Source organism: Spinacia oleracea, chromosome 1, assembly GCF_020520425.1.
Source record: "Spinacia oleracea cultivar Varoflay chromosome 1, BTI_SOV_V1, whole genome shotgun sequence".
Classification (NCBI taxonomy): Eukaryota; Viridiplantae; Streptophyta; class Magnoliopsida; order Caryophyllales; family Amaranthaceae; genus Spinacia; species Spinacia oleracea.
Genome location: NC_079487.1, coordinates 17,450,912 through 17,523,000, shown reverse-complemented (window position 1 = coordinate 17,523,000; position 72,089 = coordinate 17,450,912). Strand labels below are relative to the sequence as shown.

General features: G+C 36.1%; 6 protein-coding genes and 1 long non-coding RNA gene across 34 annotated transcripts in view; 4 read left to right on the top strand and 3 right to left on the bottom strand.

The window, feature by feature from the left end:
• LOC110779023 (uncharacterized) overlaps positions 1–7,820 on the bottom strand; it is a 15,444-nt gene extending 7,624 nt beyond the window's left edge. Inside the window, exons 1-2 of the mRNA XM_056832003.1 lie at positions 7,758–7,820; positions 7,573–7,691 (exon numbers count right to left, since the gene is read on the bottom strand). Of these exons, the coding sequence (XP_056687981.1) occupies positions 7,573–7,691; positions 7,758–7,820 (182 nt within the window). The remainder of the gene's footprint in view (positions 1–7,572; positions 7,692–7,757) is intronic.
• Positions 7,821–19,257: 11,437 nt separating this feature from the next.
• On the bottom strand, positions 19,258–20,272 carry LOC130462989 (uncharacterized). Its single transcript, XM_056831997.1, has 5 exons — positions 20,079–20,272; positions 19,937–19,988; positions 19,699–19,845; positions 19,497–19,608; positions 19,258–19,417 (listed from the first exon to the last, which is right to left on the bottom strand). Exons 1-5 carry the CDS (start codon positions 20,270–20,272, stop codon positions 19,287–19,289), a joined length of 636 nt encoding a protein of 211 aa, XP_056687975.1. The 3' UTR covers positions 19,258–19,286.
• A 14,643-nt stretch (positions 20,273–34,915) lies between these two features.
• LOC130465753 (uncharacterized) lies at positions 34,916–35,846 on the top strand. Its single transcript, XR_008925771.1, has 3 exons — positions 34,916–35,027; positions 35,221–35,496; positions 35,610–35,846. It is a non-coding gene; the product is annotated as an uncharacterized lncRNA (long non-coding RNA).
• Positions 35,847–40,274: 4,428 nt separating this feature from the next.
• On the top strand, positions 40,275–42,045 carry LOC110793837 (transcription factor MYBS1). Its single transcript, XM_021998770.2, has 2 exons — positions 40,275–40,937; positions 41,239–42,045. The coding sequence occupies exons 1-2, from the start codon at positions 40,483–40,485 to the stop codon at positions 41,771–41,773; spliced, it is 990 nt and encodes a 329-aa protein (XP_021854462.1). The 5' UTR covers positions 40,275–40,482; the 3' UTR covers positions 41,774–42,045.
• LOC110793836 (pentatricopeptide repeat-containing protein At1g05600) lies at positions 41,338–48,111 on the bottom strand. Of its 19 annotated transcripts, XM_056835099.1 has the most exons (8): positions 47,734–48,110; positions 45,819–47,369; positions 45,213–45,316; positions 44,545–44,628; positions 44,157–44,215; positions 42,992–43,471; positions 42,126–42,216; positions 41,338–42,013 (listed from the first exon to the last, which is right to left on the bottom strand). In XM_056835099.1, the coding sequence occupies exon 2, from the start codon at positions 47,339–47,341 to the stop codon at positions 45,833–45,835; it is 1,509 nt and encodes a 502-aa protein (XP_056691077.1). In that variant the 5' UTR covers positions 47,342–47,369; positions 47,734–48,110; the 3' UTR covers positions 41,338–42,013; positions 42,126–42,216; positions 42,992–43,471; positions 44,157–44,215; positions 44,545–44,628; positions 45,213–45,316; positions 45,819–45,832. The 19 variants fall into 19 exon arrangements, with proteins under 19 accessions (XP_056691077.1, XP_056691078.1, XP_056691079.1 ...); XM_056835100.1 differs by having other exon boundaries at positions 41,338–42,824; XM_056835101.1 differs by having other exon boundaries at positions 41,338–42,824; positions 42,992–43,063.
• A 2,364-nt stretch (positions 48,112–50,475) lies between these two features.
• Positions 50,476–53,587, top strand: LOC110793838 (IAA-amino acid hydrolase ILR1-like 5). Its single transcript, XM_056831993.1, has 7 exons — positions 50,476–50,778; positions 50,823–50,891; positions 51,012–51,140; positions 51,549–51,595; positions 52,052–52,118; positions 52,922–53,017; positions 53,570–53,587. Exons 1-7 carry the CDS (start codon positions 50,476–50,478, stop codon positions 53,585–53,587), a joined length of 729 nt encoding a protein of 242 aa, XP_056687971.1.
• A 14,708-nt stretch (positions 53,588–68,295) lies between these two features.
• Positions 68,296–70,795, top strand: LOC110793835 (N-terminal acetyltransferase A complex auxiliary subunit NAA15). 10 transcript variants are annotated; one of them, XR_008925770.1, is made up of 5 exons: positions 68,299–68,499; positions 69,271–69,403; positions 69,483–69,590; positions 69,675–69,904; positions 70,409–70,795. XR_008925770.1 is itself a non-coding variant. In XM_056834605.1 (4 exons), the coding sequence occupies exons 2-4, from the start codon at positions 69,329–69,331 to the stop codon at positions 69,825–69,827; spliced, it is 336 nt and encodes a 111-aa protein (XP_056690583.1). In that variant the 5' UTR covers positions 68,296–68,538; positions 69,271–69,328; the 3' UTR covers positions 69,828–70,795. The 10 variants fall into 10 exon arrangements, 5 of the variants coding, with proteins under 5 accessions (XP_056690583.1, XP_056690580.1, XP_056690584.1 ...); XR_008925767.1 differs by having other exon boundaries at positions 70,044–70,795; XR_002534816.2 differs by having other exon boundaries at positions 68,300–68,499; positions 69,675–70,118; positions 70,404–70,795.
• The last annotated feature ends 1,294 nt before the right edge of the window (positions 70,796–72,089 follow it).

Below are 72,089 nucleotides of genomic sequence, written 5' to 3'. Positions count from 1 at the left end.
CAAACTTATTACATGTCTCATATGCATAGTTATAACTTTCTAAGACTCGTACTAATCTATTATTTCACATTTAAGGCTAATTGAGTCGTTATAGTACATATTTAGGCAAAAATGACATTTTCGAACCCAACTTTTAACTAAACAGGAATGTTTTCAAACTTATTACATGTCTCATATGCATAGTTATAACTTTCTAAAACTCGTACTAATCTATTATTTCACATTTAAGGCTAATTGGGTCATTATAGTACATATTTAGGCAAAAATGACATTTTCGAACCCAACTTTTAACTAAACAACTTAAGGAATGTTTTCAAACTTATTACATGTCTCATATGCATAGTTATAACTTTCTAAGACTCGTACTAATCTATTATTTCACATTTAAGGCTAATTGGGTCGTTATAGTACATATTTAGGCAAAAATGACGTTTTCGAACCCAACTTTTAACTAAACAACTTAAGGAATGTTTTCAAACTTATTACATGTCTCATATGCATAGTTATAACTTTCTAAGACTCGTACTAATCTATTATTTCACATTTAAGGCTAATTGGGTCGTTATAGTACATATTTAGGCAAAAATGACATTTTCAAACCCAACTTTGAACTAAACAACTTAAGGAATGTTTTCAAACTTATTACATGTCTCATATGCATAGTTATAACTTTCTAAGACTCGTACTAATCTATATTTCACATTTAAGGCTAATTGAGTCGTTATAGTACATATTTAGGCAAAAATGACATTTTCGAACCCAACTTTTAACTAAACAACTTAAGGAATGTTTTTAAACTTATTACATGTCTCATATGCATAGTTATAACTTTCTAAGACTCGTACTAATCTATTATTTCACATTTAAGGCTAATTGAGTCGTTATAGTACATATTTAGGCAAAAATGACATTTTCGAACCCAACTTTTAACTAAACAGGAATGTTTTCAAACTTATTACATGTCTCATATGCATAGTTATAACTTTCTAAAACTCGTACTAATCTATTATTTCACATTTAAGGCTAATTGGGTCGTTATAGTACATATTTAGGCAAAAATGACATTTTCGAACCCAACTTTTAACTAAACAACTTAAGGAATGTTTTCAAAGTTATTACATGTCTCATATGCATAGTTATAACTTTCTAAGACTCGTACTAATCTATTATTTCACATTTAAGGCTAATTGGGTCGTTATAGTACATATTTAGGCAAAAATGACGTTTTCGAACCCAACTTTTAACTAAACAACTTAAGGAATGTTTTCAAACTTATTACATGTCTCATATGCATAGTTATAAATTTCTAAGACTCGTACTAATCTATTATTTCACATTTAAGGCTAATTGGGTCGTTATAGTACATACTTAGGCAAAAATGACGTTTTCGAACCCAACTTTTAACTAAACAACTTAAGGAATGTTTTCAAACTTATTACATGTCTCATATGCATAGTTATAACTTTCTAAGACTCGTACTAATCTATTATTCCACATTTAAGGCTAATTGGGTCGTTATAGTACATATTTAGGCAAAAATGACATTTTCGAACACAACTTTTAACTAAACTACAAATTAACTTGGTGAAAAAAATAGTTGCCAAAATAGTACCTATCTCACTATTTCTCTTTTTCAACATAAAATCCTTCATCATGATCTCGGGGCGCTTATAACTCATGTCAACATCGTCAATTATTTGAGGGATATGCCAGGAGGAAGGTGGAATCTCATTAAATTGCTCATCATACTCTTCTTCATCATCTACATCCTCAACGCCAAGTATTCTTCTTTTGCCTTCCAGAACAACTGACCAACTACGATCAGCAGGGTCAACCATGTAAAAGATTTGTTTTGCATGTGATGCTAATATGAAAGGATCTGCAAGATGCCCAACTCGACTAAAGTATACAAGTGTCAGGTACCCATGTTCATCCTTTTTGACACCGCGACTAATATCAACCCACTTGCACCGGAATAGAGGAATCTTAAAATACTTATATTCCAACTCTAATATTTCTTCAATGACTCCATAGTAAGAGTTCGTCTTATCTACAAGTGTTCTATCTTTTACACTAGCATACTCTGAAGACAAACATATTGCCGTAACACCACTATTTTGCATCGTCGTTTTGTCATCTTGTCGCTTCGTGTAAAAAGAATAGCCATTGATGTCGTACCCCTCATAAGATATGACTTGATATTTAGGACCATATGCCAACCATCTCACCATGTCAGATACCTCATTAGGCGTGTCGGAAAATTGATCCATCACTCGACGCTTGAACCATGTGAGGAATGAACGATTATGCTCTTTTATCAGTTGAGGACCATTTTTTGAAGGATATTGCTCTCTAAGAAAGTTCATGTGCTCAGCCACGTATGGATGGACTTCACTAAGACTTTGCACCACAAACAGCTCAACCTTACACATCATTTCAGAACCGATTGATATCCTTTTCCTGCCAATTGTACCTTGACCCCCAAGTCTCCCATCATGTCTAGACTTTGGTACTCCGACTTCTTTCAAACGTGCCATATATTGAGAAACCCATGCAGCAACTTCCTCCGCGACAGTTCGTTGGACAATACTAGCTTCAGGTTTGGCCGGATTCATCACTCTATATTTCAAGGTACCCATTTCCCGTTCAAAGGGATACATGTACCTCATACAAACTGGCTCACAAAGCATAATTTCACGAACAAGATGAATAATCAAATGAGGCATCATGTCAAAGAATGATGGCGGAAAATACTTTTCAAACCGACACATGGTCTCAAGTACATCGGCCTGCAAATCATCCAGTATTGTTGGATTGATCACCTTGCTACAAATTGTGTTGAAAAAGAAACACAATCTTGTAATGGTATACCTCACTTGTGGCGGCAATATCCCTCGAATTGCAACCGGCAGCAATTGTTGCATCAACACGTGACAATCATGAGATTTCATTCCAACTAATTTCAAGTCAGACATGGACACAAGTCTACGAAAATTTGAAGAGTAACCAGCAGGGACCTTTAAGCCATGCAAAGACTCACAAAAGCTAGCTTTCTCCTTTTTAGACAAGGTGAAACAAGCTGGGGGAAGGTACCAGCGTTTTCCCCTTTCTTGAGGTGCCAACTCGGAGCGACCCATAGCAGCCATATCTTGTCTAACTTTAGGCCCATCCTTCGTTTTCCCTTGCATATTCAACAATGTCCCAACAATAGCATCACAAACATTTTTCTCAATATGCATTACATCCAAACAATGCCTAACTTCCAAATCTCTCCAATATGGGAGATCCCAAAAGATAGACCTCTTCTTGTAACCACCACTTGGCTGACTTTATAAGGCTTACCAAACTCTGTCTCAATACTTTAACCCGTTCATAAACCTCACACGCACATAAGGGGGCAGGAGCTTCTCTCATCTCCAATTCTCCATTAAAAGCTTCCTTCTCTTTTCGAAATGGGTGATCTTCAGGAAGATACATCCGGTAATCCATGTACACATCTTTCCCACAAAATTTTAGGCGCCTCGAGACCAAATCATCATGACAAACTGGACATGCCTTCTTTCCCTTTACAGAATACCCTGACAAATTTCCATAAGCCGGGAAATCATTTATCGTACAAAAAATCATGGCACGTAAAGTGAAATTGGTTTTGGTGTATGCATCAAACATCAACACCCCTTCATCCCACAACAATTTCAAATCTTCAAATGAGTGGCTCTAGATACACATCTATGTCATTTCCGGGTTGTTTAGGCCCAGAGATTAAGAGCGACAACATGATGTATCTACGCTTCATGCATAACCAAGGAGGCAAATTATATATGGTGAGAAGAACCGACCAAGTGCTATATTGGGTACTAAGTGTCCCAAATGGGTTCATTCCATCCGTGCAAAGACCAAGCCTGAGATTCCGAACTTCTTCCCTAAAGACCTTGTACTTTCGATCAATGTTCCTCCATTGTGGAGAATCAGCAGGATGCCTCATTAACCCATCTTTCTTCCTCCCTTCGGCATGCCACCTCAAAAGTTTTGCAGTTTTCTCTTCTGAGAAAAGGCGCTTAAATCTTGGTATAATAGGAAGATACCAAAGCACCTTAGCCGGAGAAGGTTTCTTCTTTGTTGATGTTGCATCATTCTCCACGATCTTGTAACGGGACAATCCGCATCTTGGACACTCATGCAGATTTGCATACTGCTTTCGATACAACACGCAATCATTTGGACACGCGTGTATCTTCTCGTAATCCATACCCAAAGGACACATAAGCTTCTGGGCCTCATAGTTAGACCTTGGAAGTTTGTTTCCTTCAGGAAGATTACCGGACGTGGCCTCCAAAAACTGTGAAAAACTCTTGTTGGTCCAACCGTTTTCCACCTTTAAGTTGAAATATTCGATGACGGCACCAAGTACAGTTTGTGTAGAACCAGGATATAACGGTGTTGCGGAAGCTTTGATTATACTATCATATAATAGGGGACGCTCAACGAAATGATGGTCTTCCACATCATGCATCATATCATCTATCCTATCTTTCTCCTCTTCTTCCTCACTTTCAACACCAATATCATCCTCAATTTCATTATCATCACCATTATCACAATTATTATGCTGACTCGAGCTCGACATACTAGAATTTGCCCCATGATCTATGCTCTCACCATGCCATGTCCACGTCGTGTAGTTACCCTTAAAACCGCGACGAACTATGTGATCAACAATATCATCAATATCCCGATACCCCCTTGAATTATTGCAATCACAACAAGGACACAGAATTAAACTTGATTCATGTTCTGATTGATGTTTCAAGGCAACCTTAATGAACTCTTGAATCCCTTGTAAGAACCTTGTAGAAAATCGTTTACTACCATACATCCAACTTCGATCCATTTTCAACCACTAAAGATAAAACAATATGACCAAATTTTGTCAAAGGTTAGAATATAAACTAGGCTATTCATATCATTATAATCCACAATTTTGTAGCAAACCCAAAACATGATTTCATATATCACCTAAATTCATTTCATAGCCTAAATTCATTTCATAACCTACACAAACCATCTCATAAAACTACACAAACCCAAACCTTCATTTCATAACTTTTAATTCAACAAAACCTTAATGTAATAAACAACTAAAATTCAACAAAACCTAAATCCTAAAATGCACCCAATTAAATATAATTCAACTAAAATTCAACAAAACCTACAACTAAAATTCAACAAAACCTAAATCCTAAAATGTACCCAATTAAAATTCAACAAATAATATCAACCATTAAAATTCAATTATAATGCATAATTAAAATTCAATTATAATGCATAATTAAAATTCAATTATAATGTCTACAATTAAAATTAAAATACACAATTAAAATTCAATAAATATCAAAACTAAAATTCAATACCTAAGAGAGGAGAGACGACACTGAACAAGGGCGGCTGAGTGGGCGGCGGCGTGGGCAGCTGCCGTGCCGTGGACGACTTCCTTGGCCGTGGGCGGCGGCTCTAAAAAGGGAGCAGGGCAGGAATCAGTGAAGCGGTGAAGTAGCGAAGCAGTGAAGCAGCGAAGGAACGACGGAAGGCAACGACGGAAGGCGGCAGTGAAGCAACGACGACAGTGAACAAGGTGAAGCCGCCGGTGAGAACAAAGAAGCTAGTGTTGGTGTTGGTTTCGTTTGGGAGGGAAGCAGTGTTTGTCGAGAAATTAACCTAAGTCAGAATGAAGTTCCTAAGCAACTAAGCTAGTGAGCGCGAATTCGAAAAAAAAAAATCAAAACAAGTGCATCGCAGATTTATAATTCTGCGTGGCAAATGACTCTAGTGCAAATGACTAAATTTTATGCTAAAATTTGTTATTTGCTTCGCATGTTCAGAATGGCGTGGCAAATGCGGGGATGCAAATAAGCCTTTTTCCACTAGTGACACCTTCACAATCTTAACATCCTTAGTTCGTGTACTACGCACTTTACTATCCAGGATTTTGACCGGTCTTTCCTCGAAAGATAAACTTTGGTCTAATTCTATGGTTTTCCGTTGCAACACATGCGACTTATCGGAACATACTTTCTCAATTGAGAGATGTGGAACACATTATGCACTTTATGCAAGTCAATTGGTAAGGCTAGTGTATAAGATACCTTTCCTATTCGTCCTAGGTTCTCATAAGGACTTATGTACTATGGGCTAAGCTTTCCTTTCTATCCAAACCTCATTACACCTTTAATTGGTGAAACTTTGAGTAACACTTTGTCACCCACACTTGGAATTCTTCGTCCCTAAGTTTCAAGTCTGCATAGCTATTTGGCGAACTTGCGCTGCTTAAATCTTGGATGAATAGTTCTAACTTGGTTCATTGTGTCCTCTATCGTTTGAGGTCCTAACACAACAGTCTCACTAATGTCTCTCCAACACAACGGACTTCTACATTTCCTTATGTACAAGGCCTCCAATGGTGTCATTCCTATACTGGCATGATAGCTATTGTTATAGGAAAATTAAATCAAATCTAGACTATCTTCCCAACTTCCTTGGAAATTAATCACACATACACGAACCATATCCTCAAGTGTCTGAATGGTTCTCTTAGTTTGTCCATCTGTGGCTGGATGGAACGATGTATTAATTTTTAATGTCCTACCAATGTTATTCTGCACACTTTTCCAGAATTTTGAAAGAAACCTTGAATCCCTACCTGATACGATATCCTTAGGAACTCCATGTAGTCTCACAACATACTTAATGTAAGTCTTAGAAAGTTTCTCCATCTTCCAGGTCTCCTTCATTGGTATAAACACTGCTGACTATGTCAATATATGTACCACAACCCAAATGGTATCATTTCGAACCTTCGACTTGGGAAAACAAGTGACGAAGTCCATAGAAATATAGTCCCATTTACAACTCAGAATTTCTAATGGTTGAACCTTTCCTAGAGGTCTCCTATGCTCTATCTTGACTTTCTGACAAGTGAAGCATCTAGCTACAAACTCAGCTACTTCATTCTTCATCATTGGCCACCAATAGACCTTCTTTAGATCCTTATACAACTTGTCACCACATGAGTGAACAGAATACGGTGCATTGTGACTTTATCTCATAAGGTTTTCCTTCAGTTCTTCACACTTTTGAGGCACACACCACCTTCCTTTGTACCTCAAACTTCCATCATCATGGATCTTAAAATCCGTTTCCTTTCCCTGCTAAATATTTTCTTTGATTCGCTCCACCTTTACATCACCAACTTGATTTTCCTTAATCTCATCAGATGCTGATGGTTGAATAGTCAACGCATTCGTCATTCCCTCCAGACATTCACCACTCACGATATCTAGATTCAATAGTTGCATTTCCTTGCACAACTCGTTAGCAACTACTAACACATATACGCTATGACTTGATTTCCTACTCAAGGCATCTATAACTACATTTTCCTTCGTGATACTGGACGTCTAGATCATAATCCTTGATTAATTCCAACCATATCCTTTGACTCATATTCAAATCTTCTGTGTGAAAATATACTTCAAGCTCTTATGATCCGTGAATATCTTATATTTCACACCATACATGTAGTGTCTCCATATCTTTAATACAAACACTATGGCCGCTAGCTCTAAATCATGGGCAGGGTAATTAGCTTCATAAGGTTTCAACTGCCTTGATTCATACGCAATGACCTTCCCATTCTGCATCCATACACACCCAAAACCATTCTTTGACACATCAATATATATATATATATATATATATACATCATAGGTATCACCTCTATCTGGTGGTGTTAGCACTGGCGCGGTGGTCAATCGCATCTGCATGGCTTGCAATTCTTCCTCACACTACATATTCAACTCAAAGCTAGCTTTCTTTTTCATCAAAGAAGTCATTAGCTTGGCTATTCTAGAGAAATCTTGCAAAAAGCACCTATAATATCCAGCTAAACCAAGAAAACTTAAAATATCAGTGACACTCTTAGGTGTAGGCCATTCACTAACAACTTCAATAGTTGCAAGGTGCACTAAAACTCCTTCTTTTGACAAAAAATGTCTTAGAAATGCAACCTTCTCCAACCAAAATTCACACTTCCAGAATTTGGCATACGAATTGTTGCCTCTGAATGTATTCAATACAGAACTTAAGTGTTCAACATGGTCTTCTTCGCTCTTCGAATACACTAATATGTCATCTATGAAAACCACTACAAACATGTCCAAAAATTCTTAGAATACACGGCTCATCAAGTCCATAAATATCGCAGGTGCATTGGTCAACCCAAAAGGCATAACTATAAACTCATAATGACCGTATTGAGTCCTAAATGCAGTCTTTGGTATATCGTTATCCGCAATTCTCAAGTTATGATAACCCGAACGTAGAGAGATTTTTGAGAAGATTCCTGCTCCTTTCAACTGGTCAAACAGGTCATCTATCCTAGGCAAAGGACATTTCTTCTTGATTGTGACTTTATTGAGCTCCATGTAGTCTATACAGAGTCTCATACTTCCATCCTTCTTCTTCACAAACAAAACTGGTGCTCCCCATGGCGACACACTTGGTCCAATATAACCCTTTTCTAGCAATTTCTCCAATTGAACCTTCAACTCACTCATTTATGTTGGAGCCATTTGATATGGAGCTTTCGAAATAGGTGTGGTTCCAGGTACTAAATCTATAGTAAACTCATTAGGTCGATTGGGAGGCGTTCACGGGATCTCTTCTGAAAACACATCTAAGAACACATTCACAACTGCAATGTCCTCAGGTTTATCCTTAACTTCATTATCGAGGTCTCTCACATTGCCTAAAAAACTGGGTTTCTTTTTCTAACTAGCTTCACGAGTTTCATTGTTGTGATGATTCTTACGTTTCTAGGTTTACTAAAACGACGATAGTATACTACATTTCCAAACCTAGATCTCAAATGAACCTTCTGCTTCTCGCAGTCAATCTTGGCTTTGAACATGGACAACCAATCCATTCCTAAGATTACGTCCAATTCTCCTAATTTAAACTCAATAAGGCTAGATAAGAATATGGTCTTGGATATGGTCAAAGGAATATTTATATCGATCTTGGTGCACTTCACTATACTACTAGTTGGTATAATTATGGGTACCTCAATTGTTTAAGGTTCACTCAAACCTAATTTCCCCAAAGTATCTACTTATAAGGTTATGAACAATCGAATTCACATGCGAAAAAATCATAAATTCCAGAATCCAAATTAAATGCAGGTCATTAATAAAATCATGTTTTGACCTTAAAAATTGACACTTTAATTAACCCTTAAATCTGAAAATCATAATTCTTTTGAATTAAAATCAATATCATCCATTTAAATATGAAATATTAAAACACGGTGTTCATAACCGATTCCATCAATTTAAATAATCCAATTAATTAAATAATCGCAATTAAATAATTAAAACAATTTAAAAACTGAAATTTGAAAAGTTTAAAAGTATACGATTTGATTATCAACAACAACAACAACAACAACAACAACAACAACAACAACAACAACAACAACAACAACAACAACAACAACACACACACACACGAGAGTTGTGGTGCGTGTGTGTCCTCAGCGCAACACGGCAGCAACACACGAGCACAGGCACAACACCGCACAAGCAGCAGCGGCACAAGCAACAACACGAGCAACAACAACGCAGGCGGGGGCTGCGCGCTGCGTGGGCGAGGCTTGCGGGCGCTGGGCGAGAGAGGGGCGACGAGGGTGTGCGGCACAGGCAGCAGCAGCGAGCACAACATGTGCGCTGGGCTGCGGGCTGCAAAGGCGAGAGAGAGCGACGAGTGTGCGCGTGAGGCGCGGCCGCGCGGGGCAGCACTCGACTGGGCAGGTGTAGATGCCTACTTTTGTCCCCATTCCCGAAAGGGGAGGTTCGATGATGAGAACATAAATATCCACTTGGAAACGCATCTCCTATAAAATAACGAATCTCAATCACCCTTTCATTTCAGCCAAAGCTGTTATTTATAGAAACCTGCTAAGAATAGTAACTACCGTAAAAGGTAGTTGTTAAAAGTGGCAAAATCATAAAAGATAGAAACCTGTCAGAATTAGGTGTTGCACTCCAACATAAATCCTAAAAGAGATAGAATTTACAAAGGAATTCTATTCCTGGTATAATTCGAAAATAAGAGTTACGTATTAATTAAATTCCTAACGAACCTAGAGTTTGTAACGGGCCCAGACGCATTCCGTCATAAGTTAATACGCACTAAAAGACTTGGATAAATCTCTCAAAAAGCTCCGTGTTCTAAGAGTCCAAATCTGACAAGAACTCGGCCCAGATCCCATTTTCAACGCCTGGATCTGGGCGCCGAAATCTTTGGCGCCCAGCCCTGGGCGCTGAAAGTGCCTGGGGCCGTTTTATCTCCGGATTCTTTTTGGATTCGTATCTTAAAATCTATTTTTCCACACACTCTTTTCCTATAAATACAACCTAAAACCGACGTGAAAATAACACACAATTCCATAATCTGAGTATTGATTCTAGCCTTAAGCCTAAGCCTCACACTGCGAAATTGATCCGGCGTTCTGTCGCAATCGACCCAAAAGTCGAACAGAACGCATCCTGCCCCTTGTAGCTTGATGAATTAAGCCTAAATACTGGAATATTGCTTGGAAATCCGAGATTCGCTAAATAAAAGGAGAAATAGCAAAGCCAAGTGGTTAGTTTTCTGAGAACCGCAACGCACCTCTCAAGGGTGCGTTGTAATGTGTCCCTCATATGATTTAATCGCTTTCATCACCCTTTTATAAAATTGTCAAACTATTAAATTGATTGATCTATCACGCCTAATAAGATAATACCCTGGACAATTGAATTATCATGCTAGGTACCTTAAATCAATCTAAATAAGATAATCACGATCGATTTAGTATTATGTGTTGCATATTGCTAAAATCAATTCAGAATAGTTTAATAGTTTAACGCATGTCCCTTCAATTATTTATGCTGAGCTAGTAAGGATAACCTTGAAGGAAATAATTCCCTTGGTCCAAGTATGCATATAATATTAAGTCTAATAAATGCGGTTCAGTATTAATTAACAAGTTAATAATTCAGTGAGATCAAGTGAGCTGAATGCCTAGCTAGAGGCCGCTTCAGTTCAAGTGGAATTAATTATATTAATCAACAGCTTACTCTTGACTGAACCCGTAGGGTCACACAAATAGTACGTAAACGGATCAAGTATTTAATAGCATTAAATACTCTATCTATGGATATTCGGAATCGGCGGATCTTGGTTTCAGTGGGAGCTGAGATCGTCACAAGCAAGAAATGAATACTCCGGAAACGATGATATTGCCGGAAACGGAAATATGGATTGTATCGGAAATATAAATATTATCCAAGTCGTAGATGTTGCCGGAAACGGAAACATGGTACGTATCGGAAAATATTATCGGAAATGGAAATATTGTCGGAATCGGAAATATTGCCGGAAAAGGAAATATTGTCAGAATCGGAAATGTTATCGGAATCGGAAAATAATTCCGGAAACGGAAATATTAAATATTTGTTCGAAACGGAAATTAATTCTGGAATCGGAAATATTAAATATTGTTCGTATCGGAAATGAATTCCGGAACCGGGAATTTAATCGGAAGCGCATCGTACGCATTAGCATCGGACGAGGCTTGCTAGACGAACGCCCAGCGCGAAGCCAGACCCGCGCCCAGCAAGCCAAGTGCCCAAACACGGAGCTGCCACAGCTTCGCCAGGTCCAGCGCAAGGCCAAGCCCAGCAAGGCCATAGGCGCGCGCGGGCTTATGCTCGTGGGCTGCGAGGCAGCGCCTGCTCGTGTGGGCCGCATGGCCTGCGCGGGTGCGTGCGTTCCTCGTGGTCGTGCAACACTCGTGTTCGTAACGAATCCTAATCCTATTGGAATTTGTGCATTGATTAAATCCTAATCCTAATCCTAAGAGATTAAATTTATTATTTAGAGTTCTAATAGGATTCTAATTAATAAATCCATATCCTAGTAGGATTATAATTCCTTTCCATAAACTCTATAAATATAGGCCTAGGGTCACATATTTAATAGACGATATTGAAGTATTCAAAGGTAAGATTTTTAAGCAAAAATCAGCCAAACACTTGCATCCCAAATAGCCGAAAATCCTAGTAACCTTAAGGGAGATTCTAGTTGGTCAAGCTTAAGGCGGATCCGGACGTGCTGTGGACTATCTACGGAGGGACGACACTTGGAGTCCTAAAGATTTGTTCTTGTTCGGTTCGGGCGCAGCTAGGGAGGGCACGCTACAAAGTGTATGCATCTGAATAATGCTAAATGATTATGTGTAAATAATATGTTTCCTGGCTTTATGGTTTTTCCGCATGATTTATGTTTATTCATATGTATCATACCCTAACAGTGGTATCACGAGCCTCTTATTATTTTCATAATCTAAATTGCATGAACATGGTTAAATTTTACAAATTTGCAAAAAATTAAAGGGGTGATTAATTTTCGTAATTAATTGCAAATTGCATTTATTTAATTATATGTACGCAGTTTTTCGGCAGTTTCTTCGTTACTCATCCAAATCGAGTGATTTTTGTGTCAATTCCGCATGTAAAAGGCATTCTAAAATTTTGTCAAAAATAGTGTTTTTCGGCCGAACCAAGAATTCCCAAATTCGAAGCCTAACTATGACTTTTCGGAGGTTTTAGTTTTTCGAATGCAAAAGTTTGTAAATTTAAGATGTTAAATTAAGTATTTGCGATTCTTGTTGATAAATCTTGAGTTTTTTATTGACCTATCGTATATGTTTAACAATTATGAATGCCTAGACTTGTTAATTATACAACCTAATTTGTAATTATGATTAATTTGTTGAAATTCGAATAATTTAGAATTGATTTTTTTTTCATAATTAATTAATAATTTAATTAGGTACCAATGATTAAAATCCACCATAAAAATTGTTAATTTATGTTAAATTTTTAATTTTTATGACCTAGATTTGAATCCATGTTAATCGGAAATTAATTGATTAATAAATTTTCGATTTTTCGCCCTAAAATTATGAAATTAATATGTTTTATTAATTTGTCATTAATTTTAAATTAAAAATTTTAAATTTTTATGAAAACGCTCATGAATGTTGCACGCACAAAGCAATGGAAGCTACGTGTTACCCTTAAGGGGTGTTGTATAGTGCGGGCACGCGACGACGAGCAAGGGAGCTCGTCGCCCGTGCGGTACGAATGCAGCGAGCAACAAAGCGTAGCGCGCGCGCGAAGCAAAGGAGCTGGCCGTGTGTGCTATGCGATGGGCGAGGGCGAGGGGCAAGGCAAGCGAGCAGTCGCGTGTGGGCAGCAAGCGAGCTGCGCCACAGCGCGCACTGCCTCGCGTGCAGCGAGCGGTGCCTTGCGAGGGTGAGCAGCAGCAGACGCGACACAGCACAGAGGCTGCGCGCATCGTGGCCAGGGATGGTTGCGTGTGCGTGTGGCCTATGGTTGTGCGTTGCGTGGTGATGTGCGTACCTTGTGTTACGATTAAATCGTTTTAAATTTTAATTTGATATTTTCAGTTTGAGTAATTTTAATTAATTTTAAAATTAATAATTTAAATTGTTTTCTTGGATTTTTATTTTGAATATTATAATTATTATAAATTTTAATTTATTCTAATTATTTTACTAAAATTAAAAACCTTGAATTAATTTAAATTCGACTGAAAATAAATTAAATAAAATGGATTCAATTATGATTTATATGAGCTTTAAATTTTAATTAAATTTGTATGTTTCCGGTTAGACTAGAAATACATTTTTATGTTTAAAATTAGTAAAGGATATGAATTTATTGGTTTAAGTGGGAGCAATTTTAGTCATAAACTCTTGATTAGGTCTACAAATCATTTAAGGTTAAACAACTTGATTAGAATTAATAAGGACTGAATAATTGGTAGATTATTGGTGCCCTTGATTAATTGCTGCAAATATTTATGTGATGCATAACGTGTTTTACTAACCAACTATGTGGGCCATTCATGATAATGAATGGGTGAATGGTATATATTGTATATGTACTGTTTTGCAGGTTATGAAGTGACTAGTATGGCCCAAATAGGATAGAAAATATGGTCTGCGTACCATTAATTTGAATGTAATTGGTCTAAAGCACCAAATTTTGTTTTTCAATTCAAATATGGTTTGCGTACCATCAAATAGTTGTATTTAGTTTAATTATAGCTTATCCTATTTGAAGTTGAAGCTTCAAGATGAAGTCGGGCCATACTAGATCACATTTTTCTTATGCATGTTTTAAGTTATTGCTTTTAAATATGTCTTAAATATGCATGAGATCGAAGCTTGACTATGTTGCATGATTAAGGATTTTAGTTCACTTAAAATCTAACCAACATAGTAAGAGCCTTAAGTTCCAAACTTAAAAATTGAGTTAAAAGGTGCCATGCCAAAATAACACTTACTTGGATATCCTTTTTTCATCGATCTTAGTAATAGTTTTCCGCCATAGCGAGGTGTTACTTATTGATACTAAAGGGGTAAGGTACACAAATAATTGTGAGTACATGTTAGTTTTGGTGAAACTCAACGATATAAGTAAGGAGTCCTTTTATGTCGTGGCAAAATCGATAGGTTTACCTGATAAGTTCTTAGACGTACCTATCAACCAAGAGTAGTTTCTAGACTATTAGCAAAAGGCTTTTTGCTTACCTAAAATATTTTAGAATTGAATCAAAATACATAATGTGCTTAATTCTTCAATGGTTTTAGGGTCTTGGAATCATTTTATTCACACCTGCCGGAACAATAAAATCGAATAAAATGCTAATAACTTGTTTAAATTGCATGATTGCTTTAATTTTCAAGTTATTACTCATGATAAATGTTTAGACTATGCATGCTTCAATGTATGTTTTAATTATTGTTTATAATTAAATATCTTGCACTGCAAAAAATCCTTTTAGAAAGTTAATAGTAAATTTCCTCGATTGGTAGTGAATCCAAGAACGATTCACGGAAATGAGAGATGTGAGAAATTTAAAATGTACGTTTCTTTTAGCGACTTTTATGGTTGTTTTCAAGTATCAAAGTCGAATGGCAAACCGATTGGTGCTTGTGAATTCAAAATACAATGTAGTTTTGAGATCATAAAGCATTGAGTTTAAACGCTCAGCCTTACCAATGGTTAACAACCTAATATCTTTGTCCATTTAATTCTCGAATGAGTCTAGTCCCTAGACATTCGAATAGATCGATGCTTAGAGAACTTTAGAAGTTTCTGGTAAGATCATCTAGTTGAAACAAAATATTCAACATAAATTAAATGGCAAGAACTTTGGAATGACATTGGACATGTCTAACAAAGTATAAAATTCAACACTAGAGAATTCAATTCTTAAGACTATAAGAAAGGGTACAAGAAATAGGAAAACAAGGAACAAGTGAAAGGAATTTACAAATCCGTTTCTACCTAAAAGTTAATGTTTAAAGAGCACTGACCTAGCAATCAAACTTCCTTGGTATCATATACCGCTTGAGGTTCTTACTTCGGTAATAACTCAAACAATGGAAGCTAGGATACACTAATGACCTACAAGTGGGAAATGAAGCATGGCAATGCTACATTAGTTGTAGGGTCATCTAGTTTGTTTTAAGTCCTTTCAAAGGCTGGAACGTAATGGCTATTTTGTTCCATAATCAGCATACCTAAATTTTTGTTTTCAAACACAGAAAGACTCACATTCAAGAAAAACAAAAACAATGTTTGTTTGTTTATTTAAATGAAATGGTCAATTACGGGTTGAGTCAATATGCTTGATTAAAACAAACAACTCTTTAACAATAAGAACTTTATTAGGTTCAAATCAACCCCTTGATTTGAGTTCCACTAATCTTTGGCATTGTTGCTTAGACCATATCAACAAGTTAACTTTCAAAAGATCTATTTTGATGGACTTTTGAAATTTCATTGATTTTTAGATCAATTTAAGACAACTAGTCTTACTTGTTGAAAGTGACAAAAGATTTGAACTATTGTTAGAACGCCTAGACACTAGTGGAAAAAATACCTGTTGAGGGGGGCATTTTGGGTTTATTGAGGCGAACAAGGCCCGCTGCGACAGACGTAGCTTCAACAGCTCAGTGATCTGTTGAGGCGGGCTTTGTTCGCCTCAACAGGTGATCTGTTGTGGGGGGCTTTCAAAAGCCCGCCTCAACAACCTCTACAGAAAAGAGAAACATGAGGACCTGTTGAGGGGGGCATTTAAGAAGCCCGCCTCAACAGCCTCCTCTGTTGAGGCTCACTTCTTAAATGCCCCCCTCAACAGGTCCTTATTTTTGCGCCAATACCAGTACATTGACGCCATAAATTCATATGTTGTTGAGGCGTACATTAAAAGCCCCCTTCAACAACATTAATTTTTTTTTTCCAAATTCTTTTAAAATATAAAATAGGCGGCAATAACCACAACTAGATATATACTCCATTGAGTATTGAAACCTGTACCCAATCAACACCAAAATAGCAAAGGTATGAATCTGCTTATCTTTGATAAATAAATCATTACATTAACTTCATTTATATTAACCCAACAGAGCAAATTAAAGCGTATATATAGTACGTATGTTTACAATTTTTAAACACCTAGCTAGTCTAACAAATTACAACTAATATTAACAACTAAAGACAAAAGGCTAGAGAGCTAATCTAACAAATGTCTCTAATCCAGCCACTTAGGTCCCTTTAGATCATGCATTACAAACCTTAAGTAAGGTCGTGTTGACTTTCTTCCAATCGACTCGATCCCTAGCCTGCAAGTTGCATGGAAGGAAAATATATATGAGTACCAAAGTTTACACTCACGATATTGTCTTTACATTCCATTGAAGCATAAAATTAAAAGATATAGTTGCAGACTATAGAGATAATTAAGTACGTTGTTGACCTATAACGACCTAATGAGCCTTAAATGTGCATAAATAGATTCGAATGAGTTTTAGAAAGTTAAAACTATGTATATTAGTCATGTAATAAGAATCAAATGAGTCCTTAGGTTCTTTAGTTCAAAGTTGGGAGCGTAAATGTCATTTTAGCTCTAAACATGACCTATAACGACCCAATGAGCCTTAAATGTGCATACGTAGATTGGAATGAGTTTTAGAAAGTTAAAACTATGCATATTAATCATGTAATAAGAATCAAATGAGTCCTTAGGTTCTTTAGTTCAAAGTTGGGAGCGGAAATGTCATTTTAGCTCTAAACATGACCTATAACGACCTAATGAGCCTTAAATGTGCATAAATAGATTCGAATGAGTTTTAGAAAGTAAAAACTATGTATATTAGTCATGTAATAAGAATCAAATGAGTCCTTAGGTTCTTTAGTTCAAAGTTGGGAGCGGAAATGTCATTTTAGCTCTAAACATGACCTATAACGACCTAATGAGCCTTAAATGTGCATAAATAGATTCGAATGAGTTTTAGAAAGTTAAAACTATGCATATTAGTCATGTAATAAGAATCAAATGAGTCCTTAGGTTCTTTAGTTCAAAGTTGGGAGCGGAAATGTCATTTTAGCTCTAAACATGACCTATAACGACCTAATGAGCCTTAAATGTGCATAAATAGATTGGAATGAGTTTTAGAAAGTTAAAACTATGCATATTAGTCATGTAATAAGAATCAAATGAGTCCTTAGGTTCTTTAGTTCAAAGTTGGGAGCGGAAATGTCATTTTAGCTCTAAACATGACCTATAACGACCTAATGAGCCTTAAATGTGCATAAATAGATTCGAATGAGTTTTAGAAAGTTAAAACTATGCATATTAGTCATGTAATAAGAATCAAATGAGTCCTTAGGTTCTTTAGTTCAAAGTTGGGAGCGGAAATGTCATTTTAGCTCTAAACATGACCTATAACGACCTAATGAGCCTTAAATGTGCATAAATAGATTCGAATGAGTTTTAGAAAGTTAAAACTATGTATATTAGTCATGTAATAAGAATCAAATGAGTCCTTAGGTTCTTTAGTTCAAAGTTGGGAGCGGAAATGTCATTTTAGCTCTAAACATGACCTATAACGACCTAATGAGCCTTAAATGTGCATAAATAGATTCGAATGAGTTTTAGAAAGTTAAAACTATGCATATTAATCATGTAATAAGAATCAAATGAGTCCTTAGGTTCTTTAGTTCAAAGTTGGGAGCGGAAGTGTCATTTTAGCTCTAAACATGACCTATAACGACCCAATGAGCCTTAAATGTGCATACGTAGATTGGAATGAGTTTTAGAAAGTTAAAACTATGCATATTAATCATGTAATAAGAATCAAATGAGTCCTTAGGTTCTTTAGTTCAAAGTTGGGAGCGGAAATGTCATTTTAGCTCTAAACATGACCTATAACGACCTAATGAGCCTTAAATGTGCATAAATAGATTCGAATGAGTTTTAGAAAGTTAAAACTATGCATATTAATCATGTAATAAGAATCAAATGAGTCCTTAGGTTCTTTAGTTCAAAGTTGGGAGCGGAAATGTCATATTAATCAATATAGAACATAGAGAGTGTAAAATTGTTCTCACCATAAGAAGTGTTCTTACATAAGGAGGTGTTCTCACCGGATTCCTCCCCTATATATATATATATATATATATATATATATATATATATATATATATATATAAAGAAAAAAGAGGAGATGAACGATGAATGTTCAATAAGCACTTGTGTCTTCATGCATAATCCAGGTATAAATTATTTGAACTTTCCCCAACCTATTGTAATACTCCGTATTTCTGAACTTACCTCTCCCAAAAAAGTAAATGCTCTCAATGCACCTCAATGCAAGAGCATACATGCATATTAGCAATATAAGCTAACAGTAAAGCCTAGAAAAGAGCATCACAAAATCACTCTCGGCAAAATCGTAGTCAGTATAGCCTCTGATCCCAACCTTTCAATAGATGTTAACAGTATCAGCCTGGTTAATATCAAGGTAAGAGTGTTTAGAGATTTTAATGACAGTATCTCTACTTTTACTATAGCTACTAACTGCTATAACATTCCAGAATCCAGAAACTTCACCAGAAAAAAAAGCTCTTTTGAAAACGCCTTTTATCCTTCTTTTGATCAAGGGTAACTATTGCATAGATCATGGCCTCCAGCCGCACTAACAGTCATATCTTCACAAGTCATAAGTTATTATTTCCCTCGTTCATTCATATCACAGCAACCAGTATAATAATGTTAAATGGTGCTTGAAACTAAAACTTGTTAAATTCTTACCACAAGGGATCATTCAACTGCAGGTGTGCAACAATGCCTCTGCATGTCCTTAAAGGAAGCATTCCAGACAGGTCAGCTAGCATGTCAACTCTAGCCCCAAGACAAACTATCACAACATCATATTCATCTGGATGAACAAACTGCAGCCAGTCAGCTCAATGGAAGGCACACTCTATCGCTCGTTTAAAGACAGAATGAGAAATAACCTCCCACTTCACTTAGTGAAGTGACAACTTTCTTGTGCAAAGCTATTTCCTTGCCAGGGAAACCTGTTGATGACAACCTCTTGGCCAAATGTTCACTTGCAAGAAAAAGTGCCTGGCATAAAAAAATCAATCAAATACATATACCACATACATATGCTCAGCACATAATATGATAATACAATTAGTGAGATGATCCTCACACCTTAAGATAGTGGTGGGGATTAACATTCACAGCTTTAGGCATAAAGAAGGCTCTGTTCAAAGGCGTAGATAAATTTGGTATAAGCTCTCTTGCAGCAACTTCATCAACGGCCTGTATTGGACAACTTGCTAGACAATTTTGAGCATTCTTCATATAACAATCAACCCGAGTTTATCCATTTTGGAGACATATTCTTATTTACATCCCACATTCTGCAAATTAGGTGAAGATAAATTACTTGATGCATGACATCCAAAATCTTTTCACTAACAGTTGGTCTCAATATGCCCCTGAAGTGAAGCTTACACCATGAGATATTTCACTAAGAATTATATTATAAGCATTGGCTTTATGAGATAAATTCAAGAAAAAAGACTAACGTTCTTCGAACAATGAAATCAGTAGTGTTGAGTGGAAAGTGAGGACTAGAAGCTGCCGTGGCAGCAGCTTCTGCAACATTTAGAAGATTCAAAAACTCAGTCCAGCATTCTTCACCCCTCCATAGAAGCTTCACTGATATAATATATGATGACTTAATGAGAAAAGCATCCAAAATAGTAAATATGGACAACATGAATTATTCACATAAAAAAAACAGTAACCTTTAGGGGAACGAGGCCTCCAGCAACACCAGAAGCGCCGCCAGCAATGCCAACATCATCAAAAATGTCAACTTTTACTTTCAATTCTTTGGGGCTGTGCTTCCAAAACAAACAAACTATCGTATCTTAAAATTGAATACCCTGGTTTATGAAAACTGAAATGCAAGTATAATTGAAATACCCTAATTTGTGAAAACTGAAATGCAAGTATAATTGAAATACCCAATTTAAAAACTGAAATGCATGGTATAATTATAATTGAAAGAGAAAGGTTGAGAGTTGAGAAGAGAGAGATGCGTACGAATAGCAAATGCCACGCCACGGACAAGCCAGCAAAGCCGGCACCGAGCACAGCGCACCTAGTTCGCCAAGAAAACTAACCTAGCACGAGAAATTCAAACAAAAATGAAATTCAAGCAGGAATTCAAACAAAAAACAGATAGAGTTAGGTCGAGCAGGAATTCAAACAACAAACAGGGGCAATTAGGTCGATGAACAAGGGAAATCAAACAAAAATGAAATGAAGTGGAAAATGCACGAGAAAAAAGAGGATTATTACCCAAATAATTGCAAATAAAAACTAACCTAGCTTCACAAATCGATTGTGTGAAACAGATGGAGTCGCGCGAAGGTAGGAAAGACGACGGTGGGGAAACTCTCCTTCAGATGGTGGTGGTGGAGCCGCGCGGTGAGGAAGGTGGTGGTGGTGGTTATGGTGGTGGTGGAGTCGCGCGGTAAGGATAGGTATGCGTTGGAAGAGATGTGAAGTACGACGAGATGTGAAGAGATCTAGCTTATCTGTTTGGCGGTGGTTGTAATTGATTTAAATTTAATGTAGCCTATTGAGGCGGGCAATTAAAAGCCCCCTTCAACAGAAAGACCCTATTGAGGCGGGCAATTAAAAGCCCCCTTCAACAGCTTCTTTCTATTGAGGCGGGCAAGGAAAGCCCCCTTCAACAGCTTCTGTAGAAGCGAACACCACAAAAGCCCGCCTCAATAGAATAGTAAAATATTTGACCCGCGTTGACTAAGTAGCTATTGAGGCGCGCTTATGTATGCCCCCCTCAACAAGGGGGCTACAACAGGGGTTTTTTCCACTAGTGAGACAATAGAGTTCAAAGCTAAAGAAAGGTTTTATGACTTTATTATTTCAATTCACACAGATTTGAGTGAATATAGGTTTATTTACTCAATGTGATATAAGTTTGAATCTGTTTGGCTAATTCAAAGATTCAGAAGTATAAATCCCACTTGGTAAGAAATCATAAAGATCTAGGATCGATCATGTTAATGATTGCTTGAGACCAAAAATGATCATCAATGATTGTGTGTTGTAATTTCACAATCTAGCTCCATGAGATATGGCATATCTAAGTGGAATGATCGAAGTCAATTAGTACTTGATTCGATCAATGATGAATCATAAAGACTTTTCCTATAATTTCTAAAATAAAATGCTCAACTACCACCAAACTAAACCAAATTCGTCAAAGCTATTGAAAAGTAATTTCATAATATCTTTTCATAATATATCTACAGAGTTCCTAAACTCAATGGGAGCTTAGTGTTTGTTATTCAACAAACTAAGGCCCAAGTATAGATATATGTTTCATTTTGATTTATTCAAATAAGACACAAGGGTATTGTTTCTACCACGAATTTTTGAGAACATAATGTTTGTTTGCTCGAAGTAATGTCCTTTTGGAGATTCATTTCTAAAATGACAAGTGGGAGAAAATAGACCTCGAAAGTCTTCGAGGCGAACAACAAACATAAACGGACATTCCGGAGGCTTTCCGAAGTTCTTCAGAAAATCCGAACACATATTCTTAAAGAGTTTAGAAGTGGCTTTAAAGAATAGACATCTCTTAGAAGACTTTACAAGTGCTTCAAGGAGAACAGAATATTCAAAGGACTTTCAAAGTGTCTGTTGATATTCTATTGTTTGATGTTCTATACCCAAGTAGGCATAGAGTTCAAGTCACTGAAACTATGAGATTCTTCTATTAGATAGTGAAGAAACATAAAGTTCAGGTCAATGAAACTATGAGATTCTTCTATTACATAGTGAAGAAACCTACAACTTGCAGTCAAACTATTATCACGTAGATTAATGAGTTTGTGACTTGTGAGAAAGCTATGACGAAATATAGATTCCCTAAAATGGTTAGAGGCCATATATAGACTCAATGTTTTAAATGGTTAAAGGGCATAAAACATAACCAATGTTTTAATGACAAAATTGAAATTTTGTTGATTTGCAAGAATGGTTTACACCTATTGGTTGCAAATTGGTTTTAAAAATAAAAACCATCAAAATATGGAATTATGTTCACACACAGAGCTAGATTAGTTTCTAAAAGTTACAAAAAAATTCACGGCGTGGATTGTGTTGAAACCTCATGCATAATCGTAATGCTCAAGTCTATAAATCAAGCAATGATTGCATATTGGTACATATGGCAATTGGATGACAAAACATATTCCTCAATCAAATGTTGGAATAAACTATGTACATGGTATGTCATAGGATTTGTGGATCCAAATAAATGCTTGAAAAAGATAGCTAGCTTATAAAATCTAAGTACAGATTTAAGCAAGCAATTGAGAATTAGAACTACATTTTAGTGAAGCTAATAAGTATTTTAGTTTCATAAAATGTACATGATTCTTATAGATATATAAGAAATTTAGTGGGAGTACATAAAACTTAATTGGTCCTATGTGTATCACACACATATCTCTCTATTATGAAATAACATTCAAATGCTAAATACTTAGATTTGAAATTATTCATCAATGATGGACAATGGCGAAACTTAGTACATACTAGGTATTAAGATCTATTTACAAAGATCTTATAATATTGTTTTGGATTAAGTAATGGAATTTACTAAATCAAACACAAAATACTCCATTGGAGATATTAGACCCATATGAATAAATCTAAGTACTGAATGTTTGAACTATGTATAAGCATTTACTAAGTTAAACATCAAAGGATCTAGATAAGATTCTTCACCTATATTATATGTCAAAGAATTTAGCTGGAATTAGTATCTACTGAAACTAGATGAGCTAAAGTTACATGAATAGAATTTAATTGGGAATTATTCTGCAAAAGAATTTATCATGTATGATATAATATGAGGATCGCCAAAAATGTATTGTATGGCTTTAGGCATGACGAACATATACCAATCTCTATTGATCTAAGTAAAGATCAACTAGATTGAGATCAAGAAAAACTTATGGTACTTGAAAAGGTACATAAGAGTAGTTCTTGATTCAAGGAAATAAAGATATGCTAATTATTGATGCTACACGCATAAACACTAGCAAAGGATCAAGCAAGAATCCTTTGGGGTTAACCATTGACAAGGACGAGCTATAGAGCATCGTGTTTTGAAATGGAAACATGGATTAGAGACCATGAGTTGTTGCGTGGGAAATTAAATATTAATTTCTATGTTCTAAGATACAACTGGAAAAGTCTTCCATATATCTTTGAACTGCTTGGATAGGTAAATCCAAACAAAGCATCACTAGCAACCTATACAGTTGAAGTAAAAGTACTTATTGCCTAAGAAGAAATTAAATAGAAAGAAAAATAATGCATCTAAATTATGCTAAATGATTATGTGTAAATAATATGTTTCCTAGCTTTATGGTTTTTCCGCATGATTTACGTTTTGTCATATGTATCATAACCTAACAGTGGTATCTGAGCCTCTTATTATTTTCATAATCTAAATTGCATAAACATGGTTAAATTTTACAAATTTGCAAAGAATTAAAAGGCGTAATTAATTTTCGTAATTGTTAATTAATTGTAAATTGCGTTTATTTAATTATATGTACGCAGTTTTTCGGCAGTTTCTTCGTTACTCATTCAAATCGAGTGATTTTTGTGTCAATTCCGCACGTAAAAGGCATTCTAAAATTTTGACAAAAATAGTAATTTTCGGCCGAACCCAGAATTCCCAAATTCGAAGCCTAACTATGACTTTTCGGAGGTTTTAGTTTTTCGAACGCAAAAGTTTGTAAATTTAAAATGTTAAATTAAATATTTGCGATTCTTGTTGATAAATCTTGAATTTTTGATTGACCTACTGTATATATTTAACAAGTTTGAATGCCTAGCCTTGTTAATTATGCAATCTAATTTGTCATTATAATTAATTTGTTGAAAATTCGAATAATTTAGAATTGATTTGATTTTCATAATTAATTAATAATTTAATTAGATACCTATGATTAAAAACCACCATAAAAATTGTTAATTTGTGTTAAATTTTAAATTTTTATGACCTATATTTGAATCCATGTTAATCGGAAATTAATTAATTAATAAATTTTCGATTTTTCGCCCTAAAATTATGAAATTAATATGATTTATTAATTTGTCATTAATTTTGGAAATAAAAGTTTTAATTTTTATGCAATTCGCTCATTAAACTTGCACGCACAAAGCAATGGACGCTACGTGTTACCCTTAAGGGGTGTTGTATAGTGCGGACATGCGACGACGAGAAAGGGAGCTCGTCGACCATGCGGTACGAATGCAGCGAGCAAGGCAATGGTGCGCGAGCACAAGGCAGTAGCCCTGCCTTGTGTCGTGTGCTATGCGCGATGGGCGAGTGGGCAAGGGCGAGAGGCAAGGCAGCGAGCAGTCGCGTGTGGGCAGCAAGCGAGCTGCGCCACAGCGCGCACTGCCTCGCGAAGCGAGCGCGGGCTCGCGCGCAGGGAGCGCTTGCTCGCGTGCAGCGAGCAATGCCTCGTGCAGCGAGCGCTGGCGCGCGCAGCGAGCACTGGCTCGCGTGCATCGAGCGCTGGCGCACGCAGCGAGCACTGGCTCGCGTGCATCGAGCGCTGGCGCGCGCAGCGAGCACTGTCTCGCGTGCTACGATTGATGCCTTGCGAGGGTGAGCAGCAGCAGACGCGACGCAGCACATAGGCTGCGCGCATCGTGGCCAGCGATGGCTGCGTGCGTGTGGCCTATGGTTGTGCGTTGCGTGGTGATGTGCGTACCTTGTGTTACGATTAAATCGTTTTAAAATTTTAATTTGAAATTTTCAGTTCATGTAATTTTAATTAATTTTAAAATTAATAATTTAAATTGTTTTCTTGGATTTTAATTTTGAATATTATAATTATGATATATTTTATTTATTCTAATTATTTTACTAAAATTAAAAATCTTGAATTAATTTAAATTCGACTGAAAATAAATTAAATGAGCGGATTCAATTATAAATTTATATGAGCTTTAAATTTTAATTAAATTCGTATGTTTCCGCTTAGACTATAAATACATTTTTGTGTTTAAAATTAGTAAAGCATATGAATTTATTGGTTTAAGTGGGAACCCCCTTTTAGTCATAGACTCTTGATTAGGTCTACAAATCCTTTAAGGTTAAAACAACTTGATTAGAATTAATAAGGACTGAATAATTGGTAGTGCCCTTGATTAATTGCTGCAAATGTTTATGTGATGCATACAATGTGTTTTAACTAACCAATTATGTGGGCCATTCATGATAATGAATGGATGAATGGTATATATTTTATATGTACTGTTTTGCAGGTTATGAAGTGACTAGTATGGCCCAAATAGGATAGAAATTATGGTCTGCGTACCATTAATTTGAATGTAATTGGTCTAAAGCACCAAATTTGTTTTTCAATTTAAATATGGTTTAGGGTCCATCAAATAGTTGTAATTAGTTTTAGTTATAGTTTATCCTATTTGAAGAAAATGGCGCCTCCCACGGTGAAATTCAAGACGAAGTTTCCATTTTCAAGACGGACTTTGAAGTTGAAGCTTCAAGATGAAGTCGGGCCATACTAGATCACATTTATCTTATGCATGCTTTAAGTTATTTATTGCTTTAAATATGTCTTAATTATGCATGAGATTGTGGCTTGATTATGTTGCATGATTAAGGATTTTAGTTCACTTAAAATCTAACCAACATAGTAAGAGCCTTAAGTTCCAAACTTAAAAATTGAGTTAAAAGGTGTCATGCCAAAATATACACTTGCTTGGATATCCTTTACATCAATCTAGTAATAGTTTTCGCTCAGCGAGGTGTTACTTATTGGTCCTAAAGGGGCAAGGTACACAAATAATTGTGAATACATGTTAGTTTTGGTGAAACTCAACGATATAAGTAAGGAGTCCTTTTATGTCGTGGCAAAATCGATAGGTTTACCTGATAAGTTCTTAGACGTACCTATCAACCAAGAGTAGTTTCTAGACTATTAGCAAAAGGCTTTTGCTTACCTAAAATATTTTAGAATTGAGTCAAACATAATGTGCTTAATTCTTCAATGATTTTAGGGTCTTGGAATCATTTTATTCACACTTGCCGGAACAATAAATTCGAATAAAATGCTAATAACTTGTTTGAATTGCATGATTGCTTTAATTTTCAAGTTATTATTCATGATAAATGTTTAGACTTTGCATGCTTCAATGTATGTTTTAATTATTGTTAATAATTAAATATCTTGCACTGCGGTAAATCCTTTTAGAAAGGTAACAGTAAATTTCCTCGATTGGTAGTGAATCCAAGAACGATTCACGGAAATGAGAGAAAGTGAGCAATGTAAAATGTACGTTTCTTATATCGACTTTTATGGTTGTTTTCGAGTATCAAAGTCGAATGGCAAACCGATTGGTGCTTGTGAATTCAAAATACAATGTAGTTTTGGGATCATAAAGCATTGAGTTTAAACGCTCAGCTTTACCAATGGTTAACATCCTAACATCTTTTATCCATTTAATATTCGAATGAGTCTAGTCCCTAGAAATTCGAATAGATCAATGCTTAGAGAACTTTAGAAGCTTCTGGTAAGATCATCTAGTTGAAAATAAATATTCAACATAAATTAAAATGGTAAAGAACCTTGTTGGTGACATTGGACATGTCTAACAAAGTATAAAAGTCAACACTAAAGAATTCAATTCTTAAGACTATAAGAAAGGGTACAAGAAATAGGAAAACAAAGGAACAAATGAAAGGAATTTACAATTCCGTTTCTACCTAAAAGTTAATGTTTAAAGAGAAGTGACCTAGCAATCAAACTTCCTTGGTATCATATACCGCTTGAGGTTCTTACTTCGGTAATAACTCAAACAATGGAATCTAGGCTACACTAATGACCTACAAGTGGGAAATGAAGCATGGAAATGCTACATTAGTTGTAGGGTCATCTAGTTTGTTTTAAGTCCTTTCAAGGCTGGAACTTAATGGCTATTTTGTTCCATAATCAGCATACCTAAATTTCTGCTTCAAAAAGACTCACATTCAAGAAAAACAAAAACAATGTTTGTTTGTTTATTTGAATGAAATGGTCAATTACGGGTTGAGTCAATATGCTTGATTAAAACAAACAACTTTTTAACAATAAGAACTTTACTAGGTTCAAATCAACCCCTTGATTTGAGTTCCACTAATCTTTGGCATTGTTGCTTAGACCATATCAACAAGTTAACATTCAAAAGCTCTATTTTGATGGACTTTTGAAAGTTCATTGATTTCTAGATCAATTTAAGACAACTAGTCTTACTTGTTGAAAGTAACAAAATATATGAACTATTGTTAGAACGCCTAGACGATAGAGTTCAAAGCTAAAGAAAGGTTTTATGACTTTATTATTTCAATTCACACAGATTTGAGTGAATATAGGTTTATTTACTCAATGTGATATAAGTTTGAATCTGTTTGGCTAGTTCAAAGATTCAGAAGTATAAATCCCACTTGGCAAGAAATCACAAAGATCTAGGTTAGATCATGTTGATGATTACTTTAAGACCAAATATGATCATCAATGATTGTGTGTAGTAAAATTCACAATCTAGCTCCATAAGATATGACATATCTAAGTTGGAATGATCGAAGTCAATTAGTACTTGATTCGATCAATGATGAATCATAAAGACTTTTCCTATAATTTCTAAAACAAAATGCTCAACTACCACCAAACTAAACCAAATTCGTCAAAGCTATTGAAAAGTAATTTCAGAATATCTTTTCATAATTATATATCTAAAGAGTTGCTAAACTCAGTGGGAGCTTAGTGTTTGTTATTCAACAAACTAAGGCCCAAGTATAGATATATGTTTCATTGTGATTTTTTCAAATGAGACGCACGGGTATTTTTTCTACCACGAATTTTTGAAAACATAATGTTTGTTTGCTCGAAATAATGTCCTTTTGGAGATTCGTTTCCAAAATGACAAGTGGGAGAAAATAGACCTCGATAGTCTTCAAGGCGAACAACAAACATAAACGGACATTTCGGAGGCTTTTCGAAGTTCTTCAGAAAATCCGAACACTTATTCTTAAAGACTTTAGAAGTGGCTTTAAAGAATAGACATCTCTTAGAAGACTTTACAAGTGCTTCAAGAAGAACAGAATATTCAAAGGACTTTCAAGTGGATATTAATATTCTATTGTTTGAAGTTCTATACCCATGTAGGCATAGAGTTAAAGTCACTGAAACTATGAGATTCTTCTATTAGATAGTGAAGAAACATGGAGTTCAGGTCACTGAAGCTATGCGATTCTTCTATTAGATAATGAAGAAACCTACAACTTGCAGTCAAACTATTATCGTGAGTTTGTGACCTGTGAGAAAGCTATGACGAAACCCAGATTCCCTAAAATGGTTAGAGGCCATATATAGACTCAATGTTTTAAATGGTTAGAGGCCATAAAACATACTTAATGTTTTGATGACAAAATTGAAATTTTGTTGATTTGCAAGAATAGTTTCACACCTATTGGTTGCAAGTTTGTTTTAAGGAATAAAAACCATCAAACATGGAATTGTGTTCACACATAAAGCTAGATTAGTTGCTAAAGGTTACAAGCAAATTCACGGTGTGGATTGTGTTGAAACCTCATGCATAATCGTAATGCTCAAGTCTATAATTCAAGCAATGATTGCATATTGGTACATATAGCAATTGGATGACAAAACGTATTCCTCAATCAAATATTGGAATAAACTATGTACATGGTATGTCATAGGATTTGTGGATCCAAATAAATGCTTGAAAAAGATAGCTAGCTTATAAAATCTAAGTACAGATTTAAGCAAGCAATTGAGAATTAGAACTACATTTTAGTGAAGCTAATAAGTATTTTAGTTTCATAAAATGTACATGATTCTTATAGATATATAAGAAGTTTAGTGGGAGTACGTAAAACTTAATTGGTCATATTTGTATCACACACATATCTCTCTATTGTGAAATAACATTCAAATGCTAATGAATTAGATTTGAGATTATTCATCAATGATGGACCATGGCGAAACTTAGTACATACTGGGTATTAAGATCTATTTACAAAGATCTTATGATATTGTTTTAGATTAAGTAATGGCATTTACTAAATCAGACACGAAAGACTCCATTGGAGATATTCGACCCATATGAATAAATCTAAGTAAAGAATGTTTGAACTATGTATAAGCATTTACTAAGTTAAACATCAAAGGATCTGAATAGATTCTTAACCTATATTATATGTCAAAGAATTTAGGTGGATTCAGTATCTACTGAAACTGAATGAGCTAAAGTTACATGAATAGAATTCAATTGGAAATTATTCTGCAAAAGAATTTATCATGTATAATATAATATGAGGATCGCCAAAAATGTATCGTATGACTTTAGGCATGACGAACATATACCAATCTCTATTGATCTAAGTAAAGATCAACTAGATTGAGATCAAGGAAAACTTATGGTACTTGAAAAGGTACATAAGAATAGTTCTTGATTCAAGGAAATAAAGATATGCTAAATATTGATGCTACACGCATAAACACTGGCAAAGGATCAAGCAAGATTCCTTCGGAGTTAACCATTGACAAAGACGAGCTAAAGAGCATCGTGTTTTGAAATGGCAACATGGATTGGAGACCATGGGTTGTTGCGTGGGAAATTAAATATTAATTTCTATGTTCTAAGATATAGATGGAAAGTCTTCCACATATCCGTGAACTGCTTGGATAAGCAAATCCAAACAAAGCATCACTAGCAACCTAAACAGTTGAAGTAAAAGTAATTATTGCCTAAGAAGCAATAAAACAGGGTTGTTTAAAGTTCTTCACTGAACTTGGGTAGATCACCTATCTGCTGGCTTGATGGTTCTTCATTGAAAAATGCGTAGAACCACTCTTGAAGCAAGAAAAACGTCTGCTAACTTGATGGTTCTTCATTGAGAAATTCGTAGAACCACTATTGTAGCAAGAAAGACTAGATCACAAAATAAACAAACTCAAAAAGATCTTATCCTCTATCTCGAAAAACATTCGATGAAAAGGATATTAAGATTGGCAAAGCATGATAACTAAACCTATGCAACAAGTGAGAAGCAACACTCACATTATAGCACTGGAAATCAAGCATAGCTTTGAATTCCATGAACTGTTTTAAAGATGGGTTTGAGGCCCATGGTTGTAAAACATTGGGGTTGAACATTTATCATATATGAAATGTATTTTCATATTCCATTTAATCTTGGTTTAGTATTAAATGATGAGTCCCTTCAATTTGACGAAATATTCAAGATAGACTGTCAGGACCAGTCCTGTGACTAAGAAATGTCTATCAAGTGAACTTGAATGTCAAAAGTTGAAAATGGTCCCTGGTCGGAGTTTTCTATAAAATTGGACGCATAGAAAACGTTAGACGACTAGAATGCAAGATGACTAGTAGTTTTGTTTCTTGAACTATGTGGACATGGCAATGTCATAATCATTTGCATAGATACTTACTTTGAGAAGACTAGTATCGGACAGACCTATGAAACTTTACTGTAAGAGATGAAAATCTGTCATAAGTAAATTTCATTAAAATTATTAGACACTAAATCCTCAATACCTGAGTGATTTGAGATTACTGTTGAGAACTGGTTACTTTGACGTTGACCAACCGTCGCACCGTAAAAGGAGGCTATAAAGGCAACGCTCAGGTAATCACCTATCAAACGAAGTCTAATCTCAAGATCGCAAGATTGGGATTGTCCTCCCATAAATCGGGATGAGATGCTTAAAATTTGTACAAGGCCACTCGGAGAGCTAGAAACTGAAAAATGCATGGCCGAGCTCGGATGAATCATAGGCTATGATTATCTGTTTATTTGATCAGTTGAACTCTGAAACCGAGAAACACCTCTGGACATAATAAGGATGACAACTCTTAACTTATGTTCAAGAGCAAGCATCGAGCGACAAAGGAATTAGGAAATGCACACTTGTCCCTAAGGACAAGTGGGAGACTGAAGGAAATAGTGCCCTTGGTCCAAGTATGCATATAATGTTAAGTCTAATAAATGCGGTCCAGTATTAATTAACAAGTTAATAATTCAGTGAGATCAAGTGAGCTTAATGCCTAGCTAGAGGCCGCTTCAGTTCAAGTGGAATTAATAATATTAATCCACAGCTTACTCTTGACTGAACCCGTAGGGTCACACAAATAGTACGTAAACGGATCAAGTATTTAATGGCATTAAATACTCCATCTATGGATATTCGGAATCGACGGATCTTGGTTTCAGTGGGAGCTGAGATCGTAACAAGCAAGAAATGAATACTCCGGAAACGATGATATTACCGGAAACGGAAATATGGATCGTATCGGAAATATAAATATTATCCAAGTCGTAGATGTTGCCGGAAACGGAAACATGGTACGTATCGGAAAATATTATGGGAAATGAAAATATTGCCGGAATCGGAAATATTGCCGGAAACGGAAATATTGTCAGAATCGGAAATATTATCGGAATCGGAAAATAATTCCGGAAACAGAAATATTAAATATTTGTTCGAAACGGAAATTAATTCCGGAATCGGAAATATTAAATATTGTTCGTATCGGAAATGAATTCCGAAACCGGGAATTTAATCGGAAGCGTATCGTACGAATAAGCATTGGACGAGGCCTGCCGGACGAAGGCCCAGCACGAAGCCGGACCATCGCCCAGCAAGCCAAACGTGCCGCCAAGCCAAGGCAGCGCCCAGGCCCACCGCAAGGCAGGCCCAGCGCGCGCCAAGGCCATGGCTGCGTTGCGGGCCTCGTGGCGTGGGCTGAGCGCGCGCGCGCATAGGCGCCCCTCGTGGGCTGCCGTGCGTGTGTGTGTTTGTGTTCATGCACGATTCCTAAAGCTATTAGGATTTGGTATATGATTAAATTCCTAAATCCTAAAAGGATAAATTAATTAATTAGAGTTCTTATATGATTCTAGTTTAATTAATTCGTATCCTAGTAGGATTCCAATTCCCTTTCCATACCTCTATAAATAAGAGCCTAGGGTCATAATTTATAGACACAATTGAAGTATTCTAAAGGTAAGTTTTTGAAAGAAAAATTCAGCCATACACTTGCTACACAATAGCCGAAAATTCCTAGTAACCTTAAGGGCGATTCTAGTTGGTCAAACTTGAGGCGGATCCGGACGTACTGTGGACTATCTACGGAGGGACGACACTTGGAGTCCTGAAGACTTGTTCTTGTTCGGTTCGGGCGCAGCTAGGGAGGGCACGCTACAAAGTGTATGCATCTAAATTATGCTAAATGATTATGTGTAAATAATATGTTTCCTGGCTTTATGGTTTTTCCGCATGATTTATGTTTTGTCATATGTATCATAACCTAACATATTTAATAATGGAAAATTGTAATTACTCAATATTGTGTTCAAATTACATTATTATTAAGCATATTAAATATTAAAACATGTAATATGTATGTAGGTAGTGTAGTAAGACGAGAATTGCACATTATAACATGAAATTTGTTTAAAATTTTATTCATTCCTAAGTATGTAAAAGCTTTTAGGGGAGAAATATTTCAGTTAAATATTTCATATAGAATAAAAATGATCAAATAATAATTTATAAAATCCTTGCGTGCACGGGACCTAATCTAGTATATATTACATTCTATTTATTTGAGCTAAGAACCTTGCTTATTTCATGCCTCAAGTCTTATATGTGACTTGACGGTGTGGCGTTTTCACACTTATAAATAAACCCAACACGCTTAAAGCCCAGCGCATTAGTTAACAGAATCTAAAGGTAACACTAGCATAAAAAATAAAGTAAGACCAGTCTATACAATGAACCTCTAATATGAAACTGTAATAAAACAAGAAAAGTAACGGCGAATACAATGTATAAGTAACACTAGCATAAAAAATAAAGTAACATCAGCCTATACAAGGAACCTCTAACATGAAACTGTAATAAAACAAGAAAAGTAATGGTGAATACAATGTATAAGTAACACCAACATAGAAAATCAAGTAACATCAGTCTATACAAAGAATCTCTAACATGAAATTAAATAAACTGCAATAAAACAAGAAAAGTAACAACGAATACAATGTATAAGTAACACCAGCATAGAAAGTCAAGTAACACCAGTATATACAAGGAATCTCTAACATGAAACTGCAATAAAACAAGAAAAGTAACAACGAATACAATGTATAAGTAACACCAACATAGAAAGTCAAGTAACATCGGTCTATACAAGGAACCTTTAACATGAAACTATAATAAACTGCAATAAAACAAGAAAAATAATACCAATATAGAAAGTCAAGCAACACCAGCTTGTACAAGGAACCTCTAACAAGAAATTACAGTAAAACAAAAAAGGTAACAACGAATATAATGTATAAGTAACATCGGCATAGAAAGATCACACAAGAGACGCGTTGTATTTCATGAGTGTTCCTTACACTCCCGAACAACCATTAATTGTTTTTTTCTCTAAATATTAATATAGAATTGATGGATAAACAAAAATAAAATAAAATACTTTATCGTATATTAAACATATCTTGTGAAATTAATTGTAACGCTAATAGTTTTATGATTTATCTAAACTTGTATTTATCAAAAAAAAAATTATCTAAACTTGTACATCACGTGACAACTAATCCCCACAGACCTGAAGTTGAGCTGTAAAAAACTGATTCACCCGAGAAATCGACCTGAACCAGCCTGTAGTTGTACAGACCTAAACACGACCTGAGACCCAAAATGTTGTTAAAATAGGAAACTCGCAACTCCGACAGTACCCAATTAATTCGCTAAAACCGACGATCAATTTGGACCCATTAATGCATGACCCGAACCCGAACCGACACCTGGTCGGAATACAAACGATAACAGAACTGACCCGGCCGGACGATGATCCTAACCCGATTCAACACTCGACCCGATATCAATCCAAAATCGATTATAACCCGATGAAACATGTTATTGACCCGACCCATGACAACCCGTTACTTGATTTTACCCGACATGTTGACAACCCGATTTGTCATTAACCTAACCAAATAGTAACTTAAATCAAGTTAATATTATTTTTTACGGATTTTTCATGAAATACCCCTCAATTTTCACGAAATTCACCAAATGCCCCTCGACTTTCAGAAATTCACCAAATGCCCCTCACAAACGACTTAATACCTAAAATACCCTTATAATTAACGGGCGTTAAGTCTCCGTTAGCATTACTTTACTATTTTACCCTTATTTCACTTCCTTCCTTTCTACAGTTAAAAAACAAACGCCCTAAACTACATTTCTCTCTCTCCCCCCTGTTCTTCCTCATTCATCCACCATAACCGCATCCTTCAATCACCCAAAAGCTTCAGAATTTCGTGTTCTTAGGTTCGCACATCGTGTAAGGTATGTAATGACAATTACACTAATTTATTTTTCGATTTTTCAAACTTTTGTTGCGCAAATTTTAGGGTTTAGGGTTTCTGGAAATTTGATGTTGGAGATGACTTGTTTGTTTGCGTTTTCATGAAATAAAGTATGAATTAGTTGTTCCGCATGTTGAATTGGATCATCAAATTTCCCCATTATAATTTTACAGGCATAAATGGTGGTTTTCGAGTGGGAGTTGGGTGAAGCTAGGAGAAAGGATGCAATTGATCGAGCTAGAGTGCATAGGGAACAACCTCATGTTCGGTTACTGGATGAAGAAAGAGATCTGCTATCGATTATAGAAGCATATGTCGGAAATTTCTTGGAAGTGTAGACTTTAAAAAATTTGGTAGCACGAGAAGTAGAAATCGAGTCTGAGATGTGTTCTGCAAAATCCATTGTAGTTGAGTATGTGCTTAAACAGCTTCACATTACATGTTTGAAGGTGTGTTTGTCTGGCTTTTTGGTACTTAAGTGCAAAGTGCTAACTTTTGAGTTTATTTTTTGAAAAAGAGTGAATATTTCTCTCCGTCGAAATTGATTGCTATTAATATGCAGGCTTTTATAAGGAGGTCATGCCATGATGCTTTTCTAGATGATCGAATGTTTTTCTCCTGAACTCAACACACATGAGGAAGCTCATGATTGGGATGGTTCATTTTCCCCACAGCTCGTGAAGAAGCAATTAATCCACGCTTAAGAAACTAAATTGAGTGTCGTTACTTGTGTTTTGGTGGCATGACAAACACCTCGCAAGAAAGCCAATTTAATCGTGTAAATATTGGTTATGCTTGATTTGTGCAGACTGGTTGCTCTGTAAGAGGTGGTTACAGGATGTTTTTTTTTTATGTGTGCTGCTATTATATTCTCTTGCTGCAGTCTATTGCTGCTGGTTGTTCATTGTAGCTTCTTTTTCTGTTGGTTTGTGCAGTGTGTGGTTGTTGCAGCTGCTGTGTATCTCTGTAGGTTGCTTCAAGTACAATGGCTGCTGCTGTTTCTTGCTGGTTGTTAGTTGTGCTGTGATATGTGCTGCTATTTTTGTGCTACTGGCTGCTCCCCTTGTAGTTGCTATTTGTTTTTTTTTTTTGGTTTAGGTTGCGGTCTGTGCCACCCTTTTCTATAGGTTGTTGTTTCTTTGTTTGGTTTCAACTGGTTCCTACCTTTGGTAATAAAGTTCTTAATTTACCAAAAAAAAATATTCCCATTTGTATTACTACGTACAACTTTAACTATTTTTATTGTTGTTTTAGTTCCTTCTTCATTTGCTTCAATTCTCAATATAAAAACTAGTTTATTCTTCTTCCCATTTGCTTCGTCTTCACTTTGAAAGAAAACTCATGACATAAATGATATGAAATTAACAAAACAATAGCAAAACTACAATAAAAAGCGAAAAGGGGGGCTTTATAAGCAAACATTACGCAACGACTAATTTTCAAATACAAAAACTAGCCGTTGAGCATCAAAATGGGTAATTTTAAGTTATGGGTATTTGGTGAATTATGTTTCAGAATAGGGGTATTTGGTGAAATAAGTATTAGCATAGGGGTATTTGGTGAATTTAAAACTAGGCTAACGGAAGACTAACGGCGCGTCAGTAGTAAGGGTAGTTTGGGTTTTATGTTAAATGTGAGGGGCATTTGGTGAATTTCTGAAAGTCGAGGGGCATTTGGTGAATTTCGTGAAAATTGAGGGGTATTTCATGAAAAATCCGTATTTTTTATAACTGACTAATCTAGAACATGTGAAAAGGGTTGTCAAATTTAAATTATGTTTATAACGATGACTTGGTTTAAATAAAACTCAAATTTGAAATAAATGAATCATTAAATTTTACAATATAAAAAAAATAATTGTAAGGTTAACAACTTGGCTAGATCTGATAGTTATCGGACCTGATCATAACTCGTGTCCGAGAGTGAACTCGACCCGATAATTATCTGATCTGAACTTGACCTGAACCCGAAATTAATTGTTACAAGTCCGACTCCATAAGACCTGAATCTGAAATTGTACCGGATATGAATAAGACCCGACCCAAACCCGACCTATACCCAAAATAATTCAAAAAAATAACCCGACATGCCACGACCAGAAGTCAACCTGGCCGAATCCGTCCTAAACTAAAACTGAATCCGGGTGATAAAGTAACAAGACACGATCCGATCGGATCATAAACCAAGACCAAAGGTAACTAGACTTGAACTCGACTCGAATAACCGTTTTGACAACTCTAATAGTTTTCCCTTATTCACTTTTCGGACTATATCGATGAATTGAATAAATTAGTTTGTTACAACTTTATAATGAATATCAGGCTTTTCAATTTTAATTATTAATAAACCATTTTCCCAAAGATTATCTACATGTGTAGTCATGTACATAAATTCTAGGTCCTCAATTGTACCCTTTTCATTCAAGCAAGGGCCTAAGGGGGCATGCTTTAAGTAGATGATCCCTCTCCATTACGTTTGTTATATACAGTTGACTTTTGACAAAGATTGAGCAAACTGGATAAGAATTTTTTTTTTTGGGTGTGAAAAACTGGATAAGAATTTGAACCGCTATGATTCTATGAAACTTTTCTTTTAGTTAAGCGAAGTAAGATTTGATACTCTAGCGATATTGGTTTTTACAAATTTATACTAATATTAAAAGTTTAAAACTCCAAGGTAAGAAATGTCACATCCCACATGTCGCTTTATATATCGTCAACTTTTATAAGGTTTGAACTTATGATTTTATTGATATTTCTTATACGTTCAAAATTATATTAACTCAATATAATTAGAAAAATAGCCTGAATCATTTTTTAATAGTCTCACATCACTAATTAGTAATTACTTTTACAAGTTACTAATCATTACATGATAAAATTTATTAAAGCATACTCAAAGCAAGATATATTGTAATGTAAAAATTAAATTAGACTCAAAACGAGTTATATAATAATCTAATTGATCCATATTTCTACTATCCGGGGCATAGCCCGGGACACTAACTAGTTCTTATTTACAAGGGGTGCAATAAATAAGCAACTCAAAATGTTTACATTTATATATATAAAAGGCTATCTAAATTTTAGTCATAAATTTTTCATTTTAATAAAAGTTATTTTTTCAAAATCATTAATAATGTATAAAATTAATACTTTAACTCTTTAAAATGTTTATCTATCAACTACTTTTATAATATAAAAGTTAATAAAAATATAAAAGTTACAAAAAAACTAGTACAAAAAAAGTAATGGTGTACAATAAATTTATTTTATACCTTATGCATGCAAGACCTTTTGTTTTGCATTTGTTTTGTGCGTGTAAAGAGTGTCATACGGTGATACAAACATCAATTAGACCTGTCTTTGAAGGAGTGCAGACGGCGGCCCCTTATTTTATGGGGGTTTTCAATTTTCAAACCAAGAAAGCCCACTTGATATAAGTATTATAATTTTTTTTGTTAAGAAGTATTGTTTTTTTTTTTTTGTGATCGAATATAGAGTATGTACATATGTCATGGATCATATATCATATTTAAGGGCCTAAACTAATTGTCTGTTGATTCAGTGGTGATTAGGGCTGAATTTGGTAGGGAGGTTCCCGTGTTCGATCCCCCACAACAACAATTAGGAGGGGACTGGAAACTATCCACCCAGAACTCGCACCCAATCCAGATTAACCTTAAGGGTGAACCGGGTGCTAACACCAAACAAAATATATTTTAGGGCCTAAGTTTGACGTTTGTACAAGGCCTTCGGAAATTTTAAGATGGCACTGGCATCAATGCAGACTAGTTCAACCTCAAATGTTGGTCCATTCTAAAATATAAATCCATTGAGTTAGTTGACATTCACATCTGAAGACGACATCATTCGAAACTTAAAAATATGTACTCCAATAGTCCATGGCTAATTACGTCATCAAAGGATAAGTATTACCAAGTTCGAAAATGATAAAGGTCGCAACATGCGACCTTTAAGCCGTGTCACAATGATGACATGGCATGCTTATGTGTCATGATTTAAATTGGAAATTAAAATACTTAACTTATATTTTTTATTATACATGTTATAAAAAAAAGGTAGGAAAATCTTAATATTCTAATTTTTTTCCTTTTTTATATCGGCTACCTTATTTACATATTTTCGTAGTAGAAATATTGAATTAATAGTAAAAATATTATGATGACGCATAGCCTACGTGGCGCTTATATGTACCAATTAAACTGCGACACGTAAGATTGCGACAACTAAATGTTGTCGCAACTTGCGACCTTTATCATCGTCCTACCAAGTTTAAGGTTAGAAACTACTTCCAAAGGATATATAAAAATATGATAGGAGAGCCATCGCTCTTCCTCTTTACTTCAAAATTGCAATCAATCAATAACATGGTACGTCTCTAATTTGTCAATTTGAATGACACCTAAACATTAACTAACATTTTTTTTTTCTTCCAATTAATAACTAACAACTCATAATCAATTTGTGTACATAACTTTAAACTAATGAAAGGGGCGAATAGATGGACAGTGTTCAAGTTTCATGTTAGAATGTCTAGAGCAACTGAAGATATAGTATTTACACCTGTATAGACGTATTAATTGTCTGTTGATTTAGTGGTTATTGAGGCTAAACTTGGTAGGAAAGATCCCGTATTCGATCCCCCACAACAACAATTGGGAGGGGATTGAAACCTATTCACACAAAACTCGCCCAAATCCAAAGTACTAAACATACAAGTTTTTCGAAAATAAACTAGTCCGCCCAATGTTATCCTATTTCCTACAATAATTATTATAAAAAACTTTATTTCTTTATTGCCGACTATCATCCGAGTCTTTGCTCTTGGGTGAGTAGTAACAGTGTAACAATAGTGAGTGAGTGAGTGAGTGAGTGTGCAGTGAAAGAGAGAAAATGACTTAAAAGTAGCTCATGAAAAATTGAATGGTGATAGATGACTACTGTCCCATAGATTCTCCGAGTCAGTTTGTTTGTTTGGGCTCAACGCCTCAACTCAAGTAGAAGAGAGGGTGGCCTACCAATACCAATACCAATACCAATACCAATACCAATACCAATACCATTCCATCATTTCGTGACTGAAAATAACTTTGGTAACCCAATCAAAACGACGAAAGGGTACACATCACCTTTTTTGTAAGGGTAACAACCTTACAAATTTAGCACCATATGCCCTTATTATTAAGGTCCCCCATCTTCTTGTTCTTGCTTTGATGCTCACCTCACTTTCTTATCCTGTTTTTTTCTCCCCTTCTTCTTCTCTCTTTCTCTCTCACTTATCAATTACCAATTATCATGCCCCCTCCCTTCCATTATTGCAATGCCCATTAAGGCACTGGCACTACTACTCCAAAAAACTCGAAAAAATCTCCCTAAAGAAAGAAACTATAGGCATTATTATATTGGGCAACAATGCCTAATTTAGCAAGTTGGAGTAGGGAGGAAGAGAAAGCGTTTGAGAACGCGATTGCAACGTATTCCATCGACCAATCAAATGAGGATGATTGGGATAAGGTTGCGGCCGTGGTTACTACCAAAACCATTGAAGAGATTAAGCAACACTATGAGTTACTAGTTGAGGATGTAGGTGCAATTGAGGCAGGGAAAGTGCCACTTCCTAAGTATGCAAGTGAGGAAACTAATCATCATAATAATAGTAGTAATAATAATGGTACATTATTGTCAACTTCCACCACTAGTAAGGATGATCATAGCCCTTCGTTTTCAAAGGAACAAAAGGGTAACTCTAATCAAGGAAATGGCTACTCTGCTTTTGGTCCTTCCTCAATGGGAAATAGCACTAAAGCTAGCTCTAAATTGGAACAAGAGCGTAAAAAAGGCATCCCATGGACTGAAGAAGAGCATAGGTAATGCTATTCATTTTTGTATTTATTGATTTTCTTTTTTATGATTTTTTGTCAAAAACTACCTCTGAGCGACCCTTTATTCTAAAATCGACCCTTCAGACTACAAAAGGATTTTTAGGTGTTTTTGTTGCTCATAAAACACGACTAATTTGGAATCGAATTTTGATGATTCACGCTTTTTCGGGTGACAAATTGGTGTAGTTTAGACATTTGGTGCTAGATCTAACTCTAAGTCATTTATTATTTGCACAGCAACATCAAATATGAAGACTAATTCATGCTATAATCCCCTGTTTTTCAGGTTGTTTTTACTTGGACTTGACAAATTCGGGAAAGGCGATTGGCGAAGCATATCTAGGAACTTTGTGATAACAAGAACACCAACACAAGTAGCTAGCCATGCTCAAAAATATTTTATAAGGCTGAACTCAATGAATAGGGATAGAAGAAGATCTAGCATTCATGACATTACAAGTGTGAATGGAGGAGGATTATCACCAAATCAAGTACCAATTACAGGGCAACAAAACAATAATCCTGCGGCACCAGCAGTTGGAACAGCAGCAGCAGCAGCAGCAGCAGCAGCAAATAAGCATAGGGCTCCGCCTAATGTAAATGTAAATATGGCAGCTGCAGGTATAGGAATGTATGGGACACAAATGGGCCACCCAATAAGTGCACCACCACCACCGCCTCATCATATGGTATCCGCTGTTGGGACTCCGGTTATGCTTCCTCCTCCTGGTCATCCTCATCATCACCACCACCATCACCACCCTCCTCATTATGCTGTTCCGGTTGCTTATCCTGTTCCGCCACCACCAATGCATCGATAACAGTCCCAAGGCCATGTCCGGCCTGTTGCAGTGTTGATGCTGAAACCCATAATAGGCAAGTGATCGGATCTTGGCTCATTGGTTAAGACCTCAATGTGATCGTTCGATCAGCATCTCCTTCGTGAATTTGACATCACTGATACAACCCTTGACTTCATATTTGGTATCTGGGTAGTTGTATCTTGAAGCAATTTCCAGAAGGAAGAGGTTCTCCGTTCTTCGGATGATAATTGGTTGCCCCTTTACCATTACCAAAAAAAAAAAAAAAACAACATAGAAAATTAGTGCTACTTTCCTTTTCAATGCAATTTGAAAATTAATGTTACACTTTATGTTTTGATGAAGCACTCACCTGCGAGAATAAATGATGAGTGATTCCTTCCACTTACCAAATATCCATCTGCAATCCTGCATTACCGCGATCTACAACACTTTTGTATAACCTGGATAGTTTGAGTTAATGATATACTTAAAGCTGTATTACTGAAGCATGCAATCATATACTAATCCAAGTATCATTTAAATTGATTAGGAATAGCAATAGCTATATTGCACTTTTAAGTAAACTAGTTTTAAACCCGTGCGATGCACAGAGCGCTCTATTATTTTGTAGTTTGAACAATAACCATCATACTCTCAACCAAGTATCATTTTAATTTTTGAATGTGACAAAATGTGTCACAAAAAACATACATAATTTACGGATAAAAAAAATAAATGTGTGAAGAAAATTTGAAAAAATAAAGTCACTGAAGAGAAGTGTCTGTTTTTTTTATTTAATTTTATTGAATAATAATTTGCGGAGTAGTATTTATATTGATTGTATCTAAATATCTAATAGTTACATAGAAGTTACCCTTCCCATACGAAGTAGTGATCCAATTTAAAACATTTCTCCTACTACTACGTAATTCATAATCCTTCATTTTTTTTTTCCTGTTCTTCTGGGCGGCTTCGCGGTCAGTTGCAGTCAACTTCAAACCTTAATCCCATTTCTTTTTGTACATCAAGTCCAACTTCTTATCAATATAGGCATTAAAATGAATCACTTCTGTAAAGAAGTACAAAAACATATGCACAAAGATAAAGATGCAAATGATTCAAGGAAATATCCATCACTGAGATAATTTTCAATTAAGCATCACACTGTCATACGAGGATAATTTATTTGCATGACAAACGATATACAAAATGAAAATAAAACAAATGAGCAGAAACCTTTGAGAAGCCATCCTGCTTCAACGTAACCCTCCTGAGTTGTCAAAATCTCTTGTATAACTTGTTCAAATCCTGAAGCAACAGCAAGAAGGAGAGGTATTGTTATGAATTTCACATAATGTTGAATCCAATGATAAAAAATACAACACAAGTTGTTCATCATGTTTTGAAGATAGAGCGGTGTGTAATGGTGTATCCCCATTTTTGTTCTTTGTTTTCCAAGGAGGGCACGAACAATATCAGCATTCTTAGACCTTGCTGCAATATGTAATAGACTATCACCCTCTTTCTTATCTGTCATGCAGTAGATTAAATCTCTCAACACTTTAGTCCTCGCAGCAGGAAAATCCCCATTTAAAAGAAAGTTTAATGGCCAAACTTGTGCTGTCTCTGCCCATTGGTGAAGCACATTGAATCCCTTATTATCAACTGCGTCTAAAAGATCTGGATTCTTTACCAGCAACAACCTTAAAACAATTTCTGTCATTCACAAAGTTTGCTAGCTATCAGATAGGATACAACTACTAATTTTCTAAACATGCCTTAATGTTAATTTGAAGTTTTTATCCTATTTTGTTTTACCAAACAGAAAAGGAAAACTCATAGCCACCAGCCCTTCCCTAGGATCGTACTAAACATATTGGACCCCATGTTCTAATATTAAAAATTGGACCCTTAATATACACAAATGTGTGATCTCGGCGGGCGCCAAGGGTGTTCAAAATCCGGACCAGAAAATAAAACGAAACCGGACATATGGATTCCGGTTCTGTCTTTAGTCCTTTATGGTTTTTGGTCCGGTCTGATCCAGACCCAGAATAATCTGTACCGGACCAGTTGACTCGGTTTAACTTAAATAAATTATTATTCATTTTTTCATATATAGGTAATTATCCTTCTTTAGTGCCTTAAGATCATGTGTTAATAAAAATATTTCTGTAAGTCTTGCGATAAGCAAAGGACCGTGATGGAGAAATAAACAGGTAGTGGCTCAAGAGTTTCAAGCATTCTACAGGCAGCGTTAAAAAGGAAATAAAAGACCAAGCAGTATTTAACAAATGCAAGCACAACTACATGTTCAAGGTAAGGTCAATAAACTGTTTTACACAACGACACCAACAGCCAAATCTGTAAACGAATAATGAAGACAGAAGAATGTCTATACCTGCAGTATATCATACAGCCAAATCTGTAAACGAAGAATGAAAACAGAAGAATGTCTACCTGCAGTACATTCATACAGAAGAATCTCAGCCTTGGGAGTTGGGACTGAAGCATTTCAAATAAACACCTTTTACATTACTAAGCCATTAGAATAAAAACTACAGCTTATGCCAAATCTCAAATAACAGACATTCAACTTTCGGAGAACACGACTGTTTATTTTACACAACATTTTGCAAGTTTTAAGACCAATTCGATGAACCCAAGCATCCACATGAACACCAATGATCAATTTTCCAAAACATACATGGAAAGGACTATCAAAATCAACCAAAAAAAACTTAAAAAGTTTGATACCATATTAGTTTAGGAGGGGAGAAAACCATTACCTACATAGGAATACTGGGAGAGCACCCATAAAAGTTTTCCGTGCGCTCCAAATGCTCAAGTGACACCACGTAGAATCCAAACTCCTTGGCAAATGAAATCAAAGAATCACACAACAAACATGATTAACAAACATAGTCATTGGCAACCTGTAACCCCAAAAGTTCTTCAAAATTCGAAAGAATTACTCAGTAGAAAATTGATCTTGAAATTAGATTATGAATTTTGTAAAGTCATCTCAAATCTCATTCATCATTATCATTATCATTATCATCTCAAATCTCAAACAGCCTAATTTCATACCTACTTGCAATTAAAACCCCGAACTTCTCAATTAATTTTCGGCTAAAAGAGACTAATTTTTCTAAATTTCAAACAGGTAATTCCCGATCAATTTCCAATAGATAATTACGGGATAATCAATAGAACAAAGAACATATTAACAACATTGCAAATTGATCCTGAAAAATGATAAGTACCCGGAAAAAGTATCAAGAATTACAAAGGATTAGAAAATTCTTCTCCAAATTAGACCTTTAATTAATGTAAAATATCTAAAATCCTAAACAACCAAATCAACATCACAATCTTTTCCGATTTAAATCCGCCCAAAACAAGTATGCCAAATTTAACAAAACATAAGGAAAAACGAATTATTAAAATGCAATACCATTTTATCCTTCTACTTCAAAGGCAAAATAGATACCAAATTCTTCATTATTCGCAATTGAAAAGCTCTCACTCCTTTTCTTTTCTTCATCTTTTTACATAAACCTATAACAACAACAATAACAACACCATTATATTGCAATTAAAATCCAAACATCAAAATCTATAACCAAATCGAGAATGAAAATTTTACCAAAATCCCATTACTGTATAGCAATTTCTAGGGCCAAAACCAAACTCGCGTATCAGCGAGGGTGAGAGTTGAAAAGTTGAGGAATTTTGGAACACGGGATTTTCTAGAAAGAGGAATTAATGAATGGGAGAGGAATTTGATGAGAGCAGTTTTTGAAATTAATTATTGGAGGAGGGAAGGATAAACGACAGGAAATTGAAATCTGAAGGAAGGTGTCGTTTGGGAGGTGGGTAACCGGAAAGAGAGGAAGGGGAGAGTAAGAGACAGGGGAAGAAACAGAAAAGGAGAATGGAGAATGAGAAAAAGGAAAAACAAAACGGGACACGTGGCGCTTTAGAAGGCCTTCAAATATCCCTGTTATTAAATAGCAGTATTGATGATACAACGCATCATATATATATATTGAAACCATACCATATGACATGGAATTAAGTTCTCAGATAATCCAGCAATTCAACGCAATCACGAATCTCTTGTGTGTTACAGGTAACTGAAGCTACTAATACTCTCCATATACAAGACTTGGGCACCTTACCTTGAGTAATCATCTCTTCTAACCACATTACAGCCTCATATATCCTGTCTATTGAGCAAAGACCTCTAATTACAGCACTAAAAGTATTCGAATCAGGCCAAAAAGATTTGCTCAACATCTTTTCCATAATCTTACTGGCATCAACAAAGTTCCCATCTCGACACAATCTATCAACAATAACATTAAAAGTCTCCTTGTCAGGTGAACAACCTTTCTGCCTATCCATCTTTTCCAAAAACGTTATGGCTAAATCCGACTTACCCTCATCACAGAAGCCTTTTATAACGATGCTATAGACTTGAGAATTCGGTACACTATCCTTCTTAAGCATTTCCTCGTCTATTACCTGACCAGCTTCATCAACTCTACCAGCTATGCACAGTGCTGCTACCTTTGATTCGTATATTCTCAGTGATGGTCGGAAACCCTTTTCACGCATTTTATCAAACACTTTGTTAGCCTCGGAAATTTTACCTTCCGCGTAGAGATCAGTAAGCACAGCAGCATAACTAGCTGAGCTAGGGACAGCACCTTTAATCAGAGCTTCATTGATCAAAAGTTTAGCCTGCTCTATGTCTTCACTATCCCGAAGTTTGCTAAGATCTGTGACTTTACTGCGGCTCTTGGGAGCTCTAAGGCCCTTCCTCAAAATTTTCCCAAGAATTTCTACAGCCTCGTTTATCTGTTTATTCTCGCATAGACTATCTAACAGAATTCTATATATTACAATATCTTCCCCGCAACCTTTCTGAGAAATCCTCCACAGCATAGAATACAATAAATGAGTGGCCTCATATAGCCTCCCATCTTGACAGAGGCCTTTCATAAGAATCCTATAACTTTCTCTGTCAGGGTAACAGCAATGATAGTTCATCTCTTGGAAAACCTGCAGTGCTAAGTCTGAGCGTTTAATCTGACACAGAGCATCCATTAGCAAATTCAACGAACCAATCCTAGACTTAACTGCCCAACCACGAGAATTTTCCTTAAAAAGACGGTAGAAAGCTTCAAGCCTAGACTCGTTCACCATTATCTGTAAAAGGGTATTGAATGATGCAGTCCAATTCACACAATTAAACTGAGGAATTCTATTGAATAGAGAGACCGCATCATCAAGCAATCCAGCTCTTGCGTAAGTCTTAAATATACCTGCAAAGACTGTATCTTTGCACTCACATGAGTCATCTTTCATCTGTTCAATTACTTGCTTCATCTCATCAAATTGACCCGAGCTTCCAAGTAGGTTAATCATGGTAGCATAAACAGCACCATTGTGACGATAATTAGGATACTTGGTTTTGGCTTCATTAAAGATCTTTATAGCAGTAAACGGGTTTTTCTGCTGTCGTATAATCTGCGCAAGCTGCGTCGGATTAAGTAGCATTGGCCACCTCACTACCATGTCTTATTTCTTAAAAATCTCTTTTACTCTGCAAACAAGTTATTAAAGCTCCATCAATATATAAAATTGGAACAAACCATATTCCCCTAGGGTATCATCTGATTAAACTATTAACCAGAACGGAGCCAGAATCAGAATCAGCGTTTTTCGAGTACCACACTCTGGTTGTTTCCAATCTCAACCATTATATTGCATTTTGACAGACAACAAAGATTAAATAAATAAATAAAACACAATCCTAAACAAACTGAAAATATTAAATATGAACCCACATCAAAACATTTGAACAATTTCATCCGTAGTTAGATTAATAAGTTTATGAATATATAATATCGCAATTGCAGCTACTAATTACAATTCAAAATTCACAATCATGTTGGTTTAGTTTATACCTTGTTCTTCTTTCCCATGTCCTCCCACCCTCTTCAATTCAGTTTTGCTTATGGTCCCAATGTCATCCACGTTAGAATGTAGAGAGCTACGAAGCACGGAAACGCCAAAAAAAAAAATCACGACTTACCGTTTCCGAAACGTCCTGGAACGGGGAAACCGGGAAACGCGTTTCGGAACGCGCCGAAACCGTTTCAGAAAAATGGAGACGTGTTTGAAACTGAATTCATCCCGGAAACGAATGGGAAACGGGATTTCAATCTAATATTCACGTTTCCCAAGCAAACTTGCTGATTGTATGAAAGTTTTTCCGCCAGAAAACTAAAATTAGGTTGAAGAAGATAGGTTGAAGAAGATCTCAGTTACTCTGTATTTCACACTTGCATAGCCTATATTCGAAACCGTGCTACAAATTTTGGGCCTGGCCCAAGTAGACGAATGGAAATTAAATACAGCATATTTTGAAATCATCCAACCCCATACTTGATGTTTGGTTAACTATTTTTATAAAATTTAAAATTAGGGGATCCACCTTCAAAACCCCTATGGTATCGAGTTCTTGTACTCAAGGGGAAGGTGGATATATGGAATTATATTAATTGAAAATAAAATCGACAGTGCAAACTCGATCAAACAAACATCGTGACACCCTAACTAATATTACTCCACCACCGTCGCCGCCCAAGCTACCCAAAAAATCAATATCATAAAAATTATATTACAAAGTTACTATCCTGTCGATTCGTCATCAAATCGCCAATGCTACCTAACGCCACCACCAACACCCCCGTAAGAACCCAAAATGACAAAATTAGAATACTGAAAAATAATTTAACTAAACATATCTTAGAATAAAATACCTAGATATATTGTTAATCGTCGAAATTTTGGACATTGAAGTCTAGATTTGTAGCTTCAATTATAAAAAAAACAACCACCAAAAATTAAATTTCGTCTAGTGGCAGAAGAATATGATGGTTAGAGTTGAAGCAAAGAGAGCGATTATGGTGGTGGAGATGATGTCATATATCAAAATATAATGTCTGCCTTTTATACTTGATTGAATTTTAGTTTTTTTTCCGTACATCTTTAAGTAGAAGAGGAGGGGAAGGTGTAAAAAAAATAGACGAGAATAAAGAGTAGGAGAGTATATTATCGGTAGGATTAAATTCTAAATTTATTTTACCAAACAGGTGGGATAAGTTATGATTTTCTATGTATCGTTGATTATAAACTCATGAGTTTAATACTCAAACATATACCTTATACATGTGCTCGAACCAAACGGGGTCTAACTGAATAGTCAACAAAATATGGATATGACTGTATGCATTAAAAATATCATAAATGTCACTAATTAGAACATTGTACACAAAACTTTGACTTTAACTTTGTGTTTACAATGACAATGGATTTTTATTTATTTTATCTCTTCTCCTTACTTTACCTCGTAATAACATTTTGAAAATTGTTTTTTAAATTTTAAAAATTATTCATTAATAATTAATCATATGTTAATCAACAATTTCTTTTTATTATCTAATTAAATATATATTTTTTAATCAATCAATAACTTCAATAACTATATACTAAAATACACATCATGATTGACACGTGTCATCTCTCGATGTGTCTTTGACTTTTTTTTAATTTAATTTAATTTAATTTTATAATGTCTACTCCATTAAAGAAACTTTTAAAAACTATAAATTTTCTAATTTGTTTCCTTCCATATCATAGAACAATATATGGAGTATATTACAAGTAATATTACGAGTTCATTTATTATGGCAAGAATCGAAAATAACACACTGCACTATTACTATTGATTTTCTAATATTAATATGAAAAATATCAATCACGTAACATGGAAAAAATTGCAAATTATACACTGCACTATTACTATTGATTTTCTAATACTGGTTTATATGTTACTAATTATTATCATAAAAATATATGATTTTACAATCTTAACAAATGAATTTCAACTGCAATATAAAAATTTAAAGAAATCATTTAACTCTTATGTTTCTTAAACTTAATTAGGAAAGAAAACTAGGAGAAAACCCATCCTTTTCTATTTTTTAATAGGAAAGAAAACTAGGAGAAAACCCATCCTTTCGGATGAAATACAGTGACTTCGAGTTCGAAGAAAAGAAACCGAAGAGTAGATAGAAACTAAGGTCTAACCTAAATGATTGACCAAATCAAAATGTTAAATGGAAGCTGGAGTTGAGTGAATTTGTGTAGTTTATTTATGTTGATTATGATTTGGTGCTTAATTATTTGGGGGATTTCATAGTTTTGTAAGTCCAAAGTTATGTTTCTGTTTTATTAACTCTGTTGTGAGGTATTGAAATTTGCACCTAGCTTGATATATAAAATTGTCCCATTTATCTATTGATAACATGAATCGAGTCTATATATATTATATATGGAATGGCGATGCTTGTCTCTGTTATTCTAATCATTGTATGGATAAAAATAAGAACTTGTAAATTAGGAGCATAAGAGAAAAATTGATGGAAGAATGCACAGTTGTGGACATGATGCTCATACTACAATGCTCAGCTCCTTGGTGCAGCTAAATTCCTGAATCAAAGGAAGGATCGCCTCAAGGTTTGTTCTGTAGCTTAGTAACTCTTGTGGCTATGTTTTTTTTGTTTGGTAGAACATGTATGGGTTTGTCCTTTGAAATTTGACTGCAGTACATATTTATGCATTTTGTGACACTAAAGAGAACTATGAGATTGCTATTCCAGGCTGCTGAAGAAGGGGGTGCAGGTGCATCTCATATGGTACAGGAAGGTGCCCTTGGTGAAGCCAAAGCAATTTTGGGAATGCATGTTGAATTCACGACACCCATAGGGAGCATATCTTCTGTTTCTGGGCCTGCTTGTGCAGCAGTGTGCATCTTCAAAGTAAAGATTGAAGGACTAGGAGCTCATGCTGCAGAACCTCATAACAATGTCGATCTAATTGTGTCAGCTTCATTCATTATTCTGGCACTGCAGCAACTCATTTCCAGAGATCCCTTTGCTAGCCATGTATTATTTCTTAAAACCTTTCTGAATTCTTTTTGTTTGTTCAGATACTCGTGTCTGAGTTGAGACACGAGTATGTGTCCAAGTGTTATGACCGGCTTGTCTATTCAATGGAAGTTTCCATATTCATCTAAGAGTGTCAGGGATCTGACACAGGATCTTCAGGTACATAAGATGCATGTGTTGGTAAATTTGTGGGTAAACCAAAGGCTAACAACTAATTACTTCTTCTGAAGGTACTGTTTGTTACATATGTCAAAGGGGATACTGCTTTGAACATAATTCCTCAGACTGTGGAGTTTGGAGGGACACTTAGGAGTCTTACCACTGACGGCCTGAACTGGCTTCGACACAGGCTAACAGAGGTATAATTTCTGAACGTCATGTTCATCTCAGCTTTCCAGTTTGCTGAAATTACTCTGTTGGTAATTGCACAACCCTGTTTTAACATTTTTGTCTGGTGAACTGTAAAATGGACTTTCAGAGAAATTCAATCTTTAAGGTGTAAACCTCATTTGAACTTCCACAATTTTTAGGTCAAATGAAAGTATAATTAGCAATTTTCATGGCTTTATTGCATCTATATGCATGGTGTGTTCGAAACTCAATAACAGAATCATGGAAATGTCTTTTTGCCCAAATCTAAGCAAAAGTGAAAATCTCTATGCAAGTCATTACTAAAACAAGGTGTTCTTGCTTTTAAAAGAGTTATAGATTCAAATTTCAAGGAGACTTTTAGTGGTATTTGAGTTTAGATGCTATGTTATTCTTAGAAAAATGAAAAGATTGAATTGGATGCTTATTGGCTTAGTGAACGCTTGTTTGTTTTCGAGAGCGTTATTCATGTTTTTTTTGGTCAAACGATATTCATGTTGAGTAATTAACTTTTTAGGTAGTACTCAAATTTCAAGGAGACTTTTAGTGGTATTTGAGTTTAGATGCTATGTTATTCTTAGAAAACGAGGATATTATTATGTAATGGTCAATCCTATGCTTGAAAGCTCGTGAGCTTGCACAAATATATAGATTAAGTAAAAGAAGATTGAGGTATGATTATGAGTATCAGTATAAATTAACAAATTATTTAAGTATTAGAATCTCAAAATGCTTGATATATGAATAGCATAGCTTGAAAGAAAAGTTTCTTCGTTTGTGCTCATTAAGAGGTTCGAAAAATAGATATTGCACTACTTTGATAGCTTTGCATTCTTCAATCTAATTTTGATTTATACTCAGATTTAATCTGTACCCTTTTCATTCTTTTTTTGAACTTCAGGTATACTATTTTTTTTAATTTGTCAACAGAAGTTGATCGTCTCCGCCTTTTTGTGAATGGGATTCAAGTGATTATTTTTTGCATTGGGCTGAATGCAATTTGTCCTGTCAGATTGTAGATGTTAAAAACAAATCTACTATATATATAAGTCATACTGGAAATTTAAAGGAACTTTAGTTGTGCTTTCATAAGTAAGAGATAAGCTAATGTACCTGTGTCACACACATATATGATATATCTATCAATCTACACTAGGGCATATTGAGAAATCTATTCATAAAATTGTAACTGTTTTAGGATTTTTTTTTCCGGACATTCCAAAATAGCATTACTGGCTAATTTATTTCTATACAGGACACATGAGTATTAATTTATGTGTTTGAGGTTGGATGATCGAAGATTGTTTTTAACCAATTATAGGTCAGAATTCAGAATTGTGGATATAAAATTGTGTACTTTTGCTGTGATTATTTTAACAAGAGAAAATAGAAGGAACAAAAGCAGGAGTATAACAATCAGTGTTGAGTGTTGGACTAAATGAAATATTAGTTTCCTAATAACCGTGCTTTTGTGGAAAAAATTCGTGATTGCCAGCATCATTCCTTCTAATATCCTAACTAATTGCACATTTGCACAGAGAAAATCGGGGCATTCATTAATCATTGGCCAAATTTGGTTGACACCCGGTCCTTTGTCGGCTTTTAAAGAACTAAAAAACGAGCCTCCTTGTACCTTTATGTGGACTTTGTTCTTGGTGGCGCAGGTCTGGATTTTTGAAATATGATTATATTTAATATAGAGTGTTATACTGTTATCCCTTTTACTCTTTCTAAAAGTCCTTTCGTTCCTTTTTACCCATTGCTTTTGCAGCATTATGATAGACGTAGTCAATTCAGCACCGCTCTTGAAAAAATCGATGAAGCTATAAGTCACACTCCTACAGTGATTGACCTGTACTCTTCCAAGGTTCGTTTGTATATCTGGCAGCCTTGTCAGGATTTCTTGAGCTTGTCTTTTGTTGGCTTGTTCTTTAATTTATCACTTTGTCGTTATGTGATCAATGTGTTAGGTTATGATTCATATGACAAAACATAAATCATGCGGAAAAACCATAAAGCCAGGAAAGCATATTATTTACACATAATCATTTAGCATAGTTTAGATGCATACACTTTGTTGCGTGCCCTCCCTAGCTGCGCCTGAACCGAACAAGAACAAGTCTTTAGGATTTGGAGTAGGAAATACAATTTTATGTTTTAAATTTTTAAAGCATATAAAATTCTTGGTTTTAGTGGGAGCGTTTTAGTCATAAACTCTTGATTAGGTCTACATTCCTTTAAGGTTAAAACAACTCGATTAGAATTAATAAGGATTGAATAATTTGTAGGTTATTGGAATCCTTGATTAATTGATGCAAATATTTATGTGATGCATAATATGTTCTACTAACCAGCTATGTGGGTCATTCATTGATAAATGAATGGGTGAATGGTATATTGTAAATGTACTGTTTTGTAGGTTATGGAAACGGACTAGTATAGCCCAAATAGGATAGAAAATATGGTCCAAATAGGATAGAAAATTCGGTTTGCTTCCACCACCCTTGTCACCACCTCTCTTCTTCCCCATGAGTCTCTTGCTAAGGCGACGGTGTCGCGTGAGAAGTACGCGCTCCGTGAGAGAAACCTAGAGAGAGAGTTCGACAATCTAGAGGAAGCGTTGCAAGTTCCTTTGCCAGTCAAGGAAGTTTTTCCCGCTCAACTTCTCCTTTTCGAGAATTGATCGGATGTTGAAAGAATTGTTGTTTGCCATAGTCAAAACTACAATTGAAAAAGAATAAACAAATAAATAACCATTCACAGTTTCTCTTAATAAACTTAAATTATAGAATGCATGCATAATTTAATATTTATTAAGCATTTTATTTAAGTTATGTGTTCCGGCAGGTGTGAATAAAATGATTCCAAGATCCTTAAATCATTGAAGAATTAAGCACATTATGTCTCTAGACTCAATTCTAAAATATTTTAGGTAAGCAAAGCCTTTGCTAATAGTCTATAAACTACTCTTGGTTGATAGGTACGTCTAAGGTCTTATTAGGTAAACCTATCTGTTTTGCCACGACATAAAAGGACTCCTTACTTATATCGTTGAGTTTCACCAAAACTAACATGTACTCACAATTATTTGTGTACCTTACCCCTTTAGGATCAATAAGTAACACCTCGCTATGGCGGAAAACTATTACTAAGATTGATGTAAAGGTTATCCAAGTAAGTGTTATTTTGGCATGGCACCCTTTAACTCAATTTTAAAGTTTGGAACTTAAGGCTCTTACTATGTTGGTTAGATTTTAAGTGAACTAAAATCCTTAATCATGCAACATAATCAAGCCATAATCTCATGCATAATTAAGACATATTTGAAGGAAATAATGCCCTTGGTCCAAGTATGCATTCTATGTTAAGTCTAATAAATGCGGTTCAGTATTAATTAACAAGTTAATAATTCAGTGAGATCAAGTGAGCTGAATGCCTAGCTAGAGGCCGCTTCAGTTCAAGTGGAATTAATGATATTAATCCACAGCTTACTCTTGACTGAACCCGTAGGGTCACACAAATAGTACGTAAACGGATCAAGTATTTAATGGCATTAAATACTCCATCTATGAATATTCGGAACCGACGGATCTTGGTTTCAGTGGGAGCTAAGATCGTCACAGGCAAGAAATGAATACTCCGGAAACGATGATATTGCCGGAAACGGAAATATGGATCGTATCGGAAATATAAATATTATCCAAGTCGTAGATGTTGCCGGAAACGGAAACATGGTACGTATCGGAAAATATTATCGGAAATGGAAATATTGCCAGAATCGGAAATATTGCCGGAAACGGAAATATTGTCAGAATCGGAAATATTACCGGAATCGGAAAATAATTCCGGAAACGGAAATATTAAATATTTGTTCGAAACGGAAATTAATTCCGGAATCGGAAATATTAAATATTGTTCGTATCGGAAATGAATTCCGGAATCGGAAAATTTAATCGGAAGCGCATCGTACGAATAAGCATCGGACGAGGCCTGCCGGACGAGGCCCAGCACGAAGCCAGGCCATCGCCCAGCAAGCCAAGCGCGCCGCACAAACAGCCACGCCAGGCCCAGCGCAAGGCCAGGCCCAGCAGGCTGCGCAGCGCGCACAGCGCGCAGCGCGCGCGGGCGCTGCGTGGGCTGCTGCTCGCGCGCACGCATGGGGCCCATCGTGGCAGCCGTGCGTGTGTGTGCAAGTGTTTGTGTTCGTGCACGTTTCCTAAAACATGCAGAGTTCGGTTAATGATTAAATTCCTAATTCTATTTGATAAATTAATTAAAATTAGAGTTCTTGTAGGATTCTAGGTTTAATTAATTTGTATCTGAATAGGATTTCGATTCCCTTTCCATACCCCTATAAATATGAGGCTAGGGCTCACAATTTATAACAAGTTTCAAAGTATTCAAAAGTGAGTTTTTGAGAGAAAATTAAAACACACATCTTGCTCATAAAAGTGCCGAAATTTTCTAGTACCTTAAGGGCGATTCAAGTTGGTCAATCTTAAGGCGGATCCGGACGTGCTGTGGACTATCTACGGAGGGACGACACTTGGAGTCCTAAAGACTTGTTCTTGTTCGGTTCGGGCGCAGCTAGGGAGGGCACGCAACAAAGAGTATGCATCTAAATTATGCTATATGATTATGTGTAAATAATATGTTGTCCTGGGTTAATGGTTGTTTCCGCATGATCTATGTAATGTCATATGTATCATAACCCAACAGTGGTATCAGAGCCCCTTATTATTTTCATAATCTAAATTTCATGAACATGGTTAAATATTACAAATTTGCAAGAATTAAAAGGGGTGATTAATTTTCGTAATTGTTAATTAATTGCAAATTGCGTTTATTTAATTATACGTACGCAGTTTTTCGGCAGTTTCTTCGTTACTCATCCGAATTGAGTGATATTTGTGTCAATTCCGCATGTAAAAGGCATTCTAAAATTTTGACAAAAATAGTTTTTTTCTGCCGAACCCAGAATTCTCAAATTCGAAGCCTAACTATGACTTTTCGAAGGTTTTAGTTTTTCGAATGCAAAATTTCGTAAATTTAAGATGTTAAATTAAATATTTGCGATTCTTGTTGATAAATCTTGAATTTTTGATTGACCTACTGCATATGTTTAACAAGTTTGAATGCCTAGTCTTGTTAATTATGCAATCTAATTTGTAATTATGATTAATTTGTTGAAAATTAGAATAATTTAGAATTAATTTGATTTTCATAATTAATTGTAATTTAATTAGAAACCTATGATTAAAAACCACCATAAAAATTGTAAATTTATGATAAATTTTAAATTTTTTATGACCTAGACTTGAATCCATAACAATCGGAAATCAATTGGATAATAAATTTTCGATTTTTTCGCCCTAAAATTATGAAATTAATATTATTTATTAATTTGTCATTAATTTTAAATATAAATTTTAAATTTTTTATGCGATTCGTTCATAAAACTTGCACGCACGAAGCAATGGACGCTTCGTGTTACCCTTAAGGGGTGTTGTATAATGCGGGCATGCGACGACGAGCAAGGGAGCTCGTCGCCCGTGCGGCACGAATGCAATGAGCAAGGGCGTAGTGCACGAGCACAAGGCAGCAGCCCTGCCTTGTGTCGTGTGCCACGAGCAATGGACGAATGGGCATGGGCGAAGGGCGAGCCAAGGCAGTCGCGTGTGGGCAGCAAGCGAGCTGCGCCACAACGCGCGCTGCCTCGCACAAGAGCGCGCAGCCTCGCGCGCAGCGAGCGCAAGCTCGCGTGCCACGAGCGCTGCGCCCAGCATTGCTCGCGCGCACAGCGAGCGATGTCGCGCGCCCAGCTAGCGATGGCTCGCGCGCCCAGCGAGCGATGTCGCGCGCCCAGCGAGCGATGTCGCGCGCCCAGCGAGCGATGTCGCGCGCGCACTGCGAGCGATAGCTCGCGTGCGATGAGCGCTGGCGCGCGCATCGAGCACCAATCCGTGCGGAGGCTTGCGATGGGAGATGCAGCAGCTATGCGACGAGCGCATGGGCTGCGCGCACATGGCCAGCAATGGCTGTGTGCGTGCGGCCCATGGGCGTGCAACGCGTAGGGTGTTTGCGTTACGATTAAAGATCGTTTTGAATGTTTAATTTGAAAATTTCAGTTCACGTAATTTTAATTAATTTTAAAATTAAAAATTTAAATTATTTTCTTGGATTTTAATTTTGAATATTGTAATTATAATAAATTTTATTTATTCTAATTATTTTACTAAAATTAAAATCATGAATTAATTTAAATACGACTGAAATTAAATTAAACTTTTGGATTCAATTATAAATTGATATGAGCTTTAAATTTTAATTAAATTTGTATGTTTCCGGTTGGAATAGAAATACATTTTTATGTTTAAAATTAGTAAAGCATATAAATTTATTGGTTTAAGTGGGAGCGCTTTTTAGTCATAAACTCTTGATTAGGTCTACAAATCCTTAAGGTTAAAACAACTTGATTAGAATTAATAAGGACTGAATAATTGGTAGATTATTGGTGCCCTTGATTAATTGCTGCAAATGTTTACGTGATGCATAATGTGTTTTACTAACCAGCTATGTGGGCCATTCATGATAATGAATGGGTGAATGGTATATATGTTGTATATGTACTATTTTGCAGGTTATGAAGTGACTAGTATGGCCCAAATAGGATAGAAAATATGGTCTGCGTACCATTAATTTGAATGTAATTGGTCTAAAGAACCAAAGTTATTTTTCAATTCAAATATGGTCTGCGAACCATCAAATAGTTGTAATTAGTTATAGCTTATCGTATTTGAAGAAAATGGTGCCTCCCACGGAGATTTTCAAGACGGACTTTGAAGTCAAAGCTTCAAGATGAAGTCGGGCCATACTAGATCACATTTATCTTATGCATGTTTTAAGTTATTTATTGCTTTTAAATATGTCTTAAAATGCATGAGATCAAAAGCTTGATTATGTTGCATGATTAAGGATTTTAGTTCACTTAAAATCTAACCAACATAGTAAGAGCCTTAAGTTTCAAACTTAAAAATTGAGTTAAAAGGTGCCATGCCAAAATATACACTTGCTTGGATATCCTTTACATCAATCTAGTAATAGTTTTCGCTCAGCGAGGTGTTACTTATTGGTCATAAAGGGGCAAGGTACACAAACAATTGTGAGTACATGTTAGTTTTGGTGAAACTCAACGATATAAGTAAGGAGTCCTTTTATGTCGTGGCAAATTCGATAGGTTTACCTAATAAGTTCTTAGACGTACCTATCAACCAAGAATAGTTTCTAGAATATTAGCAAAAGGCTTTTGCTTACCTAAGATGTTCTAGGATTAAGTCGACAAACTGTGCTTAGTTCTTCAATGATTTTAGGATCTTGGAATCATTTTATTCACACCTGCCGGAACACATAATTTGAATAAAATGCTTAATAAACATTGAATTATGCATGTATGCTAGAATTTAAGTTTATTAAGAGAAACTGTGAATGGTTATTTATTTGTTTATTCTTTTCAATTGTAGTTTTTAATATGGCAAACAACAATTCATTCAACATTCGATCAATTCTCGAAAAGGAGAAGTTGAACGGGAAAAACTTCCTTGACTGGCAAAGGAACTTGCAAATAGTTCTTATGCAGGAAGAAAAGGAGTATGTCCTAGATGAGGCGATGCCCGAAGCTGCAGGCGACGGGGTCACTCAGGCAGCCCTCAATCGTTGGATTGATGCCAACAAGGATGTGAAATGTCTAATGCTCGCCACCATGAGTGCGGATCTGCAGAAAACGTTCATCAACTCAGATGCTTTCACAATCATCAGTGAGTTGAAGAACACGTTCCAAGATCTGGCTCGAGTCGAAAGATTCGAGACTCATAGGCAAATTCTTGAGACCAAACTTAAGAAAGGCGAGCCCGTAAGTCCACATGTTCTCAAAATGATTGGACTCATTGAGAATATGAGTCGGCTGGATCAGCAATTTTCTCAGGAAATGGCTATAGACACCATCCTCCATTCTCTTCATAGCGGGTATGATCAGTTCAAACTGAACTACAGTATGAATAGTCTGGACAAAACGCTCACTGAGCTTCACGGTATGCTGAAGACCGCTGAAAAGACGCTCAAAAGTGATAAGCAGGATGTGCTTATGGTGCGTGGGGGCAAGTTCAAGAAATCTGGAAAGAAGAGGAATGCTAAGAAAGGTGGCAACAAGGCCAGCCCAACTAAGCAAACTGGCGCCAAATCTGCAAAGAGGAAGGTCAGTTAACCCACTTCTGAATCCGAATGCTTCTACTGCAAGAAGAAGGGGCATTGGAAAAGAGATTGCTTGAAGCTAAAGGAAGATCAGAAGAATAGAACAGTCGTTCCATCTTCAGGTATTTTCGTTATAGACTGTATACTTGCTAATTCAACTTCTTGGGTATTAGATACAGGTTGTGGCTCACACTTATGTTCCAATCCACAGGGACTAAGAAGAAGTAGAAAGTTAAGCAAGGGTGAAGTCGACCTACGAGTGGGAAATGGAGCACGGATTGCTGCATTAGCCGTAGGAACTTACTATTTGTCGTTGCCCTCCGGGCTAGTTTTGGAACTGGAAGAATGTTTCCATGTTCCAAGTCTTACTAAAAACATCATTTCAGTTTCTTGCTTAGATGCTAAGGGATTTTCCTTTTTAATAAAAGACAATAGTTGTTCGTTTTATTTTAAAGAGATGTTTTATGGATCTGCTAGATTAGTCAATGGACTTTATTTATTAGATCACGACAAACAAGTATATAACATAAATACCAAAAAGGCCAAAAAGGATGATTCAGATCTCACCTATCTGTGGCATTGTCGATTAGGCCATATAAACTTGAAACGCTTAGAAAGACTTCAAAGGGAAGGAATTCTAGAACCATTTGACTTAGAGGATTATGGTAAATGCGAATCATGTTTACTTGGCAAAATGACAAAGCAACCTTTCTCTAAAGTTGGAGAAAGAGAAAATGAACTATTGGGTTTAATCCATACAGATGTATGTGGACCAATGAGTACAAATGCTAGAGGTGATTTCAGCTACTTTATCACTTTCACTGATGACTTCAGTAGGTATGGTTATGTCTACCTAATGAAGCATAAGTCTGAATCCTTTGACAAATTCAAGGAATTTCAGAGTGAAGTAGAGAATCAATTAGGCAAGAAGATTAAGGCACTGCGGTCTGATAGAGGCGGTGAATATCTGAGCTATGAATTTGATGACCATCTGAAAGAATGTGGAATTCTATCAGAATTGACTCCTCCTGGAACACCACAATGGAACGGTGTGTCAGAACGGAGGAACAGAACCTTGCTAGACATGGTCAGGTCAATGATGGGTCAGGCCGAACTTCCATTAGAATTTTGGGGACATGCACTAAATACAGCTGCACTCACTATAAATAGAGCTCCGTCTAAAGCTGTCGAAAAGACTCCATACGAATTATGGTTTGGAAAGCCTCCAAATGTGTCTTTTCTTAAGATTTGGGGATGTGAAGTATACGTCAAACGATTAATTTCAGACAAACTTCATCCAAAATCTGACAAATGTATCCTTGTGGGCTATCCAAAGGAAACAAAGGGGTATTACTTCTACAATACATCTGAGAACAAGGTGTTTGTTGCTCGAGATGGTGTCTTTTTGGAGAAAGATCACATTTCCAAAATGACAAGTGGGAGAAAAGTAGACCTCGAAGAAATTCGAGTCGAACAACAAACTCTAGAGAATGCTCAAGATGACATTCAGGATGAAACTCATAGATCTTTAGAAGAATCTGGTGAGAATCATGGTCAATCTAGAAATGTTACCCCGCGTAGATCGCAAAGATATAGATCTCAACCGGAAAGGTACTTGGGTATTTTGACGAACGAGAGCTATGACGTTCTATTACTTGAAAGTGATGAACCTGCGACTTACAAACAAGCTATGACGAGCCCTAGCTCCAAGCAATGGCAAGATGCCATGCAATCTGAATTGGACTCCATGTCTGAAAACCAAGTATGGGATTTGGTCGATTTGCCAGATGGCTACCAAGCCATTGGAAGCAAATGGGTTTTCAAACTGAAAAAGGACAAGGATGGGAAACTTGAAGTTTTCAAAGCTAGATTGGTTGCAAAAGGTTACAGGCAAGTCCACGGTGTGGATTACGATGAAACCTTTTCACCAGTTGCAATGCTAAAGTCTATTCGAATAATGTTAGCAATCGCTGCATATTACGATTACGAAATATGGCAGATGGATGTCAAAACTGCTTTCTTAAACGGCGTTTTAACAGAAACTGTGTTTATGACACAGCCTGAAGGTTTTGAGGATCCAAAGAATGCTAAAAAGGTATGCAAGCTAAAGAAATCAATCTACGGATTGAAGCAGGCATCCAGGAGCTGGAATATACGTTTTGATGAAGCAGTCAGTGACTTTGGTTTCATCAAGAACGCGGACGAATCTTGTGTATACAAGAAGGTCAGTGGGAGCAAAATTGCTTTCCTAGTATTATATGTCGACGACATATTGCTTATCGGAAATGACATTCCTATGTTGAACTCTGTCAAGATTTGGCTTGGGAAATGTTTTTCGATGAAGGATCTAGGAGAAGCACAGTACATATTGGGCATCAAGATTTACAGAGATAGATCTAAAAAGATGATTGGACTTAGTCAAAGCACTTATATCAATAAGGTGCTTGATAGGTTCAAGATGGCGGACTCCAAGCGAGGCTACCTACCCATGTCTCATGGAATGACTCTAAGCAAGACTCAGTGCCCAAAAACACTTGATGAGCGTAGACGAATGAATGGGATTCCATATGCATCATTGATTGGTTCAATAATGTATGCTATGATATGTACACGCCCGGATGTTGCGTACGCACTCAGTGCTACGAGCAGATACCAGTCAGACCCAGGAGAGGCGCATTGGACTGCTGCCAAGAATATTCTGAAGTACCTGAAAAGGCACAAAGATGACTTCCTGGTCTATGGTGGAGATGATGAATTAATTGTTAAAGGCTATACGGACGCAAGTTTCCAAACCGACAAAGATGATTTTAGATCACAATCTGGGTTTGTCTTCTGCCTCAACGGAGGAGCAGTAAGCTGGAAAAGTGCTAAGCAAAGCACCATTGCGGATTCTACAACTGAAGCGGAGTACATTGCTGCACATGAAGCAGCAAAGGAAGCTATATGGCTAAGGAAGTTCATAGGAGAACTTGGTGTAGTCCCCTCCATTAAAGGACCAATAGCCCTGTATTGTGACAATAACGGAGCTATTGCACAGGCAAAAGAGCCTAGACACCACCAGAGAGTCAAGCATGTACTTCGTAGATTTCACCTTCTACGAGAGTTCGTTGAAAGAAAAGAAGTCGAGATAAGAAAGATTGGAACTGATGACAACATATCAGATCCATTAACTAAACCACTGCCGCAAGCGAAGCACAACTCGCACACTGCAGCTATGGGAATCAAGCATATTGGAGAATGGCTTTGATGTCTCTATTTAATGTTTTAAAGTTTTAGAGTTTAAATCTTTGTAAAAACATTATTGGTTAATCATTCACAATAAATGAAAAGAATTCATTTTTCCATTTAATTTGTGGTTTATTGAATGATGAGTCCCTTCAATTTGACGATATATTCAAGATAGACTGTCAGGACCAGTCCTGTGACTAAGAAATGTCTATCAAGTGAACTTGAATGTCAAAGGTTGAAAATGGTCCCTAATCGGAGTTTTCTATACAATTGGACGCATAGAAAACGTTAGACGATTAGAATGCAAGATGACTAGTAGTTCTGTTTCTTGAACTATGTGGACATGGCAATGTCATAATCATTTGCATAGATACTTACTTTGGGAAGATTAGTATCGGACAAGACCTATGAAACTTTACTGTAAGAGATGAAAATCTGTCATAAGTAAATTTCATTAAATTATTAGACACTAAATCCTCAATACCTGAGTGATTTGAGATTACTTGTTTGAGAACTGGTTGCTTTGACGTTGACCAACCGTCGCACCGTAAAAGGAGGCTATAAAGGCAACGCTCAGGTAATCACCTATCAAACGAAGTCTAATCTCAAGATCGCAAGATTGGGATTGTCCTCCCATAAATCGGGATGAGATGCTTAAAAGTTGTACAAGGCCACTCGGAGAGCTAGAAACTGTGAAATGCATGGCCGTGCTCGGATGAATCATAGGCTATGATTATCTGTTTATTTGATCAGTTGAACTCTGAAACCGAGGAACACCTCTGGACATAATAAGGATGACAACTCTTACCTTATGTTCAAGAGCAAGCATCGAACGACAAAGGAATTAGGAAATGCACACTTGTCCCTAAGGACAAGTGGGAGACTGAAGGAAATAATGCCCTTGGTCCAAGTATGCATTCTATGTTAAGTCTAATAAATGCGGTTCAGTATTAATTAACAAGTTAATAATTCAGTGAGATCAAGTGAGCTGAATGCCTAGCTAGAGGCCGCTTCAGTTCAAGTGGAATTAATGATATTAATCCACAGCTTACTCTTGACTGAACCCGTAGGGTCACACAAATAGTACGTAAACGGATCAAGTATTTAATGGCATTAAATACTCCATCTATGAATATTCGGAACCGACGGATCTTGGTTTTAGTGGGAGCTAAGATCGTCACAGGCAAGAAATGAATACTCCGGAAACGATGATATTGCCGGAAACGGAAATATGGATCGTATCGGAAATATAAATATTATCCAAGTCGTAGATGTTGCCGGAAACGGAAACATGGTACGTATCGGAAAATATTATCGGAAATGGAAATATTGCCAGAATCGGAAATATTGCCGGAAACGGAAATATTGTCAGAATCGGAAATATTACCGGAATCGGAAAATAATTCCGGAAACGGAAATATTAAATATTTGTTCGAAACGGAAATTAATTCCGGAATCGGAAATATTAAATATTGTTCGTATCGGAAATGAATTCCGGAATCGGAAAATTTAATCGGAAGCGCATCGTACGAATAAGCATCGGACGAGGCCTGCCGGACGAGGCCCAGCACGAAGCCAGGCCATCGCCCAGCAAGCCAAGCGCGCCGCACAAACAGCCACGCCAGGCCCAGCGCAAGGCCAGGCCCAGCAGGCTGCGCAGCGCGCACAGCGCGCACAGCACGCGCAGCGCGCAGCGCGCGCGGGCGCTGCGTGGGCTGCTGCTCGCGCGCACGCATGGGGCCCATCGTGGCAGCCGTGCGTGTGTGTGCAAGTGTTTGTGTTCGTGCACGTTTCCTAAAACATGCAGAGTTCGGTTAATGATTAAATTCCTAATTCTATTTGATAAATTAATTAAAATTAGAGTTCTTGTAGGATTCTAGGTTTAATTAATTTGTATCTGAATAGGATTTCGATTCCCTTTCCATACCCCTATAAATATGAGGCTAGGGCTCACAATTTATAACAAGTTTCAAAGTATTCAAAAGTGAGTTTTTGAGAGAAAATTAAAACACACATCTTGCTCATAAAAGTGCCGAAATTTTCTAGTACCTTAAGGGCGATTCTAGTTGGTCAATCTTAAGGCGGATCCGGACGTGCTGTGGACTATCTACGGAGGGACGACACTTGGAGTCCTAAAGACTTGTTCTTGTTCGGTTCGGGCGCAGCTAGGGAGGGCACGCAACAAAGAGTATGCATCTAAATTATGCTATATGATTATGTGTAAATAATATGTTGTCCTGGGTTAATGGTTGTTTCCGCATGATCTATGTAATGTCATATGTATCATAACCCAACAATATTTAAAGCAATAAATAACTTAAAGCATGCATAAGATATAAATGTGATCTAGTATGGCCCGACTTCATCTTAAAGCTTCAACTTCAAACTCCGTCTTGAAAATGGATTGGAAACTCCGTCTTGAATTTCACCATGGGAGGCGCCATTTTCTTCAAATAGGATAAGCTATAATTTAAACTAATTACAACTATTTGATGGTACGCAGACCATATTTAAATTAAAAACTTTGGTGCATTAGACCAATTTTACATTCAAATTAATGGTACGCAGACCATATTTTCTATCCTATTTGGGCCATACTAGTCACTTTCCATAACCTACAAAACAGTACATTTACAATATACCATTCACCCATTCATTTATCAATGAATGGCCCACATAGCTGGTTAGTAGAACATATTATGCATCACATAAATATTTGCATCAATTAATCAAGGCTTCCAATAACCTACAAATTATTTAATCCTTATTAATTCTAATCGAGTTGTTTTAACCTTAAAGGAATGTAGACCTAATCAAGAGTTTATGACTAAAACGCTCTCACTAAAACCAAGAATTTTATATGCTTTACGAATTTTAAACATAAAATTGTATTTCCTACTCCAACCGGAAACTTACAAATTTAATTAAAATTTAAAGCTCATATAAAATATTATTTAAATCCTTTAATTTATTTTCAGTTGATTAAATTAATTAATTTAAATTTAATAAAGGTTTTAATTTTAGTAAAATAATTAGTATAAATAAATTTATAATAATTAAATTATTCAAAATTAAATTCCGAGAAAAAGTTAAATGACGAATTTTAAATTTAATTAAAATCGTTTTTCAACCGAAAAATCAAAATTAAAACGAATCAATCGGGCCAAGACAAGGCCATGGGCTCGCACCCATGCCTCGCCGAGGCCTCGTGGCATGTCTTTCCACTCGACTGATCGTATCGCAAGCCACGAGCAAGCCACGCGCAAACGCAGCAAGCCGAGCAAGCCACGCTTGCGCGCAGCCCACTCGCCCACTGTGTCGAGGCAACGCTGCCGGGCGAGCCAGCCATCGCTGCCCGTGCGTGCGGTGTGTGTTGTGCTCGCTGCCTTGCTCTCCTCCCCCCTCCCACCCACTGCTCGCAGCACATAGCGCATGGCATGGCTGCTGCCTTGCGCGCATGTGCCACGCCCTTGCTCGCTGCATCGTACCGCGTGGGCGACGAGCTACCTTGCTCGTCGTTGCATGCCCGCACTATACAACACCCCTTAAGGGTAACTCTTAGCGAATATTGCTTCGTGCGTGCAAGATTCGTGAACGGATTTCATAAAAATTTAAACTTTTATTATTTAAATTTATCGACGAATTTCAATAAATTAATTACAATTACAAATTAGGTTGTATAATTAACAAGCTTAGGAATTAAAATTGTTGAACATATACAGTAGGTCAATCATAGATTCAAGATTTACATACAAGATTCGCAAATATTTAATTTAACATCATAAAAATTATAAATTTTGTGTTCGAAAAACTAAAACCTCCGAAAAGTCATAGTTATGCTTCGAATTTGGGAATTCTGGGTTCGGCATCAAATCTTTGATTTTAGTCAAAATTTTAAAACTTCGTTTACATGCGAAATTCACTATAAAATTATACGATTCCGACCATTATTGACTAAACTGCCGAAACTCCTGAGAACATATAATTAAATAATCGCACGAATTTGCAATTAATTACAATCAACGAAATTAATCACCCCTTTAATTCATTGCAAATTAATAAAATTTAACCATGTTAACTATAATTTATTATGGAATTAATTAGAGGCTCGTGATACCACTGTTAGGTTATGACAAATATAAAACATATATTTCATGCGGAAAAACCATAAAGCCGGGAATCCAAATTAATTGCCACATAGTCAATTAGCATAATCTAGGATACATACATGTGACGCGTGCCTTCCCTAGCTGCTCCCGAACCGAACAAAAACAAGTTTAGGACTCCAAGTGTCGTCCCTCCGTAGATAGTCCACAACATGTTCGGATCCGCCTTAGATTCAATTAACTAGAATTTAGCCTAAGGTTTTATGTTATTCGTACTTAATTATTTGGCAAATTATTAAGCTTATTTTAATCTTAAAACTATATGAATACTTGAGAATATGATGTATAAATTGTGATTATTCATCAACTATTTATAGGGTGGGATTATCGGAACTAGAAACCAACTAGGATTCAATTTATCTAATTCAAATTAGACTTAAATTAAACCTTTGTTTTTAGTGTTTACTTAAACAACTAACTGTAGTAGTTTTAGGAAAAGAATCTAACCGGACTAATCCTAAGCAACTAAGGATTCGAGGTTTGTACGAACATCGACCACACACACGAACAACCCACAAGGGAACTGTCCACGCGCGCGGCCCAACAGCGTTGGTGCGGCCAACCTGCTGCCTTGCTAGTGGCTGGGCCTGGCCTTGCCTTGTGCTCGGCTGGGCCTTGCCTTGGTGGGGCGGGTTGCTGCTCATTCGCTTGCCTTTACGCGGTCTTCGCTAGGCGCGGGCCTAGCTTCTTGCTGGGCCTTGCGTCTAGCAAGCTCGTCCGATGTTTATTTCGTACGTCGCGCTTCCGATTTATTTTCCGATTCCGGAATTCATTTCCGATTTGAACAATATTTAATATTTCCGATTCCGGAATTATTTTCCGTTTCGAACAAATATTTAATAATTCCGATTCCGAAATTTATTTCCGATTCCGATAATATTTCCGATTCCGGCAATATTTCCGATTTCGGAAATATTTCCATTTCCGATAATATTTTCCGATACGTACCATGTTTCCGTTTCCGGCAACATCTACGACTTGGATAATATTTACATTTCCGATACGATCCATATTTCTGTTTCCGGCAATATCATCGTTTCTGGAGTATTCATAATTTTCCTTTTGACGATTTCAGCTCCCACTGGAACCGAGATCCGTCGATTCCGAATATCCATAAATGGAGTATTTAATTCACTTAAATACTTGATCCGTTCACGTACTATTTGTGTGACCCTACGGGTTCAGTCAAGAGTAAGCTGTGGATTAATATTATTAATTCCACCTGAACTGAAGCGGCCTCTAGCTAGGCATACGTTTCACTTGATCTCACAGAATTATTAACTTGTATAATTAATTAATACTGAACCGCATTTATTAGACTTAGCATTGAATGCATACTTGGACCAAGGGCATTATTTCCTTCATATTCTGTATGACATGTAGTGCATGTGGTACGTATTTGATTTTCTTTAAGTAATTTTGGATGCAACATATATTTGAAAAATATTTAGTTGTGGTTCGGATTGTGTGGAAGGTATGAGCTTTTGCATCTGGCGAGAGCTACTTCAGATAAGGTGATCTTGGACGTTCATTAAAGAAGTTTTTAGCCGTCGAGAAGCATTATGCTGATATAACAAAGGATCAATTTTATTTCCACTCATATTGTCTAAAATAAATGACTTTGAGAACGTATGTGGAAATGCTGAAGTTCAAGGGCCGTTTGCATTCACAATCATATTTTCAAAAAGCTTCAGCTGGGGGCAATCAGGTGAATCGTCACCCCCACCCCCCTCCTTTAGATGCCATGGTGAAGTTCCTTGCAGTGTCGTGTACTTAATTCAGTTGCTAATTAATATAGTTCAACCCTCTTCATTCAGAAGCTTTTAATTCGTTTTAACTGTCACTTTACATTTCTAATAATCTCTAATTTTTGTCATCTACTCCCTCCATCCTTTAAATGTTGCCCCATTGCATTTTTTAATCTAATAGTATAGTCATGTAGGCTCTTGTTAGACTCTTTTCGATGTATTTTTCCAGAATATCGACTTTTAAAATTTTTACGGGTATAAAATTGGAGATATTTACGTTTTTAGCTGTAAGACCCCTATCGCCTTCGTACGCTTGAGCTTTTTTATACACTGGGTTTTAGACATTGTCGTGGTATTCCAGTTACAAACTTGCATTTAATTCTCGAGTCTCACCACCATTTATCACCCCCCTTTCTCAGTACTTTGTGGCTTTATAGTCTTCTTAGCAGAAATGCCAGATGCCTTTTCACTGCTACTGAATACACAAGTTATTTTCTAAGGCGGCCAGCACAATTAGATGTTCGTCTGATGTTCAACTTTTTAGTGCAGCTGTGTTTTCGGAGTTAATTCTTTTCTTTGGCATATTATTCTTTGTTAATACATCAAATTTCAAAATGTAGCTTAGTTTGGTTACATGTTTTAGTTCTACAAGTTTATGCATAATTTATCTATATGAAGGTAAATTTTTTTCCTGGTTTTTCTTAGGTTTGATTGTTTATTTGTTGTCACAGATGCTACATTAAGTTTTTCGATGCCCCTTCCAAGTCTGCAATTGAAGAAGATGAAGAAATGTCCAAGTTGCTTCTTTCTCAGAAAAAGAAAATGAGGCAAAAGCAGAGGAAGGCAGAAGCCCGAGCTAAGAAAGTATGCTTCTTGTTTTTAAACGATCTTTGTTGATATTCCTTGTTCAATAAATGGCAATCTAATTCCTGTGTACTTTCAGGAGGAAGAAAGTAAGAATGAGGAAACAAAAACAAGCAATGCCTCAAAATTTGGAAAAGAACAAGTCAAAGCAGTGGATCCCGATCCAAATGGAGAGAAACTGTTGCAGGTTCTTTTTCTACTTTATTATTTATTTATTTATTATCTAAAAGTTTGTACATCCTCTTTCACATTCATTTATTTTCTTTTGTAGTTTAGTTTGATATCCATCCTCGATTTGGAGGACTTTGCGCTCTGCATTCAGTGTCCTTCTGATGTGACACAGAAAGGAAGAAGTGCTGAAGCTCAAGTTGGGTTTGAGAGGCTACTGGGAGGTTTACATGCATATCAAGAGTGCAATAGATGATTCTTCAAAGTCGGATAGAGAGGACGAGCCTTGTACAGACAAATTCTAAGAGCTATTTTATAGTCGACAATATAAGGGTAAAGTTTTTTCTTTTGTTTTGTTTTGACCTTTGATAGTTGTGATTGGCCGTTCTATTTATTTACCACCAAATTGTTTAAAGCTGATGTAGTCCAAATCTCACTTGATCCTAATTTCATACTTTGCTTCATTTTGTAGTGGTTTTCATTAGGTCTGCTCTATTTTGATGGTGTGTTGTCCATTATCAATGGTGTGTTCTATTTCTCATCAAAAGTAAGGACTCTATTTTCATGTATACAATCAAACTGTACACCATTATTTGTGAGACACTAGGTGTCTTCTATTCGTGCAGCTTTTCACATCTAGAAGACCTCGGCTGTTCTGTGACAGAAGTAATTTCCATTTTATTTTATATGTCTGCTGATTTGGAGATTTTAGTTGGATGGTTGAATTGAAAATAACCCTATTGTTTATCCCATTTTCAAGTGTCATTTCCTTCTTTTTTCGCTTGGGATTCCAACTTACTATGTATTTGCTTCCTCTTTTGTGACTGTGAAGCAAAGATTGAAATAACCGCGGTAGCAGAAATGAGGTCGTCAATGAATGAGGTGCTAAAATATTGTTAACCATACAAAATCAAATAGGAAGTGAAGTGGATGGCGCGGAGATATTCATATCAAACAATTAGTCCAAATCTCACTTGATCCAAATTCTTGCTAATCTCACCTTGATCCGAATTCCTGCTAATACATGCTATTTCACCACCAAGGGAGGATAATTTTGTTGCATGGTATAAACCAATGCCAGTGTTTGATCTTTACTTCTTTTGTTATTATACTTCTGTAATTTTCAATTCATGAAGGTCGATCGTAGCAAGAGAAAGACAAAGTCAGAAGATAGGATTGTACATAATTATAATACTCTAGCTAATTGTAACTTCTGTTTAATTAGATGATGTATGAAAGCCTACATACGTCCTTATATGACTATACAATTATGACTAAAGTGTTGTACAATGATTTTTGAATCTGAAGTCTTAGCTTGTTATACTGGCTCTATGCTTAAACATCATATCCTTTTGAAACAAGAACAAGAGCAATGGTAATGCATAAAGTAAAACGATCTTACGAAAAGTTTAGATACCAAATGTAATTAGACTTAAGTTATTCTTATACACTTTATTTGCTTTTTTTTTTTTCCGGTTTTGTGTTTGATTTTGCATACAAAAACCATCGCTTATTTTGGCGGGCATCCGCACGCAATAGCGCGCGATACGATTACTAGTTTAACAAACCCATCATCTACCATAATTCAATGTTTTTATTTCTCATTCTTTCTCTCCTTTTACGTGTACAAAGAAAATTTAAACCAAATCATCTTATAAAAAGCCAAAAGTGAAACAAATTTTAGCGTAATTTTTTGTTCCTGTTTTACCCCTTTACTCTTTTATTAATTACAATCTCATTAGTTAATTCATTTTTATAATTGCTTTGTATGACTTGCCAAGTTGACCACCGCAAAACAAAGCCAACAAGGCTAACTTGTACCTACTGAGTAGACGTCTAGACGACATTGTACCCATTATCTCGACTAAAATTTGGGGTAAAAGTGGAGGACCTAAATATGTTTATAGTATATTATGATATACGGAGTATGTATTTTGGTCACCAAGTTGATCTAATAGCAAGTGTTTAGATGCGAGCTATAGAATTAGAGTATTTATTTTGACTTTCCTGGTAAAATCTATTAGATGGATATCGACTCCAATGGTTCAATATATGCATGTCTTTGCTTTTTATTGTTACGGTATACACATATTTTTACTGGTTAATATCAACACAACCTTTTGCTCTTAAAAGATCACCAACTTTACAGAATTGGATATCTTGGAATAGCATTTGGTGAACACAAATCATCTAGAGTTGAGTACTATTTGATTTGTTAGAGGAATATTGTTAATTTTTCCCTTCAACGGGTTGGTCTTTTTTTTTTTTACGAAATATATTGTTTGGGAGTCAAAGAAATTGTAGAAGTGTTGCATGATAGAAGTTATGAACTGTAAGTTGCAATTGATGCGATTTTTAGACAATCCAAATGTATTTCTTATATGCATCTAGCCAAGAGTATGTATATGTACATATTTGGCTTACAAATAAGAAAGATACTCTCGTTAATGTAAACAACAATATTATCACATCTTATCATGCTATAGCAAACAAATTCATTCAAACATTATGCTGTAGT

Coding starts and splice junctions, on each gene's coding strand:
- LOC110793838 (XM_056831993.1), top strand. CDS start 50,476: ATGAGATTGCTATTCCAGGCTGCTGAAGAAGGGGGTGCAGGTGCATCT. Junction 51,141..51,548: donor TTCGACACAGGCTAACAGAG/GTATAATTTCTG, acceptor TGTTATTCTTAG/AAAAATGAAAAGATTGAATT. Junction 52,119..52,921: donor TTTTTGTGAATGGGATTCAA/GTGATTATTTTT, acceptor TTGCTTTTGCAG/CATTATGATAGACGTAGTCA.
- LOC110793836 (XM_056835103.1), bottom strand. CDS start 47,341: ATGGTAGTGAGGTGGCCAATGCTACTTAATCCGACGCAGCTTGCGCAG.
- LOC110793835 (XM_056834605.1), top strand. CDS start 69,329: ATGTCCAAGTTGCTTCTTTCTCAGAAAAAGAAAATGAGGCAAAAGCAG. Junction 69,404..69,482: donor CAGAAGCCCGAGCTAAGAAA/GTATGCTTCTTG, acceptor GTGTACTTTCAG/GAGGAAGAAAGTAAGAATGA. Junction 69,591..69,674: donor ATGGAGAGAAACTGTTGCAG/GTTCTTTTTCTA, acceptor TTTCTTTTGTAG/TTTAGTTTGATATCCATCCT.
- LOC130462989 (XM_056831997.1), bottom strand. CDS start 20,272: ATGTTGTCCATATTTACTATTTTGGATGCTTTTCTCATTAAGTCATCA. Junction 19,846..19,936: donor TTTTGGATGTCATGCATCAA/GTAATTTATCTT, acceptor TGTTATATGAAG/AATGCTCAAAATTGTCTAGC. Junction 19,418..19,496: donor TTCACTAAGTGAAGTGGGAG/GTTATTTCTCAT, acceptor TTGTTCATCCAG/ATGAATATGATGTTGTGATA.
- LOC110793837 (XM_021998770.2), top strand. CDS start 40,483: ATGCCTAATTTAGCAAGTTGGAGTAGGGAGGAAGAGAAAGCGTTTGAG. Junction 40,938..41,238: donor TGGACTGAAGAAGAGCATAG/GTAATGCTATTC, acceptor CCTGTTTTTCAG/GTTGTTTTTACTTGGACTTG.